The following is a 72,089-nucleotide window of genomic DNA, read 5'->3' on the forward strand; positions in this document are numbered from 1 at the left end:
ATTTTTTAAATAATACCTCAGTTGTACTGTTGTGACATTCTCAGAAGCTCTGCTTGACAAATTGATCAACAGGCTTTTGAGAGTTTGGGGGTCTCATTACATGCACTTCCATATGAATATGGCATAAACTTTGAAATCTTATTGACCACATTGGAAATATTAGACAAATTTGACTCTAGAGAAAATATCCAAATTGAACCCCCCTCAACTATGTGACTAAAGACTACAGGTAAATGATGTAGGAAAATTAACTCCTTTTTTACTTCAGTTTGAAATGTCTACTCCTATAAAATGAGCTTTCTATATATCATGCAATGAGAAATCTGTCTTCTTATATCTATGTAGTAAACTTGATTGATTCTTAAATCAGTTTAACTGCTCCATTTCTCAGAACTGATTGCATGTGGTCACCTCAGTTCTGGCTGTTAGTGTCTTGATTTTAATCAGTGTTTGTTATCTCTACTATATTTTATATGACCTATTTTTTATGAGGGTTTTGATAGCTTCAAGTTATAGAGCACCTCCTCTCCCACACTTACAGCGTTATCTGTCAGTAATACGCAGATATCAAGAGCCTATAACGAAGCATTGGAAGGATGTGGATGGACTTGAAGCCACATGTGGAGATGATACTGAAGTAGTTTAACAATGATCATACAGACTTTATCTGTAAAATATTTTATGCAATGCATTAAAGTGTATGAATAAATCAGGGTAACAGGGTAACAGGTAAAACAGGGTAACTTGACCTTGTTAGGGCACCACATCATGCTTAAGAAGCTCAGCATACACGCTTGGTGCAGCCTACCCACCTTGTTTAAGACAACTACTGTGGAGGATTCTTTGCCAGGTCAGCTCTAGGGAAATTTTTTGAGCCTGGTGATGAGTTCTGAATATTGGGCTTACAGTGCTGAAATTGCCAAAGAGACATTAAAAAAAGAAATATGGATCAGGTAAGGCAAATTAATGATAAAGTGAATTAAATATTTGCAGTCATTATATAACCTGGAATGACATTTTACATTTAATTATTTTTTTAATACCGGCTAATAGATGTGATGGAAATGTTGATAGATTCACTGTGGGCTCTCTTCACAGGAGCCTGGAATATGAGCCTGAGAACATCAAATATAGTAGATTTTCTTTTAGATTGATAAAAATTATTTTCAGTGGTAGGCAGCTGAATCCTGTTGAAAGCCATCGGGTTCAGCTGCCTCACATCCAGTAAAAACACCATGAGTCCACCTCACAGAGTATTTTCTGCTCAGAACAAGGCAAAGACAATGAAAAATTTTTTAATCCAAAAATCCTGATTGCCTCCACTTCCAGTTACATCTAATGGTCCTACCTTCCATTAATTTTTATTTACTGCTTCAGCCAAGACAGTTCATTTTATCCTTAGAGACTTTCACAGATACAGAGGTCACAGTATGTACATTTTGAACAATGCTTTGAATGTGTTTTATTTTTTATTCTTTTTTTCCAACAGTACCTCAGTGGCCCTCTCTCACTGTTCTAGACAGTGTCATCTACAACATTACCTTTTACCCTTGCCTTTATTGATTATCCATCAGAATATACAGCATCCATAATGTGAAAAAACCTGAGTCTTTATGAAAGGCAGACAGTTATTTTTAGAAGTTATGATCCTTTTGGAATACAGCAGTGCCTGCACACTTTGGCATTTAGGGGTAGCCATAAAGAATAGCATGAAGGTATAATGAACCCCTAAAGAATGACCGTGATGTTTGCAAACCTCAGTACCCATATACATACAGACAACTTGATATAGACGCAAAATATTTGCTTCTCTGAATGCTCAAGTTAAATCTTTCTTTGAAGTTTTTTTTCATTTGTGTTGGATTATTTAGTCTAAACTAATCATGCAATCAAATTATTATTACTATTACTATTATTATTATTATTATGCTATTTCAATGCATGTAGGGAAAAATGTATTTTTGCTTAATATTTTTCCTACCTTGAATAACAAACTTTTTATTTGTGTTTAAAGGGATCATTTGTAAACGTAGTATTTATGGTCTAGCCTCCATGTCAATTTAACATTAAAAAAGTGTTTTCTTCTTTCCTCCAAGGAATATTTCATTGGGGAAAATGAATTAAAAATATATGCATTTTATTAACAGTACATTTAAAAATAATAGTATTTTATATATAATAGATTCACTGTCTAATAATACAGGAAAGCAACCAGATTTTTAATTTTTTTTCTACTTGGTCCAACACACTTAATGTAATTTCTACTAGGAAATAGCACATATTTCCATTTGAAAAACTTTCAGACAAAATTAGGTAATCAGGTTGTTCTTATTGGGTGTAATATTGTTAATTGTTTAACAAGAAGAATTCTTTTGCCCATTATCACGAATTTTTCAATCAGGGAGCAATAGTTAAATAGAATGTAAATGAAAAATAAGAAGTTCAACATTACCAAACTGGGCCTTTGTTTCTGTACTATAGTAACAGTGAGCACATTTGGCACAAATATTTTGTATTTTGTTTCTATTGCTTTGGTAGCATCAAAATAGCTAATATTCAACCCCTCCATTTTTGAATGAGAAGTATGATAATTTAATTAATGTTTAAATTCTAGGAGCTGCTGAAGATCACACATAATCCAATTACTTTTTATTCAATTATTTTAATAGCAAACCACTTTGCTATAATTACACTTAATCCCCTGATTTTTCTCCTCAGCTGTTTATCAAGGGCTTGTATGATATCTTTGAGGAAATCATACTGGGATATAATTATCAGCAATCCTCAATGGAATTAATGTATTAAATAGTACTCAATTATGAGCAACATTGCATTGCCAAATAGGTTAGTTTGGAAGATGGCAAGAATGCAATACACTGAAGTTTCTGAGCCACTTTCCCCACAGTTTTTTGGAAGAGGAGACAATACAGTTATTTATCCCACTAGCTGATACTGAACAAAGAAATGCCAAGATATAAGCTCAAACTGATTCAAAGAAAAGAATTGCATCCAGGCCCTTCTAAGCACTCTGGCTTTTTATTGAATTGTAAATATTAGAAATTACTTTCAGCGGTACCATAGTCTCATATACATATGGCGGCTGAGAACCGGAGCAAATTCCCCAGGGAAGTGGGCACAGCGCCAAGCCTGACAGAGCCCAAGAAGCATTTGGACATTACTCTCGGGCACATGGTGTGGCTCTAGGAGATGGTCCTGTGCAGGACCAGGGGTTGGAATTGATAGTTCTTGTGGGTCCCTTCCAACTCAGCATATTCAATGATCCTCTGATATAGGAAAGTGGTATTAGTATCTGTAATGTTGTAACCTTGACAACTAAAATCACAATTTCATTGTTTTATAGATACAAGAAGTACATGCATAATTGTGTCAAACTCTCGGAATTTGTCAAAGAAATTATCCAAATTCCCTTTTCTCATTGTGTGTTCTTTTAAAGCCGAAATAAGTGCATCATACATAAGATGCTCTATTTGCAGGAATGTCCATCACCTACTCAAGAAGTCCAGTATTAAACATGACATTAGATTATTAGGGGCATCCCATTGATAGACTAAATACTGGCTTCCTCTGCTGTCCTATACAAACCCAGCATCTTGCCAAACTTTGAGTCATAAAACACAGAGAATGAACAAAAACTGAAGTTCCAAACTTGAAAATAAGTGCTTATTGCTCGGATCCTCACATTGATGACAAATGTGTAGTATTTTAGAAGGAAGTTTATAAAATCTTAGAAAAAGTTATCATCTTCCTTGTCTGAATTGAAGTTTTTCTGGTTTTAGAAGAGTTAATTCTTGCCCAGCCATGTAATGAAATGTGCAATAAGAATGCCTAATTATCCTTAAGTAAAAAAGTCAAGAAATAAAAAGATGCTTTCTAAGCTTATTTGTATGTGTCAAAAAGAAGTTAAGAAAGAAGTAACATAATTTTCTTCTCACTTTGATAGCCTACATGCAGCAGGAAGGAACATTTTTGTTTATCTGAAGGTAACATGTACCTATTTTTTGCATGTTACTTATCATGGCTGTGAAGTAGCCTGGAAGATCAGGTCACATGGAGGGTTTTGAATCTGCTCTGTGTTCTTTAGCTCTAGAAGTAATGTGTTGTGAAGGAGTAAATTCACTGCTACTTTTATTTTTGTATCCTTAGATAATCCTTTCAAAGCTGAAATACAGACACCACACACCTCCCCACCACTGCCAAATTTGCAACTGGTGCAATGGAAAAGCCTAAGTTCACCCATCCTTGTCTGAAATAGGGTAAGTGTCAAGGTAGGCTCCTTTATCAGTCGATACAGTCAAAAGTCATGGGCATGTGGAGCAACACATATTTTCATCATTCTCCACTGACTCTAGTGAGACCTGAGTGTGTTAAATTTAATCCTAACTTTAGGATTCAACCTTAGATATGTCCAGTCTGAATCCAGAGACAAAGGCCATGATTCATCAGCCAATCTGTCATGAGTGCTTTACATAAAAAGCTTAGAATTTGCTAGGTCATATGTCCTGCCATGTTGTTTTTCAGTCTTTTTTTTTTTTTTGGTAGATTGTGGAAAGGAAAGATGCTACAGGTTCATTTAATTTTGTTTCAGGAACTTAATCTTCCTCCTAAAAACATGCCTGGAAACAAGTGTGCTTGCCTGAATTTCATGTTTGACTCAGGAGACATAATGTGAAATTCTGAAGAAAAAAAGATTTTTTTGAATACATACAAAATTTTAGCACACATTTACTGAGAAAAATAAAAGTTTAATTCCTCACACATATATATCAGATTTACTCCAATATCTATCTTGGAAAAAAAGTTTGGATACCTCATCTTCTTCTCTCTTTCACTTCTAAGGACATATGACTACTTCATGAGCACCCTCTTATTACTCCACTTCCCCAAATATATATCTGTATTTAAGGTCCACTACCACTCAGTGTAGTAGAAGTGAAATAGTCTTTCATTTATTCCTTAATGTGGAAAGATGTCAAACTGTCACTGATTTTACTGTTTTACTTTCTCCCATGGTTTCTAAATAGAAATGGAAACTTAAAGAATTCACTGCAATTGAAAATTAAATCACTTTAGGACATCAAACAACATGCGTGGTAAAAGACAAAGCTTTCACTGAATTAAAAAAATGTGGCTGATATAAAGGAAAAGAGGCATGTGTCACTTCAAATTTCAAACTTCCTAATGAGGTGATATGAGGGCCTGACTGTCAAAGTCAAAATGATATCACCTGCCAGTTTGATGTCATCCATGACCATATTTTATTGAAGGAAATTTAAGCATGAAAGAAGTAGACTCGGTATTGATTATGATCAAAAAGCTTCTGGCCAGAGTGGTGTTAGCTGGCTGTGTCACAGCAGCAATTACACAGCACTGGTCCCTGGAGACTTTCACCTACTTGTTAGATGAAATCAATAATACCCAGACAAGCACTGAAATGACATTTTAATGTTCACAAAGAACATTTACACTTCAGGGCTGCCTTTGAAAAAGTTTCTAACATGATGGAGAGGGCAAATGGAGGGTTCTGCGTAGCAGGCAAAGACGGTTGCTTTCCGACCAGGATATCTGCTGTCATTGGAAGGGGCTTTACAAAGACTATAGTAGCTACTTAGGGTAACAGATAATTTTGACAGAAATAAATAGTTTGCAAGTATTTTTGAGGGAGGCAGTGGGGTGATAATGAATGGAGATGAGAAAGGAGAGGAGCTGGAGGCAGCTGCATCTTCTCACCCCAAGAGATGGTATAACTCAAGATGACAGGGGCAAAATATATAAGGTGGCAAGTGGAAGCAGTTAGCTACATTTCTCTCAGTGCTGTCTCTTTTTATTACTAGAAAAAGATACATTTCAACTTCAACTTCTTTTTTGCAGAATGAAATATGCCAGATAAAAATCTGACTTAGGTTGGTTTTAATGCCTTTATTTCAAGACAACTATAATTTCTGCTGGAGATTCAAAGTCACAAAGCCACCTCCATGTCTTTTCGGCAAACTCTCAAATATGTAGACTTAGATAATGATACACAGGCATCCAGGCATGCCAAAAAATGTACTCACTTTGCTTCTTTTGTGGTTTAACTCCAGTAGCAGCTATGCCCCACAAACGTGCTTGCTCAGTTCCCCTCAAATTGTTGTGTTGAGAATTGAAAGAGAAATGAGAAAACTAATGAGTTGAGATAAAAACAGTTATATAGGCAAAGCAAAAAAATTCACGTGAGCAAAATAAGGAATTCATCCACATCAGAAGGCAGGGGCTTAGCCATCTCCATGCAACTACCATGAATAAAATTAACTCTATTCTATCCAAAAGGATCCCCTTCAATTTCATCTTGACTTAGGAAGAAGCCTGCTAAGTCCTTGCATTTGCCTCAGTATCCCTGTGCTGCAGGAAGAAAGAGATTCTTGCAGCCTGGGATCAATTACCTCTTCAGACAAACATGATTTAAATCCATATTTCTAATTTTTTAATGAAAGTTCCTGAAGTACTAGGCTAATGTCCAAACCCAGCTCAACCTTCTTATTGAACCTAGGGGTTTAATAAGGCCAATAAGGCCTCTCAAATATTTTGGCATTCTTGATGTAAAAATAATTTAATTGTAGTTTATTTTGATTGTTGTAGTTAAAAATATTTCACTACTTATTTCTTCTCTTGAAAAAAAAAAGAAAGATAAAATTAAACATGAAAATAAGTGGGATTATCAGAATCTTTCCCATTGCAGTGTAATATTATAAATGTAATTTAAATTCTGAACATGAGGAAAATACCAATTCAAGCTATCTTTGTTCATATTTATACATCAGTGAGTAGAGTGCATTTGCTGGAAAGGTTATCCTCTCATAATTTTTTTTTCTTTCTTTGGGTAGAAAAATATACTGAAAAATCAAATAAAATATGTACATTTAATCTGCAGTAATTCAGAACTGTAACAGTGTTTGTCGTGTGTTAGCTCAAAAAATGAAGCTTTACAAAATACAAGCAGAAATTCAAATTTCTGACTTTTAAATGAATCTGATTAGATGGACAAGTGATATGAGAAATGTCTAATACCTAGCTGAACCATGCGAGGTCTGTCACAGTTCTGCCAGTGTGAACTGAAAAAGATCCATTAATGATCAGCCTCATGCAATATTCACTGCTGCTACATCAAATGGGTCTGTTTGTTATACTAACATAGCCAGTGCCAAGAACGCTGCTGCCTTACAGTTCAGTGAACAATGGTAAATCAGTCAACAACTGCCCTCCGGAATTACTGCATCTACCAAAAACCTTTTCAAGCATCAACAGAATTCCAACTTTCCTAGCTTGTCCAGGAGGTGCTGTGGAACAGAGAACAATGTAATTTCTGCTTGCTTTTTAACAAGCAGTTGAGGAGGCAGGGAATAGATTTGTTCCTTTGCTTCTTCACCTTTATAACTCACAAAGAAAGACTGAAAGGAGATCTCTGGAGTTAAAGTTTTCAGTATTCTTGTTCCTGTTTGCTTCTTCCCTCTGGAAGGGTTTAATCAACCATAGAGGACTTAACATACTTATGCTTGAGAATTCAGTTCATCTCTTTCATAGACACATGGGTATAAGTCTTATAAATAAAGATATCTAGGTTTGCATGGACTTAAACACATTTGTGTCCTTAAGGCCTGGTTTGAGCATGCCCAGTTTCAGTGTTACAGTTGGGTACCCCCTTGTGGTCTCTGAATACCGTACCTCCATCAGAGCCCTTCTTTTCTGTAATGGAGTTGTATCAGTCAAACTGCTTATGATAAAACAAAGGTTAAAAAAAATCCCCCAGACCAAACACTCAAAAACTGTGCATACAACTAGGAAGAGAAAGTTCTTTTCACTGTTTCAAAGTTCTTTTCAATGTTTCAAAGTGCATTTTATCTTTGTTTCATTATCTCTTTGGAGAAAGAAAATACTTATGAATGAAGCAACAACAAACCCCTTAGATAAGACATTTAGTACAGCACTATGCATTCTCTCTCACAGCACATCTCTCTGATGTTTTGTGTAAGAAGGGAATACCAGAGTTGATATTTTCCTTGAAAAACACAAGAAATAAAATGTATCCATTCCCCTCCCCTATTAGTAAGCAATTCTCCTGTTTTCTTCACAAGGACTTCAAAAAAGTTACTTTAAAAGTCACCCTTTTGACAGTCACCTTTATGAATGACAGTATTCCATGTTTAATTAGTTTTTATAAAGGGAATTATAATCTTAAAAGTAGAGCAGTTCATAAATATGTTTGTTGTGAAGTAAATAAAATTATGTATTCAAATGCTTATAATTCTGGATGCAGATGCCTTTTATTTTGGAATATTAGTAAAACAGTTTTTTGTTAGAAAATACTTTTGCAATGAAAATATTATTTTTAGATTTTCGTTGAAGAAAATACATTTGTCCTTTCATGTATTATTTCTTACTCACACTAATCAGGATTCTATATTTCCTACAGGTTGCAGTGTTTTGCATTCATTTTGCATTCCAATAGCTGTAGGTGGTTGTGCACATTGAAAAATTGAATATTAGTATAGCAGCTATCAATGAAATAAATCCTCAGATCTGTTGAAGTGGGGACCAGGAGCAGAACCCCTATTCCTACATATGTGTATCATCAGTACTGGACATGACCCTGTAAAGTATTCAAGTCCATTCTGCCTAGCAAAAGAAGGTGTATCACTTCCAGTGTTTTGAGTAATGCCATTAAAATAAATGTTTGGGGGTTGGTCCGTTGTTTTTTTTCTTTTAGTGGAAAACCTGTGCTTTTGAAAACAAGCTCCTCATCATCTCTAATTTCTAAACTTTGCAAGTTGTCATTGAGGAGCAGATAAGCTGCTTGCTAATATAGATATGATAATCTGAGGCTGGTCAGAATTATTTAATTAGGTTTACTGAGCAAAAATTTGATTCTAAACAGTTTCTCATTTGAAAATAATTTTGGAGAAGAAGAAAGTGGCATCAAACAGAAAGATTAATATGAAAATGAAAAACTACAAGATATAAAATCCTAATTGCTTACTGTCAAGTACTCTCAACTCTCCATTTTTTATTTACATTGTCATTTATGTTTTTGCAACTTAAATGGAAATAAAATTTCAAAACACTCTACCCAGTAAATAGAGGCAATTAAGACTTCTCTCGCACCAACATTTATGGCTCTGCAGGACACAAAGCATTTATGGATGAAGCTCATTTCATTCAGTGTGCAAGGGTTGTCATATCTTGCTCCTTGGAACATACTCTGATGGAGTAACTAGTATCCCATTTGAAATTTTGTGACCATTTTAAAGGAAGAAGCTTCAGGTTAACTATTATGACTTTATTGTGTCACTAACATGATTTCTAGAATAAGATGAATGTGTCATAAATAAAACCAGCTGATAAAAATTTTACACATTTTTGTGTGTGTGTGAGATATCCTGTGGTAATATGATTCATCTGTGTCTGTGTGAGGGCATGTGTGTGTCCATGTTTTGTCCCTAGAGGAACAGCACAATCTAGATTGTAGGGAACCCATAGAGGTCACTTGGTCCAGCTCGCTGCCCAAAATCAGACCACAACTTAGAACAGGTTGCTCAGTGCCTTGTTGAGTTTTGAATGATTCCAAGGATGGGAATTCTACAACCTCTGCAGTCAAACTGTCCCAAGGGTTAAACCTCTCTGGAGTGAATTTTTTTCCCTTTTGTTGAATCAACTTCCCTTGAAGTCTTGTCTTTCTGCCGAGTGTCTCTAAGTAGTCTGTCTCTGCCTCTTCACAGCTCCTGTTATTAAAAATAACGTTAATATCTTTTAATTTTCTCTTTTCCAAGTCCAGTAAACCTGACTTCCTCAACTACTTGTTTGTTATGTCCTCCAACCCTCTACCAATCTTGTGGATTTTGCTCTGGAATTGGTGCAGTTTTTCAATGTCTTTATTGTATTGAGAGCCCTCAACTGGATACAGCTCTCCAGATGCAGTTTAGTGAGTACTGAATACAGGTGGAAAAATATTTCCTTCCACTCCTTGTATGTGTTCTTGGCCATGCAGTCCAGTATATGATTAATCTTCATCACCAAAAGGCATTGCTGACACATATCCAAACTGTTGACTGCTATGATTCCCATGTGCTTTTCTACAGAGCTCTTTGCAAGTCACTTGGTCCCCAAGATTTAAGACTGGACTTAATCCATCCCAGGCAAAAGACATTGCATCTGCCTGTACCAAATTTTGTGAGGGTCCTGCTGGCTCAATCCTCTAGTTTCCTGTAGCTGAGGCTCTCAATTTGTTTTCATTTACAAATTGATGAGACAACTTGCATCCCATCAGCTTGTGGAGACACTTTGCCCCCATATTGATTTCTTATTTCAAATAAAAGGGCAAATGCCTTACTTAGACCAAAAGAAAATTAAGGCCCTACCTGTTCTACGAAGTAGGTGCTCAAGTTGGGGACATAAATCCTCATTGATTTTCTGATGGAGGGAATGGAAGAGGAGTGAAGTCATATTTTTATAAGGAGGAAGAAGTTTTATACTAGGCAGGTAAAATTGGACATAACTCTGAAGAAAGCTACCTCAGAATTTGCTCTACAAGTCACCAGGAAATCCAGGCAAGAGATACAAATCCAAGATAAAACTAGTTTAATTACCTAAAAATCTTGCAGTGCTACTGTTTTTAAGTTAGCTGTAGACTTCAGCAGTTCAGAGTTTTACCCAGGTAACTGAAATTACTGAATTTTGTGGCAATATTCATTAATTATTGTGGTGACAATTAGCAGCTGCTTGTCACATCCGGAGGTTTTTAATAATTTTCTTTTAATTGATTTTAAGAAAACACCAAGTTAATTAAAATGGTAAAAATAAGCTGCACATGTTTTTGTTTTCTTTTTTGTTTAACCTCTAGTCCTAGTGCATATAGCATTTAGGTATTCTAGGTGGCCCAGCATATACGTATTCTGGACTTTATACGCTTTCTGAAAATATTTAGAATGTTTAGTTTGATTTTGATTGAGATTATTTTATTTGGTTTGGGCTTTTTCTTTTGGCATGGCTATTCTATTACTATTCTGTAGTGATTGCCTTTCTGGGTTTTACTAAATGAGTTTGGATCTTGAGTTTTCAGTCTAGATTCAGTTAGGCTTTTTGGAAGGTCTGCTATCACCTGTAAAGACAGCAGGCTTTCCATGAAATAGTTGGCTGATTTTTATACTGTTCAGTCTTTATATTGCCTAAAAATGCATTGGATTTTGTCCATTACCACCAGGGAAACTTTTCATTCAATATTAACATTCTACCAACATGTTTCATAAATAGTATTTCTTTGACAAGATAAATAACTCCAAAAGAAAGGTATTTGGGGTTTTCTAAGGATTTTAATATAGTTGTAAAAAAAAAGAATTTAATTTTCATTCTAAATGGAAAAGTAGTACTTTAATCTAAAAATAAGTTTTATTTGTAATACGAACTTTACATGAAGTAGAACTTGATCAATGAATAATAAATACTACTGGAAACCTTAACTCATATGTGCAACCATTCCCTTCTGCTAAAATTTGTACTTATTTTGGCACAAACCTGAGAAAATTTGTTTGCATTCTTTTATGGTAACTAAGTAATTTTGCTTAATCCTGTAATATCTGAAAACAGATATATCTTGTATAAAATAAAAAAAACCCCTTGTGATCAATGTTATCATGTTGAATATTTAAATGCACAATAATTACGGGAAATTTACTTTATAACAGAATTAAAATTAATTCTTTTTTCCATATCTAGACTTGCAGGAGGATAGCAGAATGCAAATAGAGAGATGCTGAGTGCATTAGTGGAAAGACAACATTACACTTTAAATTGTTCATGACAGAGTTGCACTAGCAGGCCAACAAATTATTCACCTATGATATAGCTGCTCAAAGATGAGACAAAAATACATTGCTTTTTTGAGACTCCAAATCTTCAGTAAAGTCAGAGAAAATAATATTCAAATGAAGCTTCATTTCTGCTTCTTCTGAGCCCATTAAAGCAAAACAAAACTTAACCTGATACATGATCAGGAAAACTGAAAATACGTCGCTACTACATCTTCTGATGCCTTATTAGCGTTTGCTTTTCTCTGATTCTCTCTCTCATCTACTGTAACTCCTAAGAAATGGAAGAATGGAACCATGGATAAAATCCCCACTGCCATATGGAAATATTGTGTGGCAAAAGACCCTCTCCAACTTCTAAAAGAAGTAGATACACAGCAAACCAGATTAACTGAAATCAGTGAGACTTTAGTACTTTAAACTTTTCACAAATGCCACAATTAGACCTGGATTTATCTCCTTCATCTTTGTTGTTTCAGAACCTCTTTAGGAAAGATATTATGATGTATGGGTTGTTGTCCTCTTCTCCAGCTCTTGTTTTTCCTCTGGAAGTGCAGTGTTTGAAACAAATGGTCGTGACCAAGAGATGAATAGCTTATCTGAAGTAAAAAAATAAAAGATTGTTGTTTTTCTTCACCGGATCACACAGACAGAAAAAAAGTTACAGTTTCTGTCAGCCATCTCCTGCTGTTTGAGTGGTGAATCATGGCTCTGTGACTGAAAAGAGTTCTTGTGTACATCACTGAGGGAAGAAGAAATCATGGCTTAATTTAGGCATTCATAATTTTTACATTCAAAAAACCTTTTAATTCTTATTTAAGTGATAAATTAAATGGTCATTTATTCTATCTTTGTATATTGTTCACATAGCATTTATAACTCTGAAAGCTAGACTCCATTTCCACACTGTCATCATCTGAGAATTTGGGATATCAGTTTCATTTGCTTGAAAGTTAATCCTCAGATTCTATTTTCAGCTGTGATATTTACTCCCTCTTCACACCAACATACAACCTTGTGAGCAGGAATGTTGCCAAAACTAACAACCAAGTAAGAATACATTTCTAAATGTGGACCAGCAGGTGCTTCAGATAACAGGAGCAAGAACCAGCCCAGTATCAAGACAACAACACCTCCTGAATATCTGCCTCTACAGAAAGAATGATGCTCTCGAACAATAATGAGGAGTTTAATTAACTTATTTTTAAAAACGTGCAGCCACAGAGGACAGAATGGTGGCCTACTAGAAAAGTCTGCTACAGCTTGAAAGAAAACAGAAATACCACATCTAAGTCTTAAAATTATATCAAAAGGGGAGTTACAAATACTGGAATATAACTGAATATATTAATTAGATCTGATTAGCTGCTGATGTTTTAGTAATAGTCATTATGCTCATCTTATAGATGCAATACTTCAGAAAAAGGTGAAAAATAATCAGAGAGGAAAGTGAACTTGTCCTTTTACATTCTTCCTTCACAAACAAATATCACAGGTAAATCCTGTTAAAATATTAACTCCTTGGGTCAGGAACAACAAATGTCTGATACAGTGCTGGACGTAAGAAAGCTTAGTTCTGTTTCATTAAAACAATAAAAGACAAACAAAAAATTCACCGGGATATTTATGAATGAATCATTTGAAATAAAACATATTACAGGGTTTGACTCTTTAAATAAATAGGGTTTTTTCCCACAGAATAGTCAGTGGTGGAGCAGAAAAAACACATTCAATAGCTGAAATAGGTATGAAAGTGTAGATTCTGTATACAAATAATATAACTGATAATAATAGTGGCAATAATATGACTGATTAAAAACATAACAGTCTAGATATCAGTTAAAAGCAAAGTAATTTGAAATTGTGTGAAGTGTTTTCTTCCATCACATCATCATTATTAGATAGGATTAATGTTGCTTGGACATCTATTCATGTATCAATCCTGGCATAAATTTAAAATTCTATTCATTTTAACCATAATAAGATGTTGGAATAAAGCACGGGAATTCTCTTTATTTCCAAAAGCCAGAGAAAGATGCTGTTATGTTTAAGTAGATGGTCAGATTTTTAACTGAAAATAATTGAAAATTTCGGTCATTCGTGCAGGAGCATGTACCTTAAGTACAGGCAACTAAACTGTAGGTAACATTTTGAAAGCACCCAATACTTCACTGATGCCTCCCATGAAATTATTTTTGCTGATGAAGTGGCTTTGTGTATGAATTATATCTCTACTAAGTGGCCATTAATCTAAATATATGTAGTGTGTAAGCAGTATCTCAGGAAAATTTTAAGTGTGGGAATTGTGAATAACACCTTATTCTGTTCTTACTTTCATTGTGTCTATCTGTTAGCCTAAATGATTTTAGTTAAGAGGTTTTCATTAGCTGTTAAATAACCTAACTGTGGAAGAGATGTTAGACTCTGATACAGTCCTCATAAATTAAGAATATATATTAATAGGTTAGTAGAGTAAAAAAACTTCCAATTTATTCAAATATTAAATCTAACATTGATTCATAAAGCATGCCCAATAGCAGTCCATATTAATGCCTTCCCCAGTGGCATTTTTATTCTTTCATATCCAGCCTTTAAATCTGTTAATCAAGCTAGATACTTATAATAAGTGAACTGTACTTATCTGTGTGATGCCCATTAGTTTGAACTCAGAACTGCAAGTGCAGCTCCCTAAAATCTCTTCAATTGTGACTTAAGGTTGATGCTTTATGTTTTAGCTTCTATATTTTTCAGATCCTGTACTGCTTAGTACGTAACTCTGAAACTTCATATACTCTGTTAGCCACTGTTCCCTCATTCTGGTTAGACATAACAAACCCTCTCTAGGTTTGCACTCCAAGGACACCTTGTTGTCCCAGGCCCCAAAATATGTAAACTAAAGCCTTTGAATGGGGAGGCAAACTTGGGGTAATTACTTTATTGCATGAAATTGTAATTGGAGAATTAACCCTGATACGCAAATGGACCAAACTTATAAAAGTGTCAAAAACCTGTGACCCAGGGTCCATCTTGGGTGTAGCCTCTTGACTGCCCAGGGTATACCTTTGAAGTCCCTTCAAATAAATACCTGCTTTTATTCTCTTAATGTTGTGTAGCCTCTGTTTTCAGGTAGCCACTTCAAGGCATCAAGGTGGAAATGCACTCCTAAAAGATAAGCTGATTTGGCTGCAAATGTACACATCAAAGTCTTATAGCAGAATGCACCAGCTCAATCCTTTTACGCTTTTTCCATTAACACTCGAATGAGAAAATTAAAGAACAGAGCAGTTCATTTCTATAACAGTACACTACTCCAGCAATATTCTTACTATATATTTTAGCATTCAGACTGTGGATGACCCAAGCCATCTAAAATGTTATGCTCTGTGTAAAACAGATGTTTCTGTTGATGTTTATGTGCAGTTTCAGCTTTTATTAACAGAGAGACACAATTCCATTTCTGAAACTCTCATAAATATTGTTATTAACAAAGTCCAGTTTGTTTTGGTTTTATCGAGCTGTAACTGTTAAGGCAAGGTAAGAAGTTGAAAACAAAGACTAAATTTGTTTGAATTGAATGAACAATGGCATAACACTAAGAAATAAATAAAATTAAAATAAAAAATCTAAAAAAAATAATAATACATTAAGTATATATCAGAGTTGATAAATTTTGTAAAGGCAAAATTAGAAGTGATTAATTTTCAATTTACTCTTGGCTATGAAATACATTTAATCCTATCAAGCGCATTCCTTTCTAACCCAGAAAAATTCCTCATTATATCAGTTTCACAAAATGAGGAATAAGGAAAATACAGAAGTCAGTGAGAGTTTGACTGAATGAAAGTGGAAAAGACTCATTAAAATTTCCACGATTTATTTATCTTTAAAATTAGTTTAAGGTTAACCATATTGATAAGATTTCTCTGCTCAAAACTGGTTGCCATGCATTATTTTATAAGAAATCATAGACATGACCGGCATTTGCTTTTAATTTGACTATTATAAAAGAGTATCTTAAAATTGCTGCTCAAAACAATTATTCTCCTGAATTAGCTAGAGCCATTTTTTTCCTTTGGAAACCTAGCAAGTAGAGGTAATTGATTCAAACCAGCAACCCTCTCTTTCAGTTATGAGCAAGGTAATTGAGAAGGGACAACAAAATTAAGTAGCTGTCACAGTTTCCTCAACTATTGTCTTTGGAATTCAGGAGATGTGCAAGTTGCAATGTATGTGCAACCTGCTGCTACTGTGACCAAATAATATCACAGTTTAGTGAATAATTAAACGTGCTAATTATGTAAACAGGATTTTATGAAGAAACAAAGGCATCAAGGTATTTTTTTTAATCTAGAAGTTTCCCCGTGGTATCTCCATGTGTGTTATCAGCGTTTATCATCCTATACATTTTTACACATTCTCATCTCATACAATATTGCTATTATTTGTAATACTAAGGTGTTATATCCATAGCATTTATATAGAAAATTGTTTTTACTCATTTTACAATGCAGTGAGTCAATGATACTGTGGTTAAATTTATGAAAAAGATTGTCTACACTGAAGGCTTATACTGTGAAGGACTGCAAAATTAGAGACCTATAGATTAATATATAAAACTCTTCAGCTTTAAGAATGACACAAAGTTCTCTGACTGATAAATTGGACTTTCTTGCTCATTCATTTTATCGTAAGTCGTGAACAGAATATTAAATGCTTGACCTTCATTAGTACCTTGTAAGAAGTCTTGGGCACTAAGGTTTTTCCTTCTTCAGGATAATCCCTATTTCTGGTTATTTGGGCAGCAGATATAGTTGACATCTATTGGTCTCCCCATCCCACATTCTCTTTTTAATATTGATTAACTGCTTTCCTTTCTGTTATGGTTTCTTTGTTTTAAATTGTATAAGAAGAGATTGTTGAGGTCAATTTTGGTAATTTCAAGTGGATCACTCATGTAAAATAATTTCTAACCTATTACATTAATAGCAACATGTTTTTGGGAAGATAAACCCATCTATATTATTTTTGATAATTCCTTTGGTTTTCTGGAGCTAACATTTTCAAGATGTAAGTAGCAATATCACGTTTGGAGGGAAAATTTATCTACCATCTCTGTTTCTCACCACTTACATTGTTGGTATTTCTTTTTGCCTCAAATATTGCCAATATTAAAACCATTATCTTATTTCAGGTAGTGTAAAGTCCTATCTTTTCCTGTTTGTACCCTTGCCGTAGGCAACTTAGTGGTAGGGTGGATGAAGTTATAAATATGTGGTTAAAAATAGCAGTGGAAAAATCTTATAATAAGTATTACCTTTCTGATTTCACACAATTACTGTAGCAATTATCTTCTCTATGGTAGAAAATCTTTGTATCGAATACATCAATATAATTTTGTGCCTTTGCAAAAACTGGATATTGGTTGCTGCACTAAAATTAGATGAAATCCAGTTGTAGAAGACCAAATGAATGGTTGACTTGCTCAAAGCAACTAGGTGGGAAGTGGGGGAGGGAACAGGGAGAGCTCTGCACAGGTGGGATGGCCACTGCTCCACACCCCTTTCATAAGTGCAAGCCTTGTTTTGTCTGGATAAGGTAAAGCTGGCTAAGTTAAAGTTTGTGAAGTGCCTTACTTTGTCTGGATAGTGTTTTAAAATTTGCTAAGTACCTTATTCTACCTTAATGTTGTAAAGTTTGTTATTGAACCTCCTGAGAATTTTGTTATTTTTCCCATGCAGCACCCAGAGTATAACAAACTACCTTCCCTTAAACCGGCTGAGTGGGCCAGGGCATTACACTCATCTGGACAGATTGTGTTTGATGCTGAAATATGAAGGATATGGTATTTCTGCTGACTGCTCTGCAATATTGCAGTCAGACAAAATCCTGGGAGTCGTACCTTCTTCCTATAGAAAGGAAAATGTAGCTACTGGAGAGCCTTTCTAGCTCAGTGGGATTTCAAAATATTGCATTACTTACCTGCTCCAGAACAGCTCACATCTGGTGACTTTCTGGCATAACACGAGGGACACAGATGATATTAAGTGAAAGAGCAGCGTAAATATGTTGAGGGAAGGGAAAATGAAATTTTGTAGGTGTTTGGTGGACTGAGTTCCTGACCAAATTCTTTGAACACTGATTAATTAAAGCAGTGTTTTTATTACTAAGAGATTTGGTTACCATACAGTAATTGTTTTTTTAGAGACAAGTAAGGTATGCATAACCCTTATTGTACAGAAGTGTCTAACTTTAGAGGCTTCCATTTTATTTCCTTGGTGTAGGACAGATATCTAAAATGCCAGAAAGTCTGCTTTCTGCCATATACCCCGAATGCTATTCAATGCACATGGGTCATATGAAATCACTTCAGCATGTAGGAGGCCCACTTACACATTATTTCAGTATGAAATGTTTTGGGGGGAGTTATAGCAGGGGAGGAACATTTAAAATTATAACTGTGAATCATGGCTCCTAATATAGATAAGATTTTGGTGACTGGAGCTACAGTGTGGGTTCAGGAAAAGGTGGAAAGAAAAGCCAGAACCAATAGTCCACATTAGTACACCAAAACCCCAAAAGCTGAATCCAGTTATAGTTGCATTTCCTTTTTTTGTAAGAAAGCAATTGTGGAAATGAGAAGTGAGAAGCCTTCAAAAATAAGCCAGGTTTTATTTTCATTGAAAGGGAAGGCATGTATTTATGATCATTCTTTTTTTTTTTTTTTTTTTTTTTTTAATGGAGAGTCCTCTTTCTGCTCCCCAGAGCTGACCAGAATATTCAGCCTGTTTCAAAACTCATAACAATTTACAGGTTGTTTTCTTACAGACTTGATAGCATTGGTTCTCTGTGGTACTTAACGCTGATCAAATGATTTTCTTGATTCACTCATCAACAGTGAAAAAGAGACTAGCTCACCTCCCAGACGAGGTTTAAAAATTTAGGTATAACGTGTCAATGAACAATTCTTTTCTCTTTATTTGTGGTCATTCTTACTGTGAAAGTCTCCATTTCTGTATGAATACATATTTGTACATTTCCCACTACATTAGGATGTTTTAGATGATTTTCCACTTAGAAAATCTAAAGGCCCAAGCCTGTATTGGATCTTTGTATGTAATTGTGCACGTTTGAAAAGGAGACAACTGAATTAGTATTGTCCTCAATGAATTCCAAGCATGATGGTCTATCACGGGTGATAGGGAATGAAATGTATTCTCTAACAATGGAAACCAGTTCAGAACTACTGAACATATGTTAGCATTGTTATTTAAAAGGGTTCTGCATGCCAAAGACTGGCAATGAAGCAGTAACACATATTGTTAAACTGTTTTGTAAGAGAAGAGGAAAAAAATGGGAAAAATTTTGTAAGTTTGAGCTCTTCTGCATCTGGTTTCATTGGCTGAACATTGTGCTATTGTGTAGCTTTGGCTGAAACAAAATGTTTTTTCAAAGTATGTGAAAGTGTGTTTAAAATTTCAATGTGTTACTTGGCTGGCTTGGAGGTTTTAACTATTGCATTTGAATATACTCATGGAGAGAATGTTAAGTGTAAACTTCTTAACACATTCAAAATGGATTTATTAGGACCATAATCTTTAAAGAATGATTTCCACCTTTGGTGCTTTGATAGTGTGGGCCAATTTTTTCACCTATGTGAAGCCATTTCTAATCCTATACTTGTCAACAGCTAGTGATGACAGACAATCAATAAATGCAAACATCTGTTTCAGGTTATACATGTGCTTGGTAAGAGTAATTGTGCTGGTAATATTTCATAATGTAATAGGTTGCTAAAGGTCCCTGTTTCCAACTTTACAGAAAAAAACCTGACATGCTCATGGCTGTATATAACACACTGGCATTTGGACACTGAGTCCTTAAAATTTGTGGAATTACATCTGGAATGCCATTTTTAACGTGTTTCTTTAGAACTTCAGAGTATATTCGCTGTTAGAGATTCCCTCTATTTTTGATAGGCTGCTGCTCCCTGAATTCTTCCCTATTATGGAACAGATCATATGTGTGATCACATGGCACATGCAGGACAACCAGGGGATCAGGTCCAGCCAGCGTGTGTTTGGGGAAGGCCAATCCTGCTTGATCAACCTGGTCTCATTTTATGACCAGGTGATCCACCTAGTAGATGAGTAAAAGGCTGTGATCCACCTAGTAGATGAGTAAAAGGCTGTGGATGTCCTCTACCTGGACTTCAGTAAACCTTTGATAGTCTCCCATGGCCAATCCTGTTTAACATCATTACCAATGATCTGGGTGAGAGGATTGAGTGCACCCTCAGTAAATTCTCAGATGACACTAAGGTGGGTGGGAGTGTTGATCTGTGGGAAGATAGGCTCTGCAGAGGTACCTGAAATGGCTGGATTGATGGGCTGAGGCCAGTTGTATGAGGCTGACCAAGGCCAAGTACAGAGTCCTGCTCTTGGGTCACAGCAACCCCAGGCAGTGCTACAGGCTGGAGGCAAAATGTCTGGAAAGCAGCTCAGTGGAAAAGGACCTGCGGGTGCTGGTTGACAGCAGCTGAGCACAAGCCAGTGTGTGCCCAGGTGGCCAAGAAGGCCAATGGCATCTGGGCTTGCATCAGCAATAGTGAGGCCAGCAGGACTGGGGCAGAGATTGTCACTCTGTACTGGGCACTGGTGAGGCCACATCTTGAGTGCTGTGTCCAGTTCCCAGAATCATTGTGTCTAATCCAGGATATTCTGAATAAATGTAACACATAAGAGCCTATAAACAAAATAATGCAGTTATTTTCCAATTAGTAGTTGACCCCATTACTGGACCCAAATTTCAAGTGAGAACTACACAGAATTTAATTTGGCATATCCCAACATTTTTGAGATAAAGGAGTTGTGTAGAAGCACAATAATGAGCTCCTGTGTTAGACCATAATTTTTCAAAGTAAATAGTGAATTGTGTGATCGTGCCTTGGGTATGCTTTTGCAAACCATATTATCTGTGGGGAATCACAAAAGGTGGAAAGGATTTTAGGTGTGAGAAGTAGAAGCAGTTTGTCAAAGATCGCCAGCAATTATCATGTACACACACATGCACAAATAATACCAAAACAGTTTCAGTAGACACATCTGACAAAAAATATAGATAACTGTAAAGCAGATGTGATTTTCATGCTAGTCATATGTTTTGTGTTAAACACAAAATAAAAGGTATTTAAGGTACTTATAAATGAAATACTTTACATTTACATTCCAGGAACTCAAGTATAATATGGTCACTCAAAAAGTCAATTTTTATTGCCAGGGAAATATTTTTAGGGGGGCATACAAAAATCGAAACAATTAATGTAAATTTCTTTTCATGATGCAAACCTTGAGATAAATGCCTTCATCTTAAAACCAGAGATATTTTATTACCTCTAATATTATGGTTAAGATTAAAGAGCTAAATTTTCAAGGTCAGCATGTTTTTTAATATACTAGCAAATACAAATTCAGGCTCATGGATAAGATTACTAGTAGACCCTATGGTTTTACAAAAAAAAAGTAAAATCTATATGCGATGTTTTTTAAGGAGGAATTAAATATGATCGGTACTGGAAATGTCATGGATGGAATAATTTTCATCAGTGGGATTAGGAGCATATAATATGTTGGTTTCCAAATAATTTTGTGTAAGAACAGTAAAACAGTTTACAAAAAGTTCTGTATTGGATAAATAGCTGATTTAAAAAAAAATTAATCCCCCTAATTTAAACAAGTACTATTGTTCAAAAGAGCAATTATGGAGCAGCCATTTATGGCCATTGTTTTTTAAGCTTGAGTGTTATCAGCAATAAATTGGGGATAATAAAACCCGATTCGTTCTTTAGATGATATAAAGATAGGTAAGTAGCACAAGGTACTCTGGATTGTTTGTATTTAAACAAAATGTGTGTTATTATAGTCAAATGCAAGACCATAAATGTAGGAAGAACTTTGCAGTCATAACTGCAGAATGAGAGACTGTATCCTGGAGAATGATGGAACTCTGCATCCTCTTTTTGGGCCTCCTGGTATAAGAAAGACATTGATGAACTACAGCCAGTTCAGCAGAGGGCCACCATGACAGCTTGGGTTGGGAGACTTGTTTTGTGACAAGGGACTGAGGGATCAGGGCGTGTTATCTGAGAAGATATTAAAAGCCATAATAAAAGAAAATACAATGTGAACTACAAGTAAGAGCTTGATCCAGAACAGAGCCTAATACGTGGCTATATAGAGAGGTTAGTAGTAGTCAAACTGTCATTCCTTTTTGTACTGGATAGGTTTTGTTTTATCTCATCTGTTATAGGATAGATACAAAATTAAGAGTGCAAATAGAATTTTAAAATAAGAAGTCTCGAAAATCTGCTTTTAGTGAGAAATTAAAATTGCACTCTAAGCTTATCAAGGAGCAGATAAAGATTCGATTTGATTTGATTGGTTTATCATGCACAAGTACCTTTGAATGAAAAAAAATACCAGCTACTTAAAGTTATTTCACTTTAACAGAAAAGAAGTTAAAAATGTACCCCTACAGTACTTTGATGTGCTTGATCATAATGATGGCACTAATAATAATAATAATAATAATAATAATAGTAAATAATGTAAGCACTACCTGTGGAAGAAAAAACAACCCATAGAATGAGGCAGACATTTTTTAACTGTGTAGATCACAAACTCTAGAAGAAAAGGAAGTGGTGGAATTTTTTACTCTTAGTGGCTTCCACCCAAATGTGAATAGAAGGTATTGTAGACAAACTCAAATTACTGAAGTCATTAAAGGCATTGTCAGGCTAAATTCTATGCACCTTTTGAGCAACCTACTGCTGGAACTCAAGCCGCAACTGAGTCATTGCTGGAATTCCTTGAGTTTCCAGGTGGAACAACCACTAAATTTCTCCAACTATATGCTTCATATCCTCATTCCTATTGATTTCTGTATAGGAAAAAACCAAAAGAGCAAGAAAACAATCAAAATCAAATGCAGAATGCAATATCAGCAGTAATAATAAATAATCAGTAGTAATAAGAGGATGCTTTCTTCCAGCACCCAATTTCATTATTCTGTTCAGATCTTTGACTTCTGAACTACATGTGGTAGGAAAATATTCCCCGATTCTCACAAAAACCATTCTCCATTCACCTTTATTTTGTCACGTGTGATTGACTTTGCCCCTTGCTTAAATCATGCAGTTTTCAAGAAATTTACTGCTATCCCCAGCCTTTTATCAACAAAACAGTACATTAGTGCATGGTCTGTACTGTATCTTTCAGATTGCTGACAAATATACTGAGAAATTCTGGACCAGGCACTGGCTCCTGAGGGAGGAGGTCTAACACTCAAACAGAGTAAGTGCTGATTTTAAAGCAGTAAATGCTGTTTTTAAAGTAAAGTATATATTCTTTTTTTGCTTGTACTTGGTTCATCTGAAGACAGAATAGAATGAGCTCTACAGTCTTTTATTGCCTACTTGTTCTCTGACCTTTTAGTCTGCCCTCCTGCCCTTATCCACTTTCTAATAAATTAAAATTGTGCCTTCCAAGCTGCTCTTGCAACATCTCTCTCAGGATAAAATGCTGCAGAATGTTGTTTTGAAATTCTTTCTCTCTAAAAAAAACCAGCAGATTTCTGAAGATTAGTGAGCGTATGTATTCAGTCCACACTTATCCATGTGCTTTCTGATTGTGCTTTTGAATGTTTGCACTTATAGAGACATATATTTCTGATTAAATTCTTGAAAACTGGACTCCTCACAAAGAGGAAAAAGGAATTGAAATCCTTTTCAAGAATCACAGTGACACAAAAAAATCTTCCTCCATTTGCTCTTTCATCAACATGTTTAATCCATCTGTCACCTGCTACTGAACCTGTGAATTATGTATATTTACAAAAAGAGGGTAATAAAAATAATGCAGTGTCAACATGCTAACAGGGGTTGTGATTCATAGTTCAAACAATTTTTTTTGTGCCGCACTTCACTAGCTTTGCTGCTTCATTCTGTGCAATAAATGATAGCTTTGCAGTCTATTTGATTTTAGAATCTTGAGGGGAAGTGTATAAAAATTTGTATTTTATATATATATATATATATATATATCTCCAGTCAAGCTGCAAAGCTGTGTAGTACAATATTTTTTAGTCAAAGAAACAACAATGTCCCAATTTGGCTTATGTTTCTAATTCACCATTGATTATGTCATCCTACTTATTCTGAAATATTGATAATGTTGAGAATAATTTCTTTTGATGTTCCATGTTCCATAATCAAAAAGAATATGGCATATTCTATCCTTGTGGCTATGGTTCCTAATAGAAGCTGTATTCCTATCCCTGGAATGGACAGCATCTGAAACAAAAAAATGGCAATTAATCAGTCAACAGAAATATCAATTTTAAGGCATGACTTTAAGTACAGAGCTATTGGGGAGTTTTTATACTTGATTCGATTAATATATTCAACACTGGGCTGACATTTTCAGTGGAGATACAGAATGCAGTTTGCTCCTGGGGCCCAGCTACAGCTGACAGAGTTGGAGTGGCAGACAGACAAAATTCAGTGGAGATTTGTAAAAGAAAATAATGTTTTTCTTACAGCTTAAAATGTTGGGGAAAACAGATTAGAATCAAGTGGTTTGTGATTCAAAGACTGTGAAAACTGACAATCAAATTCTCAGGTCAAATGAGACCAGTAAAGGTAATGGGCAATGGCATTTGACACTAAAGTAATTGTATTTAGGAAGCTTACATATAAATTGATGATCTGATTATTGTTGGAACCAAACACTACTTGCCTAATACAATGTCATGTGAGAAACCTACTATTATCTTGTACAAATGTCAATACAATCACTATCTAAAATAAGTTTATACCAGGTCTGATTTATAGTACATGTGAAAGGAGAGTGGTGCCATTTGAAACTCTGAACATTCTATGCACCAGAGGGATAATAACACAATGTATAAGTGAGTAAATTAATTTTTTGTTTTCCTAGACCCAGGAATTGAAAGTGAGCAACCTAACCTATCAGCTTTTTTTCTTTAAAATATACCATTGGAATAGTATCATCTATTCACATTTTCGTACCCAAAAAGGTGGTTATTTTGAGTCAGAAATTTTTGTTTGGTGCCAAAAAATTAAATGTTGAATAATGCCCCTCTCAGTACTTGGTACCCAACATGTGGAATAACTTGGTACCCACCATGTGAAAAAACATACCACAGTGCCAGTAAACACACACAGCAAGACTGGGGAATGCTCTTCTCATTTCCTGACATAAAGTGGTGTTCATTTGGAAATGAGTATTATGTCTTCTGCTCTATGCCCATTTGTTGATACTGCAAGATTCAGCTTGTGGGAAAGCAAAATCTTTTGATTTTAGGAAACCTTTAGGAAATTTTGTCTGCTTCATGTTGTCTTGCTTTTTTTTCTGTTTTTTTTTTTTTTTTTTTAAATTTTCAGGTTGCAATACTGAGATTGCAAATGCAGGCATCAGTGTCTATGCTTTCCTTTCTGAGTAGCCTCTCGATATTACACCAGTTGTCACTGCCTTAGATACCTTGATCATAAACAGTTTAAAAAAAACCCAGTAAATGGACTCTTCTTAGAGTCCTTATGACAGTAATAATTTTATAGCTTTGATTATGTCTTGTAGACATCTTTTCATCCTGTCTGAATCAATTAATACATAGTACTCAACCTAAACATGGCTCTGAAGATTCTAGGTAATATCGTAGACTATAGATCTTGAAAGAATTGAGAAGTAGATCTTCACAGGGAATGATTTTAATTTCTTTTTATATTTATATTTATTACATAAAGCTCTAAAAGTTGCAAAACTCATGAGTTTAAAGTGCATTTAAATATTGTACTTTTGAAACTCACTAATTTGACTTGTAGTAAAAACGGAAATAAAGAAATAGAAGATACAAAGTGAGAAAAATATTAAAAGAAAATATCTTTCAATTCTAAAACAAGTTGTTAAAATTTTTTAAAATACCTAAACAGCAAACAGCAAACCCTTACTTTTTAAAAGTTGATTATATAAAGACTGTTAGGAAATATTTAGATCTTTCCAAGAGTACCTCTGTAGTGCTATCTGTTCATATATTTTTATGCTTATCTCGTCCTTGAAAAACATATCTAATGGAAATGACAGACCATCACTTCTTCTGTAATACATAATCGGTTTAACCAGTGATTATGACAACTGCATTTAATTTCCAAATGACAATTAAACCAATGATGATTATAACAGACCCTATGTAACTGCCCAACATCTATTCAAAATGGTGATTTCCTTAGAATTTGTACTGTCAAAAAACCAGAGTAATATTTGCAAAGTGTAGTAATCTTACCTAAAATCCAATAAAACTGCTGTGGAAGAGCTTCACACTTGTGCTCAAAGACATTGAATTGTACCATGAATAATATATGCCAAACCCCAAGAAAAGATGGAAGTTCACAGTGGGCTCTGCAGGTGCAGTATAGTGGAAATGCACCCAAACTCCCTTTAGAATTACTTGCATGAGCAAGCAGAATGTTCTGGCAGCAGCAGCAGCACAAAGTTCAATACAGCCTGAAAAATCTTTATAGGCATCGAAAAAATTTATTAATGTCCAGCTTATTGTCCACGTAGGTGAGGTAGCTCATTTAAAACTGATTTAGATATGCAGGCTACAATTAATCATTCTAGACTTGTAAAAATAGTTATACATTAGCCATTAAAAATAAGTGAAAAGGAGTTTAACGGCTTAAATTGAGGTTTAAAAATCTCATTACTGCCCAAATCTATTCCAGTAGAGGAGATGATAGCATCCATTGATTCAACTCTAGAAGATTTACCAAAGTATCAGGAAGGTTTAATTACACTAGAGGCAGTCAAAGAGAAAAACTCTCAAATGACACAATAAAATCTGAAGTAAAGTTAAATATTATTAAGAAGCTAGTCCTCAATAGACTTAAAAGTTATGCAACAGTTTAATTTAATGAATTGAGGTATACTTAAAAATATTCCAGCTGGTAAAATTTCTTACACTCAAGCGTGTTAGAAATGTTAAAGCATCTGACTAGGATTCAAGCCTAACGTTACAGAGAGCAGCACTATTTGCTATTAAAGATAAATCTATTATTGCAGGAGATAAAGTCCATTGGGCTTTCCATTGTCCATGTCCATTGGACAACCCACCATTTAAAAACTGCAGTACATTATAATGCTGTGTGTTAATAAACAGTATATAGTGAGTAAACACCGACAGTGGGTAAATTGACCTGAATAAAATTTCTGTTGGGCTGTTGATACTGGGCTATCTGGAGTCAATAGCACTCTTTTGAATTACTTGATCAGGTTTTGGAACATTCAAAAATATGGAACATGAAGCTTCTCTGAAATACAGTAAGGGTTATAATTTACATACGCTCTTACCTGATTTTAACTACCTTAAAAATGGACTATTTTTTTGGTTTAAAAGTGGTATTTTTTACTTCCTCCATATTCTACAGAGATGAGTAAGCATAATTAGAATGTAATTCATCTCACCCTAAGGGAATTTCATTCGACCATACAGTGTATCCACATGAAGATATTGGCACAGGGCAGTAGTGAGGTTCTGAAGCAGATCTCCCACTCATCTCTCACCCCGTACGCTGACTCAGCTTGCAGGGCAGTTTGGTGAGCAAAACTTTGGTTCTTTCCTAATGATGCTCCAGTCTGGGCATACATGAAGGTGCTTCTACTCTTCCTGGGAGCAAAGTGCCCGTGGAGATATGCTCTAGAATGATTTTAATCTGAGGAATAAACCATGGTGTATGCATATAGTGTAAGCATATGGACCTAAGCACCAAGTGCTTTGATCCACTTCTGCAACAAATTACTTTCTAGTATAGACACAGCTGAGTAAATTTAGACTCTGTTTAGATGAGATGCTGATCATATAAGATGAACTTGTATGCAACTGGTTCCTAATGAAAGACTTCAGAACTTCTATGGGAGAGGAAGAAAGTTTTGCTAGAAACAATAATTTTCATATCCCGTGTCTTGGTTTTGGAGACAAAACTTCAGGAGGAAACATTCCAGGACAAGTGTCTCCTCCGAAGGGAAAAGGGCCTCCCCTTTTCTTCCACCAAAAAGACAAGTGGGTCACAGCAAGTGAAAACGGAAAAAACAAACTATTTATTAATGCCAAACAAAACAGGGTAGAACAAGGAAAAAAAAACCCTCAAAATACAAAAACATTCCTGGAGAGGAAACAGACACTCGGGCTCGGACCAGACGGGGCCACCCCGTGGGCTCCTCGGACCGGCGAGGAGGGAATGGAGGCAGTGAGGCAAGGGAAGGGAAAAAGAAGAAGAAAAACCGACAGAACCTTTTTCCAGCTAGCTGGAACACAACAGAAACCAAAAAAAAGCAGCACAGGGCTCCTGGCACACTCCCTCCTGAGCCCTGCTGAGCCCCAGAGCCCCTGAGCCGCTGGGCTGAGCTGTTGAACCAACCCGCACTTGGGTCCGGTGGCTCCGGCCCCTGGGTCTGTCCTAAAGGCACTGAGTGGACAGTAAAGGAATAAAGCAGCTTCCTAACATCACCCCAGGACATCCAGATTAAGAGTAATTTTGGAAAAGAGGTGAGTTTACTGGCGTAGGGCATATCTCTGTGTTGATTCAGTGGATCTAGTAGATTCAAAGCCGGAGTTGAAAAGCTGAGAAAACATTTTAATAAAATAATTAATAAATTTTCTAGAAGACAGGATGATGTAAGACCTGTAAAGTAAACAGGTAAAAAGATAGACCACTTTTTTCCTGATAAAATGTTTATTTTTAGAGTCACAGAACCAGATGCCTACATCCAACTAAAATAGTAAGGTACATGCTTTGAAATATATGTGTATTAATAGATACAGAGTTTACTCATGTAATATAAAAATTCTCACTGTTTAAGCACATCTTAAAGGTTTTTTGGAAAGAAATACATATTTTTAGATTTTTAGAATGCTTATATTTCAACATTTTAACTTATTTAGAGTCACGTTTCTTCCACACATCTCTCTGTCTTATGCAATCGATCTCAAAATTTGAAAAAAGTAATTTGATCATCTACATCCACTCTTGACTATTTTTTTTTTTTTTTTTTAACAGCATGCTCTTTTGCTACTGTCAGGACAGTTTAAAAATTCCAGTCAGAGGTGATTCCATATCTGTAAATGACAATGTAATAACTATAATCGCTATTATCCTGTTTAAGACAGTTCACCATGTCGCTAATTTTAAGCATTCCAAAAGCATCATTGACTTCAGTCAGACTGCTAGACTTACCATTATGCCTGTTTTTAAACGCCTCATCAACTCAGACAACTACCAGGATGAGAAACCTTGTCAGTCTAAGGAAAAGTAGATCATGACCAACATAATTTAAATGTGTATTAAAATTTACAATGATTTTTCCTGAGAGTATTATACATCAGGACTAATAGTTTCTAAATCCTTTTTAATGTGCAGAGACAGTAAAAGTATCAGTGTCAACCTTAAATGAAAATAATCTCTGATCATTATAGTTAAACTTGCTGATTATTATAGTAATGCTGATTATTATAGTTAAATTAAGGCTAAAGGTCAAACTAAGCATTTCAAATGAGTTTGCTGCATAAGTAACTTGATTTTTAAACAGAGGCTGAATATAGTCAAAAAAATTCAGTCATCTACTAAATCTGAAATGTTTAATCAAATTTTAAGTATGTTAGTGTACTTGGGCATCTACATCAGTCTAGTAAAAATCCTTGCCAACTGATTGAAATGATAAAAAGGAATATTGAGGGTGCATAATGAAAGCAGAAATAAGTAGATCAATGATTAAAGGAATATTATACTGCATTTCTAATACTCCAAATTAGTGAAAAGAGTCTGTGACATATTGTGGATTTACAAGGAAAAAGTATTCAGGTTCTGTTTTTACTATCTTGAATGTCACATTTCTGTAAATTTGTTGAAGATGTCTATGATTTTAGTGTCTTCTCAAAATCCCAAACTTTATGAGGGATTTTGTTCCTGGAAAAGGTAAGCTGTTAAAATGCAAACCAATAAAAGTAATAATTATTTTAAAATTTGGAGACCTAAATTGGACTGATGACTGAAACGCAGGTTTTGTAGGCAAAGGTTTTTACAGTGCAATTTCCTCAGGAAAAAAAAAAAATTAATTATGCATTCTGGGAATTAAACAATGCTCCTGATGAAGATACAAACGATCTCAATATGCCATTCATGGCTGTCTGGCCATGCAATAGTAATTCATTCAGCTCGCAATCATGCATTGTCAGCTTGAATTCAGAGCTTGGCAGAAAACAGGGGAAAAAAAGGGTTGGTACAATCTGCTTTTGTTAAGGGGCTTTAACTAGGGCGAATACAATTGAGTGAGGCAGAAAATTCATGCAATATTCAGATTATTTTCTAAAAGGTTATTTGTTGAACAAGCATGTATTCATTGGGGGGTGGTTCTTATAACTGGTAACAGTTGGGTAAAACGATTGAGAAGGATAAAGATACTGGTTAAGTGAGTGAGGCTGAGGGTGGCCGAGAGATTAGATATAGGAAGACGCTGGCAGATCTGTTTTGCCCTTGTTTAGCAGTGGTAACCCACTCTGGACTAAGTGCTTTTCATTGCTTTTGGATTTCCAGAGTCTTGCTCCTGAGGTCCCTTTTTAACAGGGTGCCATTTAGAACTGCTTTGAGTGAAGTAAAACACTATTTATTAAAAATATTGGCAGCTTGACAGACCTTGCCTTCTAAACTGTACTCAAAGGAACTGTGCACATTTGATACTGCTTTCAGTTCTACCAAAACAGCTGTGATTTAGTCACAACACTGGGAAGTTTTTTGTCCAGCTTGTTTGTTCATAAAACCTGGACTTGTTACAGCTACTCCAAAAAAATAATCTCTGAGAATATCCCAGTAAAAGTGGGATAGAATATTTAGCTATTTGAGAGCTTCACTTTCTGCATAGTCAGTATACTTTGCTGGCCTTCCTTCAAGAGCATTCAAATGCATTGCCTTGGAAAAAAATCCAGTGTATGTGTATAGATAGTATGGAGCAGTGTGGCAACTCTTAAGGGAGAGTGTCTTCCTGCAGTGAAATTGCAAGGTGTATCCAGATGCTAGAAGAAAATTAATAAAAAATGGATAATTTATTTGATGATACACAAGAGGTTCTCAGGAAGAGATGCACGCAGCTCAGAGCAGGACAGTAAATTTGTTAGTTTGTTTAACAGTCTGTCTAAATGCTACAGTCAGGGAAGGCCTTGAGCACATTGTAAACAGAAGTGATATTTTGGCTTGCCCAGATGCCTCAGAGTCATTAGCCTGGACTCATGTTGTCTAATCTTTAGCAAGGAAGACATCCAAGATTACAAAAGTGACTTAGATCTTACGTAGTGTGAACTGTCCCATTTCACCCCATAACTGGAAGGGAGATGCAGTAACAAGATTCTCAGGTGCTTCAAGGAATATGGGACAAACATGAATGAAAATATCTACAGTTGGTGCCATGTTTACAGCTAACTAAGCTGTCTTTTTTAAAGTGTTTAGCCTCCATTCGCATAGTTTTTTGGCATGTCACAAAGTCCTCAGTGTTAGCTGTGCCACTTCCATACCAAAGTCAGCAGAAGGTGATTATCCCTGCTGGTGTCTTGAGGGAACATGGAGGCTAACTCCACTTCGTGTGGAAAAAGACAACTAGCAGCCAGGCCTTCCTGGGATGCTGGTCCTGTTATGCATAAAAATAAACAGATAAATCAATGAGATTGCAATTATAATCACAAGAAACTGCAGGACAGGGTATCCACAAATAATAAAATAATAATTTTCTAATATATGACTTTCAATCATTTTTGGAAACTTCATGACTGACTCAATCAGCCTGTTTTATCTCTTCTTTCCCATAGACATGGTGCTCATTCATGGGGATCCTGCTTGTTACTGCCAGAACATAGTTCACAGTTTATAGAACATTCAGTAGCTGTTGATACTAAAAAAATGGTTAAATCCAAGCTTCATCTAATAGCTTATTTTCACTAAAAAAATCTGCTAAATAAGCAAAGCATAAAATTAATTACATTTTAATTAAATTTTTGAAGCTAATCACTTTAGAGAGTCCCTGATAATACAGCACATGGGGGGCACTAGATAACAGATTACAACACATTGCAATGAAATGGAAGTTGAGTGGCTTTTAACTGACTTAAAACTAGGGAAAAGCTAACTTTTGTAAGTAAACTCTGATCTGATGTAGTCAACTTCTTTACAGTGTCACTGTGGTCTTATTAAAAAATTTCATGTTGCTGAGCTCACCTGAGGTTTATTAGAGCATTAAAAAGTTGTAGAACGTATGCAGTTATCTAATTTCTACAGTTTTGATACTCTGTCAGTAGGCTGCATTTCTTTCTTAACACTTTGAATCATCTTTGGTCTTTACATGGAAAACTGGGAGCTTTTGTCAAAATTTAATCTCTAGTCAGATATTAGCTGTGTATCAAAAAAAGAAAGGAAGGAGGCAAATTCATACTTAATTGTAGGTCTCATCAATTAAACTAAAATAGCAGTAAGTGCTTACAGTACAGTATAAAAATGAAAGGCATGAGCCACCTTCTTTCACTTTTTGTCTGTGTATCTTGAAATCTGTGTTCTTTTTTTTGTACATTCTGATCTCCACTTTTTTCCCTTGACTTTTCTTGTCTTTATTTTATTTTTTTTTCCTTTTCTCTCTATGAGTCCTTTTTTTCCTCTGTGAGTAACCACGGTTGTTGTATCACAAGGTTTTATACAGCTCAGTGTCCCTATCATTGTTCGACTTAGCTACTTCCTCTAGTTCCTGCTCCAGTGTGATGTTGTATTTCACTTGTCTCGGTTTGGTCATATCATTTATTTTCCATCATTCCTTCTTTTACAAATTTCAACTTTTTTTTTTCTAATTAGAAATATAAAATTTAGCAAAGACATTCAGTTAAAATTTATCTTACCTTTATTTCTTCAAGTCGAAAACCAGACGCAAGAGCATTTGAACTGATGCAGTTGGCATCAGGATAAGTTAGTGAAAAGGTCAAGCAGAGAATTTTTTCAATGCATACTTGAGTGATTGAAGCAAAATTTGTAGCTCAATGGGAACACAGAAACTGCTTGCATTTTTCATCATTAAACTGTCATAAATGTCTGTTTACTATTAAATTGAAAGAGGAACTTTGGTGATTACAGATAAGTTGTTAAATTAAAGCAAAAATAGCACCACCAATGTATCTGTGACTATCAGAAGCATAAATGCAACATGTGTTTATCTGATATGAATTTTTGTATGTTAATGAACTTAGCTGTTCTCTTTGAACTGCGTTATCAGCTGATACTTGACTTGAAAGCTGCTCTTGAGCATCCAAGAACACACAGAGTTGATTTTCCAAGATATTCAACAATATACAGTACATCAGCTAAAAGAAAGGTGACTGAACATTCTACTCTTGAATGCAAAGGAATTATGAGCATACCAAATCAGGTACACATAAAGAGATTGGGAGGTGAAAATACAACATTGGCTAAAATGACCAGGTGTTGGCTCCTAAAGCTATTCATTTAAAATTCACGAACACTTTCCTATATTCTCTCTTCCCTGTCCAGCTGTGGAGGGAAGTGATAAAGAGGCTTTGGGGGATGTCTGTCATCCAGAAAGGGTCAAATAACTACAATCTTTTAGGAATCTTATTTTATATGGGTTTTTGTGGTTTCATTTGAAAGCCAGAGCTTTTGATAATCATGTTTCATCTACTTCCGCTATAAAATTGAGATATTTTTAGATAGAAGATGGATTTTTTCCACTGATTTACCCCTGACTTCTAGAAGGAAAATCAAGATTTTTTAAAAATTTTTGTTCCTGATTTTAGGTGCCAATTTCTACTCAGTTATACTGACTGTTCAGTTTTAGATATATACATCTATACAGAATCAGATGGCTTTTTTTTCTTCACTAAATAATAATAATTATTTAGGATAATCTCTGGCTGCAGAACTCTTTATGACAAAGTTTTATATTTCTAATATATTTTAATAGTACTTACTGTTGAACATGCGCATCTAACTGGTGGAATACTGATTGAGTAATTTCTTATAGAGCAGTTGAAAAAGTGCACAATTTCTAAACTTTGTGGAAAAGTAATGATGTACCTGGAAGCTTGATAGCTTGATTTTTGATAGGCAAATGGAAACTTATATGCAATTTATTAAGGCATAAAGCAGTATGGGAAGCAAAGGAGCTTACTAGTGTTTTTATATGTCTTTGAAATCCAGGGGTTAAGAGATGAGAGCAATTGAGAGGAAAACAAAAGTAAATTATAATAACAGTGTAAATTCTGATTTTTTTTCCTAATAAATATAGTAATAAAAGAATTCAGTGAAACCTAGAGATTTGTGAACAAATGAATTAAAATTATTAGAATTTTGATTTCAGCACTGAAAGAGAGCATAGAAAATGCTAGTTTTAATAGTATCACAAATATCTAAAGAGCGTGGAGTCAACATCATAATATGAGACAACTACATCTGCATGGAAGTTTTTCACACTGGCTGTAAAATACAGTAGAAGGAAAGCTCAGGTTCTTCAGAATAATTGCTCCTGATTGATCATAAACTACTGCAGACCAATGATCCTTATCATCTGTATCATCATCAGATGAAGGCTTGATAATTAATGTTGCCCTATGGAATACTATAATGACCGGCTTCCTTTTGCATTAAAATCAAATTTTTGTTGTCCAAAAGCAGAGATAGGTAGATATTTAATCTGTTAGGAACAAATAGAATTTCATGTTTGGTCTTCGCAGATGGTTGGTGTGCAGGTGGCAGATCACGCACTTTGATTGCTTTGGGCTGGTTGGTAATCTCCTGAGGATCTTTGTACAGGGGAGAGTAAGTTACATCACAAGGTAATTTGGAATACACAAAATAATTCTGCTCTAAAACATCAGTTCCCCCAAGCTTGCTCTTGAAATCCAGGAAGAGTATTTTAATTAATAAAAAATATACAGTACACTGTTTTGACAAAAGTACATTTTCCGCCTTCCATTTGCATCTCTTTTCCACAAACTCAAGGGAATTTGTGCTTGTCATAATAAATAAATGGTGAAAGCCTTTTTTTTACTCCATGTTTTTGTTTTATAATGAATCTAAATCTTCATTGCCACAAAGAATAAAACAACTTTTTCATCATCTCAGCTTGTGAAAAGAATTTCAGGTTTCAGTAACTCATTCCAGTCTGCATCAGAGGGCTGGGTTTAGATAAGACAGTTGAATAAAGAGTCCTGTTTCTGTGGCTTTTCTGAAGTAAAATTCCGAACTCATTTCTCTCTGAAACTTAACGTGAAAAATGCAGAGGTTAATGTCCTGCTTTTGTCTCACTAAGAACTTTGTTCATCAATTATAACACATATAAGGAGTCACTGTCCACGGTCACCTTTAGGAGTAGTACAAAAACATTTGGATGATTGCTTACTGAGCCATAGAAGCATGAAATTCAATAATTTACCAGTTATGGACTTCTACTTTGCTTACCAGCTCTTGTAGGTGGTCTTTATGTACTTTATGTCTATAAAGTACAACATTGCTCAAATGAATTATTAAAATTAACACCCCATCTTTATCACTGCATTCTCCTCCTTCCTAGATATGTTTCTTTTGCGGCTGGATTGTCACATTTCATGGAAAATATGTGCTTGGATATTTTGTTTTTCTCTTACAAGGAGACTCCTTTCAGGAGAAGAACGTTTTGTGAAGTTTAAATTCAACAAAGCTGTCAGAGGAAAGGGCTAAGGATAAGAAGAAAAAGAAGAGTGTTTTTGAACAGTTGCACAGAGTTTAATGGAGATAAAAACAGCAAAAAGAGATCTATAAAAATTTAATACAGATTCTGTGGAAACCACTCTAAAGCCTTGCAAAGATTAATAGAGAGTGCTGTGTTCCACACCACCTCACTTTTAACCTATAATCTAATATCATAGATTATATTCTGATGTTACTCTGAGCTACTAAATGTTATAAAACTGGTTTAAAAACTCAAGAAAAATGGACCCACACAATCACGTCCTGGTCTGTGCGGAGTAACTCATCATTTGGGCTTGGGAAATTTACTTATTTTCCTATCACAATGTTGTCGTTTGGTGACTTATAAAAGCTACTTGAGGAGCAGCTGTCAAAAGTGGTTGTACTTTGCATTGTAAACTGGAGGTTGTCTCTGGCAGCAAATAATTGGGGTAGCAAAATATTTAGCAGTAGCAGGTAATGTAAAGAATTGTGATGGACATGGAAAGGGCAACAAAGTCTATACTGAAGATGCACTTGACTGTATTCTACAGTTTTTTTATAGAGACATGCACCTAAAAGACTAGTAAGCATGGTGTAGAACGCTGGTACATTTCTCTTGCTTTATCTTCTACCTAATCTCTTAAAAAGCCTTTTGATTTTTGAATATGAAGGTGATACCTTGATGATTTTTTGCCTTTTCTTTTATATACCTTTTATATACCCTATTATGTATCCTCAGTGCTTTTAGCATGCATACTTGCAATTTCTTAAGTCTGATAACTTAGCATAATCCTAATATTCCATTAAGCAAGGAGATCAAACATCCTGGAGACCTCGCAGTTGGAAGCCAGAAAGCCCTACACTACCCTGAGAAATGAAGGTCCCTTCTAGAACATGTCCTGTAAACTAAGATAGGCCCATCCAGGGTGTAATTCCTCAGGATGGTTCAAGCCTCTCATTGGGGAATCTTCGATAGATGTGCTAATTTGCAAGGCATATAAATTGTATGTGCGATTTATTGTGTGGGTGCATTTTGGTGCATTCCACCTGGACGAAGAGGTGCACCATAAGGATCCTTAAATAAATACCGAGATAAAAACCCCTTTTCCCTTAATCGTGTTTGGCTCTTAATTTTAAGACCAGGGAAAGGCAACAAAGGGATTCATGATACAGACCTATTGCACCCTGAGCCTAGTATTGTGCATCCTTTTCTGTAAAGTGGGAAATACAGCTTAAGAACATGTGAGTAGCAATGGAACAATAACAAATAAACAGTGTAACTTAAATTATATTGTGTATATTCTGTGGTTTGAGAACATTAATAGATGCTGGAGCTCTTTTAGTCTCTGCTGCTGTATTTGTGAATTACATGGGCTCTCCTGATATAAATCTCTGTATGGCTCTATGAGCCTAATTTATGTCTAATTCATAATCTGGTGGTGAATGATAAAAATATACATGCTGCAAGACACTCTCTACTCTGAAGAACGTGCAGTGTCTCGTGTTGCTGAAACAGGAAAAGATATCCTGAAAGCTGGTGAAAAAAATCTACATGAATGCACAGACATCCCTGTGCTCATGCTCACAATGTTCTGGATAAAGTATGTGTCGTAAGTGCCAGACAGCACCAGAATGACTTTGCTGGCAAAGTTAGTAATGCTAAAAGTAGTGTGACCTTACTGATTTACTCCCCCTCTCAAAATATTGCCACCAGTACCTTTTTACAGTTTAAAACTGAATATTGCCTTCAAGTTTTAAGTCAGCCAGGATAAAGCAACAAGAGACACAGATGTACAGTTTTCTAATAAAGTTTTTTAAATAGTGATTTTGAAACAGACTGTATATTTGAGTTCCCTCATTAGACACAGACTAAAAGCATTTTGCATTTTGAATTTGTGGAAAAAGATAGTTTTTTGGTGGCATTATGGCATCAGAAGAAGGTCGAATAGCAGTCTAACTAAATCGCTTTCAGCAATGAATCTTATACCACTACCTTGAACATGAATCTCATGAAAATCCTTAGCACAGTGGATCCTAAAGGTCACAAGAGCCTGGTTCTTTTAGAACACAAGGCCTTTGTTAGGAAGAAAAGATAGAAAAAAAGCTAGTCTTCCCTTTTTCTTCCCCATCTTGGCTCAGATCAAGAAAGTTTATACATACTATTTCCCAAATCTCAAGGAAGCTTCATTTTAAAGTGAAGATGTTAAAGCAGTCTGTGGAAAATTTTCTCATTTCTTATGTACGCAGACAGAAGTGCCAAAGATTGGCTCTGAAGCTCCTGTGCAAATTTATTGCCAAAAACTGGGGGTCCAAATTTGCAAAGGACTCTCACTGTTAACCCTCTACCCAGAAGATTATTCCAGTTATAGGCTTTGAGGGTCTTCATTTGCTGTATTCACATACAATGTTAAAAATTTTCCACTTCAAATTCTCTTTGTATCTAAATGAAAATGTTCTTTATCAAAAACAATGTTGTGAAATCAAGATAAATGTCTAAACATCAAAGGAACAAGGCTTGAAACTGAGTATCAAAACTAATGGCTAAAACTTGGTTCGTCTAGATCTTTAATAGTGGTGTGTTTTTTTCTTTTTAAAATGTCCTTTAATGCTCCAAAAATTCCAGTAAAGGTTTGAATATGATAGTATCAAGAGAGAATTTTAATCTTTGCTTTAAATTTCAACACTGTAAACATTTTGTTGTCTAAGGAGAATTTGAATAATGCAAGGAATGTTATGTACACAACATATTTTCCCCTGATTTCTATTTTTCAAGGAGAAAAACAAACTTCCATTTTCTTAGTTAGAATTTGCTGCATCAAGCTAAATGTGCCTATTTGATTATTTAGATAAAGTACACTTTTTTTCTTGAGAAACTCTGCAAATATTAAAAGGTTACCTTGTTATTTCTAGGTTTAGTCAACTGTAAAATAAATTACCCATATTCTCATGCCTGTTGCTTTACCATTCATACACATGATGCTTTATAAGAGGAGTAGAGGAAAGGTTGTGCATACAGAAGATTCTCTATTTCAGATTAAAGAAAAGAATAAAAAAACCCTAGCTCTTTAAAAATTTGATGTACATCTCCTACCAACAAAATGATGTCTCATGGAGTTCGTCCAAAAATGTATTAAAGAAAATCTTTGATGCCTTTTTAACTGTCCCCTCAAAACTGATTATACTGAATCTTTTAACATGCATGAGCACACACACAGATATGTGTTAATTTAAACAACATGATATTGTTGTTGTTATTATTATTATTATTATTATTGCATTAAGTATTCCAGTTATATTGGACTCAACAGAAACATGAATACTAAACTGGTATATATATTTCCATATAGTAAACAATATATCTTGAGCAGACTCCCTTGGACTTATTCACGTGGGTAGTTTCAGGGAAGTTAAGGGTGTCACACTGATAGGTAAAGAAGGTAGGACTGTATAATTAATTTTATTTCCAGCTGTTGAGATTTCAGAATATAATTCCAAGCTCTCTAAGCAAACGTCTTCTTTTTCTTACTTCTTTCCAGGCAAACTGATCAGAGGTGCTTTGGGGATTGGCTGTGTGCCCAGTTTCCACAAATGCCAAAGACTCCTGCACACTGAGTTAATTAAAATTGACTGCTTGTCTTAGGCAGAAGAAACAGGCTAAATTCTGGCTTGTTCTAAAAAAAAAATGATTGAACAATTTAGGCAAACAAAATAACTTTCTACCAAGCTAAGGAATAAAAATAACATATTGCTTTTCTTTGAAAAAAACAGATAATATTTTTATTTTGTTTTCATTTCTACCTCAAAGGCTTGGTTTTGTGTTGTGTTTTGTTGGTTTTTTTCTTTATCCTGCTGCAGTGAATTGTAAATTGTTAGATCTGTGTATCCCAAGGACAGGAAGACGTATATCAAATGAACGATATAGACAGATTTTACAGACTGAAGCTATAAATGACAATAAAAAGTCTAATCTTGCAGATGTTTAAACCTCACAGGTGTCTCCCCTTTTGACTGAAACTTCCCCAGTGCCTAGTGTGACTTTCTTACTGAAATGCACCAAAGCTGTTGCAGTCTTCAGAGCTCAGCAGCTGTCACATACCTAAAAACAGCCAAGTACCAAAGTCTCCAAAGGACATTTCATATGCATTTCCTAAGAACAACTGACTGACATAGACAGTAGAGCTCACAATGAGCTAAAACATGTCTAAGATTTATAGCATTTGTACACTCAGGTTCAATGATCTCAGGATAGGGGGGTAAAAGTCACCCATTCCTGCAGGTGTTTTTGTTTACTTTTAGTGAGTACTGTGGCCTAAGGTTAGCAAGGGAAGCACTCCCTTCTTCTTCCTCTGCTACTCTAGAGGGAATATTATGTGACTCATAGGAATACACAAAAAGAGGTAAAAGAAGAAATTGATGGGGAGTCAGAAGCCCTAGAATTTACATCATTCTATAATTCAGCTTTTATAGTGTTCATAAATTCTGTCTTTGCTTCAAGAGGCTCTTTTATGCTTTTTAGTAATCAGTATTCTGGGGAATAAAGATGAGCAGACCTGACAAGAAACCCATAATTGACTATTTCCCTGATGAGTCCCCGCCCTACAAGGTTACAGAGTCATGTGCGGGGTGTTTCTAATGGATCTTGAATTCTTCTTTGTATAGTTGAAAATGTCAGTCTGCCATGTAAAGAAGATTTTTAAAGAAAAATGGCCTATCATTTGTTAGACCATTCTTCAGGGGAAAAGTGACATGAATCTGCTAGTAGATGACATCATTTCACAGCTTTATTTTAAAAGAAATGGCTTTGGCTTTTAAAAGGCTCTATATCAGTATAGGTTTCCAGCCTCTGGATATGAAATGAACAGATCCGTCTCTTTATGGGACTACGTCCCTGGGAACTCTTAGGGTGTCCTATTGATTTTATATTTGTGACTTCCCCAGCACATTGGCTCTTCTGGTTTGCTATCTGGGATTTAAGCATCTCCTTGGAATGTAAGAGATGCCCTCAAATCAATATATAGCCTCAAAATATATTTTTAGTTGTATATTCTTGTGTTTTCCCAAGAGAATTTGATTTAAAATCAGATTTTTCCTTTTTTTTCTAAAACAATCTACTTGCTAAGTGATGTCACTGCTCTATCTACATAATTGTGATAGTGTGAAAATGTATCAAATTTTATTCATAAGGGCAGTGTGATATTAATTTTACCTCCTTTAATGCTCTGGGGAATCTAAACAGAATTATTAAGTAATCCTAGTAGGCTATTCACAAAACAAGCCATAGAAGGAATCAAGCAGCCTAATGTTTAGCCAACAGATGTTAATCTCTTCAATGTTTTTTCAAGACATGGGCTTATAGGCCTTAGGGACCAGTTTCAAAGCAGGATCCAAGATGCAAATAAAATTCTTAGCTGACCAAAGGCTAAAGCATACATGACATCTTAAGGAATTTATTATAAAAGATAGATATAGATGTAGATATATAAATTTAAATGTATAAAATAAAATTAGGGAGAGAAAACATACACTTGGTCCTAATTCTGTGATGAGTCCTATGTGGATCCACAACAGAATTAAGCTTTTTATTGTTCTAATATTGAATTATTTTACATACTTACAGGGTTTTTTTAAATACGTTACTTAGGTAAAATGCTGTGTCTATTTTTCTTAATAGAAGAATGCATTATAAATTGAATGCCTAAATTCTTTTCTAACTTGTTTTTCTATTGTGTTTTTAAATGCCTATTGGATTAAATGGTTGCCTTTGGGAGAATTTTTGAATATAGTGAATAAATAGAAACATGATCAAATATGGTAACGAAAAATGCTTGCATATGTCATATTTTTCACTGTTAGATTATTTTCAGTTTCTCACTGAAACTAAGAATCAAAAATACCACTTGCATTGCACTGAACAAATTTGCTGAAATCCTCTAAGTAATTTACTTTTTAAAGAAAAGAAAATATGCAAAAAGAAAATTAGCAATTACAAACTTCTCAGAATTGACAATGACAATTTCATTGATATTTTGTAGAAATCTTTCCTTTCTTTTTTTTTTTTTTTTTTTTGGTGTACCTGCAATGCTCAATGCGCCGTCAGCAGGATAAATTTATCTTGGTCTGCAACTGCTCCTGGTGTCTCATTTAGAGCTTGTTTAGAAGTAGCTGGGGTACATTGTTCATTTGTGAAACACGTCCGTTTTTTGTTTCTTACCCCTTTTTTTGCACACTGATTTTTAAACAAATTTCCTACCTCTCATTCATTGTTTTCTCATCGGTTCTTTTATCAATAAGCTCAAATGAACCATGATTTTTAAACTATTTCGAGAATAGAATTTTCAATTGGTAAATATACTTGCAATATTTAAATGTAAATCTGCTTCATGTCTTAATGAGATCGAAGTCTGAAAAAAGTTAGTGGTCAGATGAAGTGTAACAATATCAAAAATCGAACTACATCCTTTACTAGGGAAATTTGTTTGATCTGTCCAAAATGAAATGTTTAAAAATGTAAAGTTACAAACTGCATTGATTAATTTTTAAATAAAACTACCCTGAGCTATATATTCTTTATATGGAGTTTTATGCTACTTAGGATCACTAAGTAAGATACATAGGAGTAACAGAAAAGCATCTAATATCAGTTAAACAGAAAAACTAATAGGTCTCATTTGTCTGAAGAATTTGATTCTTCAGCAAAACCTGTTTACAGTCTTCAAAGTAATGCTGTCTCTTATTAAAGGCAAAGTGTAAGTGAACAATTAAATTTACCTGAAGTGCTCAAGGGACCATAAATCAGGACTGGTTTGAAAGTGAGATTATTCAAGGTGTTATATGAAAGTAAGGTTAAAAACATGACACAGCAACAAGACAGTTATCACAACTTTAAGATAAAAGTCATTATTTGAGTGAAGAATTTTATTCATTTTAAATAAAAAAAAAATAATTTTGTTTTTAATTTTCAGGTTTCTTTTTCTTATAGAGGCAACAAAGCTACTAACACATTGAAAGTATTTCTTCTTTTCTAGCATGGCTTAGAACAGAAGCACATACTCACTATTCTCCTTTCAAATGTTTTTCAGAAACTGCCTCTGCATTTTTAACATAAATTAATTTATAATAATTTATAATAATCCATAATAATCCAAGGACAGTGTTTGCATTTGAGTGTGGACATGTAGATTTGATCTAGGCCTTAGAGGAATACATGTCAATAGCAGTAATAGAAGGTTTCTTCTCAAAGGCATCTAGAGAAAGAGTGAAAAAGGATTCCATAAAGATTCTAGAGCACAGCCATTGCTATGTTCTAGGAATAGCAAAATAAGGAATTGCGAAATAAGATTCATAAGGCCATATAAAGATTAACACATTCAGCAGGATCTGCCTTAGTTAAGCCAAAGATGTTAGAATCCAGGCTACCTTTTCAGACCTGCTCTGACAGTCCGTTACTTCTACTTTCTTTTTAGCAAAGGATTCACCTCTAAGAATGGTCATACAGTGCAAGAGAACTGGTATTTTTGTCATGAATCCTTAGCTCCTCCTCCTGGATTCAGGTATTAGATATTCTTCTGCCTTTCTTTACCTTTTCTCTGTACCTGTTAAAATGGATACATAATTTAAAATGGAAAAAGAAAAAAAGGAAGGGAAACCTAAGGTATAGCTGATTTTAAACTTATGTAAGTTTAAGGTGAGTACCTATCTTAACAGGATATTCTCAGTGAGACCTGAGAATAATTCTTAAAGGCAGTTTTTAGGAAGCCACATCTCACTTTTCCCTTTCTGCTAACATTCCCTGCTGATTAGAGAGTCTCAGATAGAAAAACCTTAATCCTGGAAATGTAATTCAGCTGTCTGGTGCTTACTGCTGACCTAGGAACCTTTGTGCATTGACTCTCTCCATGTTAAGTATAATTTTCAGACTGAACACTCTTGGTATCGCTTAGCTATTTGTTCCAGCTCACACCACTCTGTCTGGAGTCATTGTTTCAGTCTCACTTCCACTGATGCCGTTCTCCACTCTTTTCTTCCTTTCATTTTCTTTTCTCTTCTATCTGACTGACCTCCCTTCCCTCATTGATTTTCCTTTAACAAAAATCCACTTGAAAAAATTAAAGGCTAGACACAACTCAAACAGAAAAATGGAGAACCAGCAGGAAGACTGCAAACCTAGACATTATTTGTTCTTCTCTTGTCAAGCTCCATTCCTTGGACTTGAGTAGACTGCAAAGCTTTTAAGCTGCCTCACAAATTCTCAAGCATCTACACACTATGAGTAAGTGATATGTAACTTAATTTAGTATTGTCTTCTTTTTAGCACAGAGGGCAAGCCCTAGAGGGCATCTGATCTGTGATTATTTCCATAAATCCTTGGCTCCAAGTCCTGTCCCCAGTTTATGCACAATTTCTATTATGCTTCTTTCTTACTCTAGAGATTCAAACAGAAGCCTGTTAAACTACAACACATGGAAGAAGAAATTATGGCAATTTGCAGGTTTTGCCTGCTATCACTAGTTACAGAATGGTTAAGAAGCGTGGAAGTTTCTCTTTAGCTGTTCATTTTGCTTATTTCTCTTTCTCTAATCTAGTGCTAGAAAAAGTAGTGAGGCTAACAACAAAGCTCAAGAAAAATAAAAGGATAAACCTTAATTCTGTTTCTCACACTACTTCATGGATTTAAAGTAACTCCATTCAAGTCGAATGAGTGAGAGGGAATAAAAAGGAATCAATTTTTAACTGTATATTTACCAGTAGCAAGTCCTATTTTTTTTGGTATTGTCCTTTACAGCCAGTGACAAAACTAGGGAAAACAGATAAAAAGAAGTGAAAAAATCCTGGATCATGACAGTGAACAAAATAAGAATAATACAGTGCTACACTAAAAAGGATTACAGTTTTTCTTGCAATGAAAATAAGTACCTAAACCCTAAATAGCAGAATAATATACTTGCTTCATAATGAACAGTGGTGTTTATATGTTGCTGCCTCCCTCATTTACACACCAAAAAGAACTAAAATAATCCTTCAGTAACCCACTGTTAATAAATCTAGAAAGGAACTAAAAGATAGCATGATATGCCTTTGACTTACTGTTCGGTTAATTAGTATGCTGCAGGTGTAATCAAATTAAAGTTAGATAATACCCCCCTCAAAAGCCCCATTTTCACATTGTTAGAGAAGGAGCCAAAAAGCTATTTTCATCCTATAGGATTTAAGGGTCTCAGGTGTTCATTACAGCTGGTACTGATTTGTTTCATGATTACATTTCTTTTTTGAGAATGTTTCCTCCTGCTCTTTGTTAGAAGTCCAAATAGAGAAGTTTTATCTTTTCTCTGGAGATCTGCCTTTTGCATAGCACAATATACCATTTACAGCAAGGGCTTAAAAAGATTTTCAAGAGGAAATAAAGGGATCTCCTAACCTTGCCGTAGTATAAAAGTGACAAACAGAAATTCTGAGCTGGTGAGTAGGGTGATATTGATTTTATATGTTGGTAAGATGGACATTAGATGTGAGAAATAAGGGTGTAGCAGACTCACAGTTTTGAAAAAATAAAAAAAAGAGGTGTAAATATATCAGAAAAGTAACTTTTCTGTTTTACAATAAGTTCATGGCTTGCAGTGAGTTAGGTTACTCTGCACTTGCTGAGGAGGTGCCCTTCAGCAGAAGCAAGGCTGATTGATATAATCTAAATCATTGCATTTGAGAAATGTGGTCAAAGGAACATTTAAATATTCTTTTTTATTCTTTAAAAATTGTATAAAGAAATGAGATGATATTAGAAATAATGAATGCTCTTGAAAGTGTTTACAAATTCATATATTAAGGTACTCAAATAAATCAGTTTCATGATACCGTAATATTCTTAAGTTTTCTATTTCCAGCATTGGTCTTACTTTCACCTATTAGAAAAAATTACCAAATATTAGCACACTGAAATTTATCATCTGTGTCTTCAGGAAAATAACTGATGGACTGGTATAATGTCCTCACATTACTGTGACCTTCCACTTGTTTTTATCTCTCCATAAAGTATGCTTTTTTAACAAAGGAGCCATCCATTAAAAAAAAGGAAGAAAGACGTGTTTACCAAGTTCTTCCCATATCTTCCATTAACTTCAGTAGCCTCAGGACTTTTTACAAGTTTGAGGGGTCCATCCATATATCTTCCATATGTTTTGCTTCCATTTCTTCCTGCTGCAAGCTGGCCAATTTCAGCTATATTTGAAAATGTGATGGAAGTTTTATGAAAATATGTATCTGCAGTGAAAGGGTAGTAGATGTCAGACATCATGCAATCCGTTCTGACAGTTGCTTTCCCATAAATCAATAGGTGTGTAATGTCCGTGCTATGGACTTGCCGTTAGGATGGCTGTTACCTTGGGAGGGTTTCTTTCTTTCAAGAATAAAGTGCAGCACAGGGCATAAAGGGCACAAATGAGCAACAAAGGAGGCTTAGCTGGTATTTTCCTGCTTGTCAAACAACTTCTCTTTATTTATTTAACTTCATATTAATTTATGAATGGGCTTTTTAATTTGCAACTGTGTTTTTAGGCATTTCAAATTTATAGAGATGAGTTCTTGATATCTAACTTCTCAAGGCTTGCTGGAAATTGAAATATAAAACTTCAGACATTAATTTTAAATATTAGCTTTTAATCCTGCCTGAAATCAGACTTTGCAAATAATTAATCCTGAATAGTTTAGATATAAAGATGCAGGGATTTAGAGCTTTTTGTTTAATTTTTTTTCTTCTGAATTTTTCACAGGTATCCTCACTGAATATTTTTGATTGCAGACTGTTAACAAACAGGATTAATTAGCAGTAATGTCAGTAATTTTAAATTCACATATTACTGCTAATACACTCTGTTACTTATCAAAAGTAGTGTGTTTTTCTCTAATAATTTTCTGATTTATATAGTTTTATCATAATTTTTCTTACTTTGTCTAGTATCATGAGACTTGTCTTACACTGCCATTCAATAATTTAGTTAGATGTCACAAAAATAACTGTGTCACTGGTTGCATAGGTGAAACAGTGAACATTTTCAAAACTACGCTTGTGTGTCTATTTAAGCGGTTATCAAGAATGTCATTTCCATTATTTGCTCAACCCTTACTTACATATAAGATTGCAAAGCTCTCTGCTTTATAGTCATTTTATTAATTTATTTATTTGTTTGCTTGGAGATCTTTGCTTGAAAATATGAGCAATGCTGCTTCTATACTATATACATTAAATGTGTTTTGTTTGATAGTAAATAGCAGTTCATTTAATGATTTACATTAGTTCCCTGTTAAACAAGTATCATAAGACAGAAGACCACAGCAGCAGTCGTTGTTTCTGAAATACTTTTCAAATAGCACTTGAGAAGAAGATATTCATGTACATGTATTTTGATAAATAAACTTGAAAGTCACGCTTGCTGAAACTTGATCCAAGAAATAATAACACTGGTTATATGATATCTCCTGACAAGTCTCAGAAACAAATTTTGTGTCATACAAATGACATCTATATTTGTAAAAGTATTGCTATTCTGTGTTGGATACACTAAGGTGGTATAAACACCTTTTATACACTCACACACACATATTTGTCATTTAAATATTCAGTTACAGTCAAATTTAAAAATTATGTACTAGCAACTGATTGTTGTATTTAAGGTTTTGATAATTTTTATTATTTCAGTTACTTCTCTCTTGATAAACATTCCAGCTTTTCTCATTATGGAAAAATGTGCCATCATAGATATCCCAGCAAGAAACACAAGTGAAATATAAGTAATTCTCTGTCCCAATGGGTCTAGGTACTTTCTCAATTCCAGAAAATTCCAGACAAGATTTTAACATATCTGAAATTAATCAGCAAGACAGAAAGCTCGGGGACTATGGACATGAAAACACAGAAGACCAGAGATATGAGGTAGAATAAGCTAGTGAAGGCAGAAATTTTAAGTTCCAAGAGTTTCTTTTACGACATACTGCTAGAAAAATTAACAAAACTTTTTTTATTTTACATACTTCACCCTCAACTGTTAAAAAATCTAGGGCACCTGTTGCACATTTGTTTTATAGATCAGGCTTATGAAGGGAAAACACCTACTCCACACTCTAATTATGTAAATTAGTGGTTCTTTCTATGTAATGAAGCTGGTTTTCCTTCTTAAAGCTGGTTGAACTTTAATTTCTTGGGAAGCTATACTTACATAATAACAAAACTGTAGTACAAATTTCAGTTATATGCAAGCAAATCTACCAATCAAAGCCCCAATTCAGAAACAGTCAGGATGCCTCCAGCTTATTTCTAAATGTGTTTTTAAATCTGCCCTTATTTAGAAAAGTAGTTAAGCACATGCTTAGTCCATTGAAGTTAATGTTTAGCCTTCAGTTTTTTATCCTGAATTTTATGTTAAAAACTGCCACAAGAAAAAAGTGAGAATTGAATCATCTACAGTTTGACTATGATAGTAGAACAATTACCTCATTGAATCACTTTATTATTTGTATTCAGTGGCATTGAGACAGTTTTAGGGAGCAAAAGTCCCTTATTGCTATTTTTTGGTTGCCTAGCACTGCAGTATCACTGTATGTTAACCGACTTGGAATCTGGCATATAAAACTTCCAGAGAAATTTTAATTTAGTTCATATTATAAAAGATTTCTTGAATTTAATGATGTGCACACCAAGTAGAATTAAATTAAATCTTTATACCACAGGAACTGTTTGAATTTCCTGACTAACAAATAGAAGATTATTTCAATAGTGAGCATTTATACATAAATACTTTATATAAAGAATTTTTTTAAAATTAACATGCCTGGAATATTAGGAGGAGATGTGTCAGAAATCCATAGGAAAAATGCAATAGTTTTATTATTTATAGAAAAATTATGGAGTTTGGTCCTTCCCTGGGTTTTAGGGGTTTTTTTAAGATGAACCAGTTTGGAAAACCAGGACAATGTAACCTGTAAACAGTTGGTATATACTGCTTACAGATACCAGCTCTGAAGAAGAGAAGAGAATAATTACAAACCTCTTGGAATTCTTGCACATTCTGCTTGGACCTCTGTGGAATTGCTTGCCTGAATGGTTATAGAAAGGAGTAGACATGCGAAATGATTAAGCAGTGCCTATCAAAAAAATTACCAGATTCTCCTGTATACCTTCCAGGGTTTAATTGACACTGGATTTTAAACAGGTACTGAGGATGCTGAAGGACAGAATATACCCTTGCTTCACACACTTTCTCATGGAATATTAGTCACTGTTGCTGTTTTAAATTGCAGTTGAATTGCACCAGGACTAACTGAGAAGGTGCTTAGACTGGTAAAGACAAAAACGAAGAAAACTCCTGAATAATATAGATGCTAAAGAACATAGGAAAAAACCTCACCCCTATTGTCTTAGAAGGAGGATTGATGTGGTCCTAAAATGTCTCAATAGCCTCACTGCTGTGTTCTCAGAAGGCCTATGAGAGGATTTTTTATGAGGCTTAAAATGTAGTATTGGCAAAGAAATGTAAACCTATTCCTAATGCCAAATAAAAGCATCAAAAGGGAATAGAGCATGATAAAATCCTCAATATAAAAGCAGTAGGAAGACAGCTAGTCAACAGCTGTGAAAACAGAATTAAAACTTGCATAAACTGGAAATGGTATTCCCCAAACCAAGGCTGAAACCAAATAATAGAGTATGTATAATCTCACCACAGGATTCAAACTGGGTCAACAGGATATCGTGACTAATTTTGTGGTTGACTGCCAACATGCTCAGCCTATTGACCAATGTCAAACAGTTCAAGTTTGCTTTCTCCACAGACTTGAATTTTCAAATAAATATATCTTAGAGCAAATGAGCCAGTAACTACTGAGCAACACAGTGCTGGGTGTTAGGTTTGAAGCTTAAGTCAAATCGCATTTAACCATATTTCAATATGGTATGTGGATGATAAGAGTAAGGATTTCAAACGTGTATGGGATTTGGAAGAATGAAGCAGGACAAATTCTACACAGTATCAGGACATATCAAAGAAATATTTTAAAAGATACAAGACCATACTATAAAGAAAGTACCAGTTCCAGTTGTCAAAACACATTTCTATTGCTTTGAGTGATCTAATTAAACCAGTTTATCTGCAGAAAAAATATTTAATCTACTTGTTATGTTCTCCTTAGTAACTTGTTTTTTTAAATTTGCGTATACTTTAGGCCTTTTTTTCCATGTATGCATTTACAGATGTCCATCTTCCCTCAGCTGTCACTTTACTGTTTTGTCTCCACAGAAATGAAATTTCAGCTATGCGTATTATGCTCAATTTTTATCTTCCAGTTGCAGGCCAGATCTTTTCTAAGTGTCTTCTGTACCAACAATTCTGTGAAAGAGAGTCTGTATCTCAGCTAGTAAAGAGGGACAAGGCATGGACTCAGACACTGGCTCAAGATTGGAAGCAGAGGGTCAGGAATTGATCTCTTCTCTGGTGACCAGTGACAGAACCTGAGGGAATGGAATGAAGCTGTAGATGAGGGTTAGGGTTCCACAGTTTTGGAGTCAGCCATTTAGACAGAACTAGTCATCATGAAAGCCACAGTCATGCTTCTGATCAAAACCTGCAGTCAAATTCAGAGCAACTGCTATTGATTTTGGGGTTCCCTTATCACTCTATTACTTCTATGTTCTTAATGTCTCTTTTTTGTCCATGCCATTTATTTTCTCTCTCCCTTTTAAGAGAGATGTCAATAGATGCTTCATCTTCTTCTGTCTCTGTATTCCCGTGAAATAATTTCTTATGAAATTGTCTACCTTATTGTGTAACTGCCTCCAACTAGCATTTTGAGACTCACAGGTCCATGCTCTTGATCTGCCAAACACCTGTCCAACCTAATATTTCTTTTTGCCAGATGTATTAATCTATATCAATTGTTAATGTACTAGTAACAGATTACCAACACAAGGTAAATTTCTTGAGCTTAAACTTACTGCACCTTCTAGGCATAATCAAACATGCATAATTCATAGCATCATTATTCTTCCCAAACTACTACTTCCACTGTAACTGTAAAAAAAGGAGAAAGTGATGTCTTTGGCATTTTTCATCTTCTTCCTCAGGTTATTTCCTCTTGTAAGTTCTACTGCTGTAAGGGTAAGACTTTGAATTTTCTCAAGTTTCTATTTTATCACTGTTTTGGTTTGAAGAAATTTAATCTGTTGTTTAAATACTGTAAAAGGAGTATCCACTCTTGCATGTATTATCCAAGAATGATCTCACATGAATATTAAATAAGAAAAGATAACATCTTCAAGTCAGAGTGCTTTTAAGGGAGGATGAATGTTTGCTTAAACTGTGATCATCATATTGGGAAAGAATTATTTCATTGACACTTATCAACACTTCTTGAGTTCACTCATCATGAGTCATGAATCATGCTTATAGTTCATATGATACTACAGTTTATCTCACCCTTGTTCAAAACTGTAAAAAAAAGTCAATTATTTTAAGAAGGCAGTTTCTTTACAATATATATATCACAGAATAGTTAAGGATGGAAAATACCTCCAAGATCATGGAGTCCAACCTTTGACCAAACAACACCCTGTCAACTAAACACAAAGTGCTTATGTCCCATCATTTCTTGAACACCTCCTGGGATGGTGAACCCACCACTTTCCTGGGCAGCCTGTCCATAAAGCAATTCTTCCTGATGTACACCCTGAATCTCCCCTCTCACGGCTTGAGGTTCTATCCTCTCATCCTGTCAACAAGTTGCCTGTGAGAAGAGGCTGAGCCCCACCTTGCTGCAACCTCCTGCTAGATAGACAGGAGGTAGAGGATGGTAAGCTCTCCCCTGAACCTCCCTTTTTCCAGGGTAAACATGTACAGCTCCCTCAGCTGCTCTTCATGTGATTGACTTTCTAGACCCTTCACCAGCTTTATTGCCCTTCTCTGGATATGCTCCAGCACCTCAATGTCCTTCTTGTAGTGAGGGGCCAGAACTGGACACAGCATTCAATGAGCAACCTCACCCATGCTAAATACAGAGGGACAATCAGTACCCCAATCCTGCTGGCCTCACCATTCCTGATATGAGCCAGGATGCCATTGGCCTTCTTGGCCGCCTGGACATACCCTGGCTCGTGTTCAGCTGCTGTCAACCAGCACCCCCAGGTCCTTTTCCACTGAGCAGCTTTCCCATCACTCCACCTCCAGCCTGTAGCACTGCATGGGGTTGCTGTGACCCACGTGAAGGATGTCGAACTTTCCATTACTGAACCTCATACTCTTGGCCTTGGTCCATTAATTCAGCCTGTCCAGATCCCTCTGCAGAGCCTTTCTACCCTCCAACAGATAAACACTCTGGCCCAACTTGGTGTCTGAATTTGTCATATAACTGAAAAATTAATAACAGCATGTTTCATAAGCAGACATATTTCATTGTCTTTAGAACAAAGAAAATGAAAGAAAGAATGAGTAGTTTACAAAATGCTGCCAGCAGAAACTAAGAACAAATTTTTTGAGTTTCTCACAAATTCCTGGAATCACTTATCTTCAATATTAACACTTATCTTTAATATTAAGTGGAGTTATTTACTCCACTGTCTGGGTTAATGAAAATTCCTAGAGATTAAAGGGAAATTATTTCCAAAGGTAATCAATATGAAAATTTACATCTAGTTGTAAGCAGCAGAATAGGAAACCAACATGAGAAATAGAAAATGTGTTTAAAATAAGTCACTATCTGAAAAGTATTTGGTTGTATAAAAATGAGTCCAAATTAAAATCCAAATTAATAAAACACTATTGGCAGGCAGAAAACAATTTTTTTTTTTTTTCTGGAAGATATTTATATTTTAATCACATCCAGCAACTGGTTAAAAACGTTGCCTTTCCTATCTAGTCAGAGTGTGTTCTAATCAGAAGGCACATGAAGATTTTTCATCAAAATACTAACACCAATTTCCTTGTGAGCTATATTATGGTTTTGTTTTATTTTGGATGTTGAACTATCCAAGTTCATTCCTTATTTTGGAAGAGAAATGTCTTTTCTTGCTTTTACTAAAAATTAGAAAGGATGAACACAAGCAATTTCTGCAAGTGAGCTGAAAGAATAGTAAAATGTATTTAATAAAAAGAAAGAAAATAGAATCAAAGAAAGGGAGAATGGAAAGAAAGATATCTCTAGTGAACAATGTTAGTTCTTGTGTGCTAGTATGTTATATGCTCTTATTTTTAAATGACATGGTGATAAGATTAATGCGAAAAAAATTACTAATGTCTATGTAAATGTGTGCATTCATTTATTGGAATACTAAAGCTCAACTTCATTAATTAAGACTTTCAAATAATCCAATTACTTCGACTTTTCAATCTTCTTCCAAAAAGCTAGTTTTCTGGAGACTATTTACAACTAAAGAATTTGGAAGACCGCTAAAATCTTAACATTATTCACAAATTTTACAGTGTAATCCCTGGTGATTATTTTCACTGCAAGACAAACTTTACACATGATGGAAAATGAGAACAACCAGTAACAGGAGAGAGAACATCTTGTGCTCCTTAACAATGTTTGTGGGGGTGCCTGCTCAGCCTCTCCTCAGCAAACTGTCCAGGATGCCAACAGTTGATAAAACACAGGTGAGTGCCGACAGAACACCCAAAACTGTCTACCAGGGAGTTCGCCCCTACCTGACAATGCTAACGAAGACATCCATTGGCCACAACTAACAGCTTAAGACTAAAGGCATCAGCTTGAGAAGAACTTCAAGAAAAGCTTCAAAATTTGTGATAGTGGGGAGAGAGAAGAAAGCAACAGAGAAGAGTCAAAACCTGTTTTGACACTGTCAGAAATCATCTCACTGACATTGCAATCTGTACCTTGACCTTACTGAGAATCGTTCCATCAGATGCCACGGGGACATGCATCTAGCTTGAGAAATGACAGTTTCGGTGCAAGAGATAGAAATCCACACTTCTGAGGTACATGTCTGAAGTTGAGGTTGGTGCTTTCTCCTGAGAATATGTTTTATTATTTTGTAGAGACTGTCATGAGCACATGTAAGCCTAGAACCTACACCTCCAACAGAAGGATACAGAAATAGAGAAATCCTCATTTCAAAGAGGGCAGGGGAGTGTTGTTGGGGTGGAATCCGAGGAGAGTATATGTGTGACTGTGTGAAGGTCTTGGGATTTTTATAGAAGGTGATTTAGAAATGTCTAGGTGTTTTAAGTATTGAACATTACATTTTGCCTTCATGAATGCATAGTTCACTAACTGCTGGTTAGTTACATCTTATTAATAAATCTAACAGCTCCAGTTTTGACTATATTTACAACACAGGGAAAGGGTAGATTTTTTTCCCGCAATGTTTTTTTCTGAATGCAATCAATCAATTAATTAAAAAATTTGAGTAGGCCTTTTGTGACTATGTATGCCCATGCACAGCTACTTGGCATAACTGGAAGGAAAGAATATTTAATTTACCTCTCTTTTCAAGCAATATCTTTTAGAGCAGTTGAATTATTTCTAGTTAATAAGACCAGTCAGAATATAGCTTCAGTCAGTTCAGTCTGTGGCTTGCAATAAGAATTTTGGCTATTAATAACCTAATTTAAAATGTGAGGGGAGTTTGGGTCTTGTTTTGTGGTGTTTTTTTGTTTGGTTAGTTGGTTTTCTTTGCGGAACTTTTTCTTTTGTTATGTTTTGTATACAGCTTGAAGGAATGAAGTTATTCTGTATTATGTAGTATTTTCCTATATTTGTATTCCTATATGTACAATCTTTTGTACTTTGCTGTAAGTGTATTTCATTTTCTTTATTTGAAAGAAACTAAAAGGGAATTCTGTTATTTAGAACAACAAAATGGTCATGGGAATATTGTTGAGATTTTATCTACTTCAGTGTCTGGGAAGACTCATGACTTCGTTCTCCAGCTGCTGGTGGCTAATATGGAGTAAAAATTTTGAGACTATGAAGCCGGGCTGTCATCTGGGGTTGGGTGCTGGTTTTACAATGATTTTGTTCTTGTCTGAGTACCTGATGGAGCAATGACAGGGGTTAAAATTACAGGGCAGATGAATGTCTTACAATTTTTCTAGCAGATAAATTTCATTCTCTAATCAATGGCAATGCGAGTATTTTATTCATAGACCATATTAAAGAGGAGGAATAAGGATGACACCTACCATTTGGCTTAACTCAGTATTAACATATTTTGCCATCAGAAAGTGGATCAACATCCCACAGAAAGTAAAAAGCAACATGATCCATTTCTGCCACATTCTGAGCTTTCTGAACTACTAAATCCAACCTGCAGTTTCTGTCAGTCTGTCATAGAATAGTTAAATGGTGTTCCAGCCCCCCTGTCATGGACAGGGACAACTTTCAGTACACCAAGTTGTTCAGAGCCAGAGCCAGCCTGGCCTTGAACACTTCTTTTAATCCACATCTTTTTATCCACTTTAAACTTGTCGATATCTTGCATACAAACAAAAATAAATTTTTTCAATTAAAGTAAATATTACAAACCCCCAAAATCACTTACCTGCAAATGCAGATCTCTGCCTTCTCTAAAAGAACAATAAAATGGTCACAACTACAGTTTTCAGTTTGCTTGAAATGACTGAGAGTTATGATCACTAAGTAGACTCCATACTTGGCATTTTACAAGCCTGAACTGCTCCATAGAAATAGTAGGGCAACCTAAAATAGTGTATGTTTATCGAATCTATAAATTTACATATTGGTTTGTCTCATTCCTCTGATAGGAACATGTGGTCAATAAGTAGAGATATCAGTAAGTTAGTAAACAAGAAAAAAAAGAAACAATCTATTTTTTAATTTAACAGTGAAAGTAAAAAGTGATAGTGAGAACTGCAGAAGAATGTAATTTTTCCACAGAGAATGAAATAATTACAAGTCCCGTTGACACACAGGGATCCATGTTAATTATAAAAATGTGAGAACAAAGTAATAAAACAGCTAAATGGTGAAGAGTTTTGACTGTATCATATTAGATATGCATCTGCTAGATCCACCTTAAAATAGAGGAGGTAAAAAGCGTTAGTTCAATTTTGGCTTGATGAGGATATTTGAATGCAAATACCCCCGAAAAAAAAAACTTGTCTGAAAGGTATTTTGAAACCGCAAATACACTAAGTGGCCCACAAATTTCCGAATATTTTTGCTAGACATAATTTAGAGTTATTCCCACTAAGGTCCAAGACAAAACAACCACACTGAACTTACTACTCTGTGTCACCACTAGTACTTTGTATGTGGAAACTGACTTGCAGCTACTGTGAGACTAACACTTTCTTTTAAATGTGAGGAAGAAGGAATAGGTGTTTATCTTCCAAGCCGATGTTACTGGGAAGTGACAAATTCAGTTTCACAATCCTTGTTTGTCTATTTTAGAAATAAGCAAGTAAAGGAAGGAGGGACAGTAAGAGCAATTGAGAGAAAGCAAAAGGAGTGCAAAGCTTCCTTTCTTGGCAGCCACAAGTCATTAGAAGAGCTTGGCTGCCCACGTAACCACAGCCTCAGGCAGCTGAATACACGCCCAGAGCAGAAATGGAGACACAAAAAGATTCAGTTTCTTACGGGACTATCCTGAAGTTGAGGGAAGACTTGTGAATGCTTAAACATTGATATTTCTTGTCTAGGTTCCTCCAGCAACAAAAACACCAAGTAAAATCAAAAGTTTACTCTTTCTGTTTTCTGGTATGTGATTAAAAATTTTCTTGTTGCAGTTTAATTTATCTGGAAGAAAATCTGCAAAGTTGTGTTCTAAATTTTGATAGAGCAGACTAACATTTATTTTGGAGTTTAGTTTAAATTGAACAGCTGAGAATCATATGATACAGCTGGAAGAAAGAGAGGGGATTTTGATTTCTCAATGAAAGCAGTTCCTTTGAAATACTATAGTTAGATAAATGGTCCCTAAATAGCTGAGCCTCAAATCAATTAAGATTTTACAGATTTGGATCAGAATTATACAACTGGAGAAGAGAGAGAAGCATGTGCATTTTGCAGCATACTGTTTGTTGCATTAGGACTTTGCTTATTAAGATGCTACTGATTTGAGCTGTCTCTTGTTACAGCAGCCTTGTGTGCAAATACAATCGATAAAAAAATTCAATCTGTTTCTGGCGAATGAGGCCAAAGCAGAAGCACTACTCTGTATTTTCCATATGCTCAACTTTCTTTGAGGAAATTAATGTAAATCTTTTCTCAGTTAATCTCCAAAACTGGATGATGGAAAATATACAAACTCAAATGCTCTGCTCTGAACGAATGGGCTGTACCCTGATATTTGTCCTTCATTACCTTTTCCCCTCAGAGTTCAGATCTACACATGTCTGCCATAAATAAAAGTGATGTGCAAAACTAACTGACTATTACTTCTTCAATGCTCCTTTCATATCAGTGATGTAGTGGATGAGGTAGATCATGCAAGCCAAAACACTCAATTCCATATTAATTGAAATATAACTATCTCCACTGGCATAGTCTGCTGCACTATATTCATGAGGTGTTCATATAGACAATATGTATGTTCAATATATAGGATCCTGATTGCAATTTTTGCATGTAAATTCTTACTGAAACGTTTTTCTTGGGAACATTTTTCTCCACAAGTTAGCTGCTGTGCAGGCTCTGTGCTTACAGATTATTGCTGTAATCTTGTAATATTGTGCAGATGATTATTGCTCCATATTATATTGGGAGCATCCATATGCTGGATGAAATGTTCAAGTATGAGAGCCAGGCTTAAGACAATATATGAAAAGAATCTTATGTACCTCTTCCGTGGTATTGCACGATAATCAACATGCAGGAGGGTGACTGGAAACATCACTCCTGTAGACCTAACAGGGAATAAATTATAAGAGTCTGTCTTGGGGTGACTTTATGATGTGTATCTTCTATCACCTGCTCTATGCCCAGACATGAATCTTGTGCCTTTCTGTGCCTTTAAAACTGGGTCTGAGAGAAAGAAGAAAAAAAAGCCAGGTGAACTTTTCAAAGTGGTTTTGTGTTCAAGGACACAGAGACAGCTGCTGCTGCTGCAGAGCAGAGGCAATCACCTTCCTCCTTTTCCGGGCTCTTGGCTCCTTTTCTCAGCAGAGAGAGACGGAGAGTTAAACTCCTTTGCTTCCCTGGGACTTCGGTTTCATCTTCTTCTCTTCTGGACTTTCCAACAATACCAGAACACACCAGGAGACCCTACATCGGTTGGCCCTACATCGGTTGGCCCGGAGGGGCCTACAACAAATGGCCAGCTTTGAAAAGAGAGACCACACCCACAGAAAGGACTCTTGAAAATTTACCAGATTCTCTACACAGTGAGAGGTTTTATTATTTAGCATTATTCTTTTCCCTTGCTTGCATGAACTTTACTTGTTAAATAAATAGTTTTTCACTTTCCTCCGAGGAATTTCTTCCTGAACCTGGTGAGGGAGGGGCAGCTGAAACCTGCCTTCTATCAGAGGACATTTTCCTCCAATTTGTTTCAAACCAGGACAGGGTCACAGACAGGGAGAAGTTCTCAGGTGAAAGGCAAATGGAAAATGTTTGGAATAACTGTTAAACTTTTTTGCCCAATGGAATATTGGAATAGATACTTAATTTTCAGGATCAGCCAGATGTTGTAGTAGTACATCTGTTAAACACTTCTTTAAATCATAGTAAGGCAACTATATCCAGCATATTAATACCCAGCATATTAACATATAAAGACAAACACTATTATAGTGATTTAAGAATCCAATTTCAGCCATTATAAATGTTATGGAATACATCTTACACATGCTGCTATAAGCTTGTGGTTGATTGTTTCCACATTCCATGTTTTTGTGTTGTTTGATTTTTTGGGCTTTTTTTGTCATACTCTTGTGAAGATTCTTTTTATTTTGAAGTAAATCTTTTTAGATTTCTAAATCTGCTTACACTCTTTCCTTTTATACTGGTATTCTTGATACACAGCAGCAAGAGATGAATAATATAAATGATATGTGTTTGCCCTCTCAGCCTCACAGAAGTCCAGTTTGGGTGTACCCAGAAAGCTGGCAAGGCTGGCTATCTGCTGAAAATCAACTGTTCATGGGCCTTATATAATCTAAGTAGAAATATAGGTAGGAAATTAATTATCTAAAGTGCAGAGTGCCTGACTCAAATTTGGATACCTGAAAACCTAAATGCAGTTTAGAAAAGGGTACACACCATATGCTGTAAAAATGCAAGAAGTTCATTGCCCACAAAGGAACACTTTATTAGTCTGCCCTGTGCACTAAATCTTTGTTGGGTTAAAATAAGGTTTGAGGATTTTTTCTTGACTTTTTTTCCCCTTTTGTGTGCTCAATTCCTCTCTGAAGTTTTGAAAATATGTGTTTGAATGCTTCACCTTACCTCACACCGGAAATGTTTATTGGAATAACCCAACAATAATATGCTCTTTTCTCAGTTACCCAGAAAGATATCTAACATTTGGTGAGCTACCATTTGGCAAAATCCCAGAAAACTGAAACCAGTGCCCATGTGGTTGGATTACAGAACAATGAAAGCTATTGGCAGAATTCGCTGTTGATGTTCAATGAATCTGTTTAGATCAAGAAAGCATAACAGAGACCTTTCATTACAATTCTGCCCCTATGGAGAGTGTGATTTGCGTATCAGTATGCTGAGAGCTACACTGTTTGTTGAATGATTTGGAGTACTTCTGGATACAGAATAGTCAGGTACAAAGAATATAGAACTGGAGTTCTGTTCGTATATCAGCCAATCTGAAATGACCTTGAGACTCACCAAGTCACGTCTCACCAAGTACCTATTTTCCATTGCCTTTCTTATCAGTTAAGATGCACATCAATAGAATTTTTCTATGTGTTTGTATAATATATCAAATAAACCAGCAAAAATCCTGAATAGGGGTGACAAAAGTTGTTCTTGCTTGTCAGTTTATTCCTTTTAAGAGCAATTTAAAATAAGCATAACTGTCTGTGCACAAAAAGATGATGCACACAAGTGTGGGAAACTGCTACTCTTTCAAGTATAAATTTAATAGTTTCTTGGTCCTTATTCTTGCATTTCTGCTTTTTTTTTTTTTTTTTTCCCCTCTATGCACACCAGAATTGGATGGGGCTCTGAGAAGCTTGGTCCAGTAAAAGGTGCCCCACGTCAGGAGAGTCAGAACTAGATATGTTTAAGGTCCCTTCCAATCCAGGCCATTCTATGATTCTGTGATTTTGTGGCTGCATGAGTTGGCCATATAGTCTAGGACTCATTGACCATCTGAAGGAGGGGGCCACAGATTGAGTTGTTGTGAAAGAGTTAAAATGCTCTTCTGAGACAGGATGTTCTAGTCCTGCAGACTTTTGTTTCTGCTTTTTAAAATTGCACCTGTTTTTCACCCAGTGTCTGCTTATATGGACCAGAATCAGATCAGGGGATGATCTAGGGAGCAACTACAGACTGCAGCATGAGGAAAAAAAGTAAAACCAAACAGAGGATATAGAAAGTGTGTGTTGGAATCCTTTCTGGTAAAAAAGCCTACCCTTTTTTAAATAAGTATTTTTCTCAACACAAACTGTTGACAGGTAATTTTATACAATATTCCTCCCTTAGCTGTTCTTTAAACAGAAATACATTTGAAAGGAGATTTTATAGGGCATTTTTCAATGCATGGGAAGAGTGCATTCACTGCTCACGTGCCTTCAGCATTCATCCTATTGTGTAGCTCCAAGTGCTCAACTGACTCTACTTAAGGTGCAAAGCACAGCTCACTTTTGGCCAGGAATTGGTTAAAAATCAAGGGCATTTCATTTGGGGCCCTTAGGGAATTTCAGGCGCCTAAGATTGACTCTGGATCATTAGTTCGTCTTTCTGGTTAAGCAGATATACTTTCAACAAAGTGCAAAATATTCAGTTACCAGTCTTTCTGTGGAAATGCACAGATGCACTTCTGCACATTGGCACAATAGTGTACTCATGGGAATCTAAATTTTCCATTATCTTTTCTATTGTTTTAACTTGTTTTTGTGCTTTTCGGCATCACATATTTAAAAAACTAAGTGGAGAAGAAAGAAAAATAATGGAAGATTTATGAGGAGAGAGAAAAATAAGATGGTTTTAGAATTGATTTTGCTCAGAGACCAACCTTGCACCCGAGAGATGTTAGAAGATACTCAGTGTGAGAGAATTCATGTATTTGTGTTTGCTTTGGGTTGTTTTCTGTCTACTAAAGAAATGAAACTCTCTCACCAGATAACAGAAAGTTGTGAAAAATTTAAAAGCATTCCTCACACAGGCTTGAGGCCTCTTTGTAAGGGGGGAAGGGAGATAAGAAGTTCAGAGATTGTAAAACACAGCCTGGTGAAGACTTGTGTGTGCTCCAGGCCCCCTTTTATACATAACACAGAACCCAGGCCTTGCTGCTTTTTCCTCCTGTTAAAATGAGCTTAACAGAATATGTGTCTCTCTTTGTTTTTTCTGGAATCCTCAAGCCAGGGAGATAATTGAATAAATCTCCTCTTTACACTTCAGATGTGAGTTGTGGTCTTCTTGGTGTTATCTGCATGTATTCACTCAGAAGCAAACCCACAGAACATCTGTCGACCCAGTCTAAGTAAATACCACTTAAACTGTCACTTCTCTCCTAGCAGTATAATTAAACAGGAGCTAGAATTTGCAATGTGTTGACATTTTATCAATTAAAGATAGAGAGGGGAGACATGGAGTTTCCTGGATCCTGCTTCCGGCCCTTCCTATGGATGGGCATCACACTGGCCACCTTCCAGCCATCTACCCAGTTAGGCAGGATTGATGATAAATGATGGAGAGTGGCTTGGCGAGCTGTTCTGCCTACTGCCTCATCACAGTGGGATGTATTCCATCTAGTTCCATAGACTTGTGAGCATCTAAGTGGCTCAGCATGTCACTAAGAGCTTCCTCCTGGATACAGGGGGGCCTGTTCTGCTCCCTGTCCCTGTCTACCAGCTCAGAAGGCCAGTTGTCATGAGGATGACCCGTCCTATTGTTGATAATTGATGCAAAGAAGGTGTTAAGTACCTTGGCATTTTCTTCATCTTCAGTAACTATATTCCCCTCCATGTTCAATAAAGAATGGACATTTTCCTTGCCCCTCCTTTTGCCATTAATGTATTTATAGAAATTTTTTTTATTAGGTTAAGTTCTAATCAAGCTTTTGCCTCTCGAATATTCTTTCTGCATGACCTCATGACATCTTTAAACACCTTCTGAGCTGCCTGCACTCATTCTGAAACATAAATGATCTTTGCAGTTTAGTCAATCCAACTCTGTAGCACATCCATTTAAACCTCATAAAGATAATCACTGCTTGGAATATGGAGGAGTTAATAAGCTACAGCTATGTTGCTGTAAATTGACTTTCCCACTACATACATGTGGTATTTTAAGAGAGGCTACAGCAATTTATTTTTGGACATGGTTACAGGATTCTTTATTTATACAGTGCTTGGATTAGAGCTTGGATTATAATGTGCTGCACAAGGGATACCCACTTTGTGGTAATTCAGGTGCTCAATCTGCTTTTGTGTGCAGCTGCCAATCCAGCCACTGTAATCCATGAGAAGGCAGCATTTTACAATGGCGTTCTCTGTGCTGACTGACCATGCTGCATCAGTAGATAAAAAGCAGGTAGGGCAAAACAGCTTCCTGTCTCATTCAAATAAGGCTTATTCTAGACACTCATGTCAGAGTATATTATGCATAAAATACCAAGGCCATCTGAAGAATCAGATTGGTATTCCTCTGCCTGAATTTACTACTCAGTTTGTTAAAGAAATCAACTGTAGACATCAGTGTTTATTGGGACATGGTATTAAAATGAGGCTTTAATGCAAAGAGTAGGGTGATGGTCTCTGACCTCTTAACAGATCAAATATAGTGTTTTTTCCCTGTGAGATAAAATGATCTGTACAGTCCTATCTTCGGCAAAGGACAATGCCGCCCAAAAAGTAGTTAAATGTAACCCGAGTTCAGAGGACTTCACTAAGGTGGCAAGTATACTCTTGGCAGAAGACTGTTAAAATCAAATACACATATTAAAAAAAAAATCTTAGAGATATTAAAGCAAGTTAGGATGACAGCAACTTTAGGAAAACTGACAATAAAAGGATTATAGAAAAGTAGAGCTATACTTCAGTCTTTAAGGAGTACTGTCAAAGCTGTCCAAGGGCAAAACTTGCCTTCCTGAAGATTCATGTGAAAGTTGTATTCAGATCAAATATTGTCTTTTTTTTTTCCAAACTGCTGAATTATAATGAAACCATAAAATATAACCAGCAGAATACTCTCCCATATTTAGAATATGAGGATCAGATTAAATTTTTTACTTCTTTTTGCCCACCCACATAAGCGGTATAAATACTCTTTCCCTTATATTTTTGACAAGCAAAAGTGCTTATTTTCAGAGCAAGAAGATAGAAGACTTAAGTTACTTACTCTTCTCTGGAGGATAAAAAGTTTCAAGAGTGTCTATGTAAAGCAGTGAATATTATAAGAATAATTAGAGAAATTAGCAAGATAAAGTTTAAAATGAAATAACAGAAAATCATTGATGGTCCAGCTGAAAAGAAGCAGTACTCAACAATTCGTTTTCACATGTTGTAACTCATTTTGGAGGCAAGATTGTAACGAAAATGTTCATCGATTTTAGATGTTGTCTAAATGTTTAATCACAAAGAACATATATATATTTTGCAAAAATATTAAAAGAATGCATAATATATAAATGTGGATATTTCCCTCACGTCTATTCCCACAGAATTTATCATTATGCAAGGTATCACAACTGAGTTTTGTCAAAAGACAACCAGGTTGCTGTCCAGCCTCACTGTGCCAAATCTACAAACTCTTAAACTCACTATGGTGTAGAAAGGCTTTTTTGCTATCAGTAAGTAAGATTTTGGCACAGAAATTCTGATTCATTGCCCTAGCTTAAATCAGTTGCCAGCTAAATTGGCAACATTATAGTCCTAAGTTTTCCGTAATTATCAAACTACACCCCAAAATATGATTCAGCTCTTAGACGAAGTAAGTTTTACAGTGGAAAATTTTTCTCTCTTGCTTCTTAAATGATGCTCTCTAAACTTCATAATAAAAGGTGTATCTTTGCTCATCTATAGACACTGTTTTCTTTGTGCTTCTGAAATAGACAATGCCTGGACCAAAGATTGGTGTTAAAAGACTTTATGAATACTACCACTTACAAGCAAGGTCCCAAATAGATCTCAGACACAGCTGACTCACTTATCTGAATTGCAGCCTCCTGTTTATATCTTCTAGAAATGTCTTCTGGTATTCTGTTTTTTCATTGGAAAGGGCCGTTTGTGTTGTGAAGAATATCACCTAGAGTCTTCTTTTCCCTTATGCTGTGGACAACTTTTTGCAATCCAAATTTGCACTAAACATAATCTAATTTTCCTTGGTTATTATCATTATCCTGGTTATACCTAAATCTGACTCTAGTAGTTCTTCACTCACTTACTCGCAAAAATAATATTTCTGAAGGCTCCATCATGGTAATTTCACTATAAAATAGAATCTTATATTTGACTTGATCCACTAATTTCTCTACCTCTATATTGGCTTATTTCCACCCATTATAATAAATAATTAGAATAAAACAGAAGTTTGTGTGAATATGCCATCACAGGGAGAGACCAAATGCATTATTTGGCAACTGCAGAACCTTAAACTGCAGTTATCATGTCTTTCAGAAAAAAAATATTAGAATAATACTTTTTTTCTAGTATAATTTTGAAAATTCTGACACTATTTAATGTCTTTAATATTAATACAGAGATATCCCAGGTCCTCTTGTCACATAATCTACATTTTCTTGATGTAAATATGCCTTTTTGGGGGTTTTCATAAAGCTTTATTTTTTCTTTTAAGAATTTGGCACACTCGCTCTATATTAACTTTATTTTCAAAGCCTTACCAATTTTTGCTTGCATTCTCATGATTTTCTCTTTTACTTAGAACATTTTTAAGTGTTAACCATCATCAATAAAGACTTCTAAATCATAACTATATATTTTAATGCACTAAATTCAGCACTATAACTCAACATTTCCCATTTTCCAACACTTAGCACTAAAGTACTTCTCTGAAGTGCCATAGCAGAGCTGCCGCTAATTCAGTCTGGTTTTTATTTATGTCTATTACTCGCTCTAAAGCAACATTCCTATAACAGAAATTTGCCATTCTTTTCCATTACTTCTAACTTTAGGCACAGAAGGTAAAAAAGTCCCCGTTTAATTTTCTAGTTCTAACCTTGCCTTCCATAACTTTTAAAGCAACTTCCCTGAAGTCATCTTTTTGATGTAGCTTATCAGTTATCATGAGTAAGTTTATAATTGGGTCAGATCTCATTAGATCGGAACTAAAACCTTCAGGAATCCATCACATAACTTTCCTGATGCTACAAAATCCAAAACATTTTTAACAGATTGGAAAGATGTGTCCTTTGCCATGATGGGAGCAAAATAAAGCCCCTAGTCAATAAAGGATCTTAATATATTTCAGAAAAACTGGCCTTTCTCTTTTTCTTGTACCTTTTTTCTCTCTCTTTTTTCTTACTCACACATCTCAGTAAGGCTTTTTTCCTTTGCTAGCATTGTTGCATTGTTCTTGGTTTTATACATAGAAATACTTGTATTTCTTCCTGAAAGCCAGTATGAAAAAATAGTGTTCACTCTAGAAGCAGATATCAAACAATTTTGTATTTTTTTTTACAATTATATTATTTTAGTTGAGAGTAGTACCCATTTCTATGACTAAAGCATGTCAATTGGATCTCTAAAATGTAAATTTTTACACTTTGGGAAACCTGATTGCCTTCTACAGTGAAACAACTACCTGGATGAGTGGGTGGAGAGCAGTGGATATTGTCCACCCCGATTTCAGTGAGACTTTCAACTCTTGTCTCACACAACATTCTCATAGGCAAATAGGGAAGTGTGGACTGAATGAGTGGATGGTGAAGTGGATTGAGAGCTGGCTGAACAGCACATCCTAGAGCGATGAAATGAGTGGCATGGGGTCTAGTTGGTGCATAGATTGAAGGAAGTGATGTTGTAAAACAGATATACTGGATTCTTCCTTGAGCTTCCATGTCAGAGTAGTAATCCCAGCTCCTTGCACTCCTCACCATGTTCTTTAACTTCTGCTACAAACCTCTACAAAAAAGACCCAACACTACTTCATGTCCTCGAGTGATGAATAAGACTGGAATTCTGTAGGGAAAGGAATCTATAATCATGTCCACAGTCTGCCCCAAGAGAGCAGGTATACTTAAACTTTTAAGTGCTTCTTTTTGAAACCTCCAAAATGGTGTTCTTTTAGTGTAGTTTTGGATGTCTTTTACCCTTCACTTTAAAAAAATGTGGCTGAAGAAACAAAGTTAGTCATTTAACATCTTACTGAAAACATCTTATGGACCCACGTCATCTGTGTCAAGGAAATGTTAAGAAGCTTTACCAACCAACTATATTACATAGTTCCCTCTGTTGTTTTGCTGGAAATACTAAGGTGCTAGATCAATTCAGAACACTAGGCATCATTTATTAGGCCATATATTACCAGAGAGGAAATATGACCCAACTTTGGTTAGCATTGACTCTGACTTTAGTATTATATGGGACTGAGGACTGAGGTAACTTTTCAACAGGAACAATCATATTCTCTCTTTGGTTTAAAGTCTTTAGAAAGGATTATGCATATCTGATAATTTGTGAAATGCTTAAATTTTTACTCAATATCCTAAGCAGATGATTTATTAAATGCTTTAATTTTTTCTATGATATACTAAGAAGATTTCATTCATACTTATATGAAATACCAGTTATTATCTATATTATGCTTGGAGAGGATTTGCTAAAATTTTAGGAAATATTTTTGTTCCCCTAAACACACTCTATAAATACAGTATATTTATAGACATTTTACTTAAAAAGATAGAATATTTAACTGAATAAGGTTAAAATGTAGATATATTTTCTTTTTGCAGAAACTTGCGGAAGTTTTGATTAGGCCACAAATGGTATTTTAATCTCTCTGAGACTTCCAAGCAGTAATTACAGCTGGTAGCTATTAGACGTACTAGAGGAATGTGGATCCTGCTAGGCAGCCCTGTCCCAGAACTGCAGTATCACAAATAATTTTTTACATAATTGCTGTTCTTTCTAATCTGATGGTAATTTTTTCCATAAATATATATTGGTTTCTTGCTTACCTTCTATAACAGAATTCAACTCTATTTAAAAAAATTTGTTTGCTCCACATGAAAGGTGCTTCCTTATGAAGACTGCCTCATTGAGGCTAAACACCCTTATTGTCAGCCCCAGGTAATACTATAGTATTACCACCTCTGGAATTTTCAACTCAATGGAAATATAAAAGTGGGAACTCAAGCTCACAATTTCACAAGGAAATCTTACACACCTACAGAAATATTTCCAGTACCAACCAGAATTCAAGAACTATGCATGCAGGTTCCAGAAACCATGACAACACTGAACATGGGTCATTCCTTTAAAACCTTCAGATGAGATCGCACCTGTATCATTAACTATAGAGCTTACCACAGCCTGGTGATTTCAGTGGAATGATTAATAAAGATGTGGTAGACTGCACATCAGCCACATTGAAAGACTTTTGCAAAAAACATATTAAAATATTAGAGTCAGACATCTTTGCCTCAGTTTTAAAATCTTAGCTCATGCATATCCAACCTGCTTCCCTCCCATGAGTTAAGGCTGAAGAAAAGCAAACGGTTCTTGTAGATTATGTTGACAACTCTGTGTCAAAGAGGACTACTGAGGAAAAGGGACATAAAATAACCTGTTCTAATGAAAGAGAGACAACAGCCCAGCTCAGAAATAAGGGAAAAGGAAACAAGAAAAAAATAGTGTTAATCAAGACACATCAGTACCCATTCAGCTAGGGTGTGTGCCTACCCTTCAACACAACTTTTACTTGCGTTGAGTAGGTAAAGTCACACATATTCTTGGTCCCTTTCTGCATAGGTGTTGTCACTGGGAGGCATGGTGTGTTGTTGGCAATAACGTTTTTGCACACATAAAATTACAATTTGAAAATTTGCTAGGGATGGAAGACTTTGATAGTTGTCTGGCAAGATAAGGAAAGAGTTTTTCAGCCAGAGAGGGTGGTTGAACACTGAAACAGGCTACCAAGCCTGACAGAGTTCAAGAAGCATTTGGACAATACTCTTGGGGTGTTTTGTGCAGGGCCAGGACTTGGACTCCATGATCTTAATGGCTCCCTTCCAGCTCAGCATATTCTATGAATCTATGATTCTAAGATAGGAATCAGATTTTGACTGCAGTTTAAAATAAAGAAAAACTGATGCAAACAAGTGTATATAAAACAGTAATCTGATTTCCTAATTCTTTAAAATAAAGACAAAAATTAATTATTATTAGGGTGAATGACTGTAGAAGTTCTCTACAGCCTCTCCCTGAGGTCAGAGGAAATTAAACAATATTAAAGTCAGATTCTTGGGGGTTTTAATGTGTCCACTGAACACAGCACATTCAGATGTTGTATATCTATAAATATATGTAAACACAATTAGCTGTCATGAATCCTGTTAAAAACAGTGAAGCAGGCTTGAACTGTATGAATTAAGAACTTAAAACTGCAAAAATATTGATCTCTAATGTCTTCATATATTATAGGCAAGATATTGATCATTAGCATTGTATTTATACCAGTTTTGGTGGCTCTTCTTCTATCAACATTCACAAGACACATAAATATGTAATTAAACATGTAAGTCTTACTCCAGGCTTTCTGTCAGGGAGGATTCTTGCAGCTGGGGTGGACATCTCACATGGAGTCTAGGGATCCTCATTTCTCTTGACTTTGCTTATCTTGAGTGTAGAATCTTAAACCACAGTCTAACTTAAGTCAGAGACCATTATTATTTCTGTGGCCAGGGGAATTAAATGTGACACAGTCCATTTTCGGGCCTATTTGGCTGGCAGATAAGTACTTGTTTTACTTTCACCCAGAGTCAAAGAGCTAAAACCGATCTAGTTTTTGAGATGAGGGAATTTGGAACTCCAAACTGACAGAACAGTATAGATGCACACAGAAAGACCTTTTTAAGTGAAACCCATGAGCGCGCTTAGTGGCAGGCAATTCTGTTTCACTGACTCTTATAAGCAATCAGCTATCTTAGAATTGAAAATTAACCAACCTTTAACAACCAACTTTTTGCTAGAACATCTCTATACTTTTTAAAGCATTGTAGACCTTTCAAACCACTTGGGATGTTCCAGTTAGGGGTGCTACAGAAGCAGCAAATGTCAGTAAAGCAGAAGCGTCTTGCGCTCCTATAAACAACTGGAGAGCTTCTCATGTGTAAGCAAATGCCTGCAGAACCTAATCACCTTATATCTGTGTCCTGGTTTTACCATACTGCAAAGGTCCTTGTCCTCCATCAACAGAGACGCACAAGCTGCCAGGCAGTCCAAGGAACCAGCTGCATCAAAACTGTATATGTGTATGTGGCAAAAGCTGACCTTGACAGATCTGTCACTTTGAAATACGCAGTACCACAGAAAATTTAGGTGCATACGAACAGAAATGTCAAAGATTAATTACCTTTATTAATGTATAGATCATTACTTGTTGTCTGTGCTTTGCTTTCTCCCTACCCATATACACAAACACAATTTTGAGCACAGATGATGGAGAAAGCATGTGAAAGACTGGTATCTTAGAGAGGAATACCCTGACACAATTTTCTCCTCCCATAAAAATTTTGTTTGCAGTCCCTGAAGAACAATAGCTGTTTAAGCAGTTTTGGTTGTGCAGGATGTATTCTGAGGTGAAAGGATCTATTTGGAGAGGACAGCCAGGAATAGTACAGAACCCATCAGCTGGTCATACATATCCATGAGCAGTTCATTGCCACTATATGCAGTAATCAGTAGATGTGCCAAACTCAAAGAATGTCCCTCCAGAACTCACAAACAATATATTCCTACAGAAATCACATAGCACCAAATATTTACATTTCAATAATTAAAAACCATTTGAAGATGCTTTTATCTAATCTTTCATTACCTGTTTTTTTTCAACTATTGCTCTTGTCTGCATATATTGTGGTTTCTTTCAATAAAATGCAGTTTCCCACAATCTCACTAAGTACAATTCTCCTGGAAACAATATTTTTTTTCTGGTTTACTGTCTAGCAACTCCTCTGATCATTTAATTCCAAAAAAAGAAAACATTAGCCATGGATTTTCATACTGATGGTTTCTAGGCAAGAAGAAGAAAAGGCTTCCGTATTTCACTGAACTGAACTCTAAGTGTACTCTGGACTTCTAATCTGAAGTGTGATGGACAATAGAGGTTTATAAAAGAGAGTGAGACTGTAGTCAAGACGCAGTGATAAATGCTGTGATAAACACTTACCACTGTGGTCCTAGAACACCAGACCTTACATACTAGTGACAGTTCATCTGCCAATAATTAGATGAACTATCTTCAAGGAAAAAAAACAAAAAAGCCTTTAAAAATTGAAAATTAATGCAAAAATAGTCTCCTAGTCTGACACTTATTACTTGAAACATAAAATATCCTCAGAAACTTTCTGGCTTAAAGTAACAAGTTAAATAATGACACAATATGGATCTGGACAATAAATGACCATTTATTAAAAAAAGTCTTTTTGATATCTCAAATTACTATTGCAATTTTTTCCTGAATAAACCCTTTTTTAAGCATTGCTTTGTACACAAAGCTAAGAAGTTTCTCAGCACAGTTTCTTTACTTTAGTAGTGAGTAGATTGGTCTCTTACCTCCATTGCATATATTGGTTTGTGATGCTGTTGGGCTCTTTAGAAACAAAAATAAAATATGCTCTTCTAAGAGATCACTGGAAATCCAGTGGCTCCCCCTACACACTTGTGCTCTCTTTTAAGCATTACCTTTTAATTTGGTTGGATAAATTTTAAATTTTCTATTGTTATAGCAATATTGCAGTGTTGTCATATACATAATATGTATCTTTTCTCCTTGTATAATTTCTTTTATTTACCTTCTCTTCTACCCCTGTAATTGTACTCATCAGACACTTAATTGATGTCACTTCTTAGGGGAGCTTTGTCACTGATGATATGGATACATTTTCTTGGTCAATAAAATGCCAAACCACAGACATGACATTTTTCTGAAAGCAAAATACAAAATAAACAGTCTGACTTCTGAATCGGTGCTTCAGATTTCAAGAAGGTTTACAAAGAAATGAGGTAAACATGAATGCTGTAGATAAAAAAAGTTTGATGGACTGATATAGAAATAAGTGGCCTGGGGGATTTTGGGGCACTCAAGGTCTTTACAGGTGGCATGCTTGTAATTTAGAGATACAAATAAAATTGTCAACCCTACCTGTCGAGATCACATGTTCTGGATGTCAAGGGTGGGGAGCTCAGAGGAAAGATTTAACAGCTGAACCTTGATATGTGCACTGTGAAAATTTGGTCTCTTAATGGACAAAACAAAGGTGCCTTTTCTACCTTCCTACTGTAATTTCATGTTTTCCAAAGACTTATTTGTGCTGTCATTCTTGAAATAGAGTCCCAACAATTTTAACTGTCAAGAGTCATTTAACAAAAAAGATGAACAGTTCAGTTGAGCTTGTTTAATGTACAGTTTTAAAGACAACAGCAGTGAAACATTTCCTTTACTTTGGAACTGTTATTGGAATTAAGTGTTCATGTTATTTTTTTAGTAGCTCCACCTCCTCCATCAGAGGCACTTCTCAGGTGAGTAAGATTTGAATAAAGCTGAAGGTTTATGACTGTGTAAGTTCCCTTCCTTGAAGATCGTAGTGAGCCTAAATCTTGTCATTTTTAAACACAAGATCCATCTCTTAATTCAAGTCTGCCTTTAATATCAGAGCATGACCACAAGGCTTTTGTCAGAAAGATGGATGACCAAAGGAACTTGCAGATTTTAAAAAATTAAAAGTGTAATAAGGGAGGAAATAGATTGTCTTTCTTGACAGCTATTGCACATTCTCATTTTGAAGAATTGTAAATCACTAAATGAACTAATGCAATTTTCTTATAGAGATAACCCTTACACGACAAAAATCTCATTCACTATGAACCACTACACAAAAATGCCCAGTTCCTGCATTTGACCTTTCTATCATGGGTTATCAAGAGGTCTTCAGCCTCCCTTGTTATATTTACACCCATTCAAGTACTCCTTTGAGCTCCTCTCTTGAAATTTTTATCATAGGTCACTAAAGGTCATTTCTCTAGCAATGTGTAATATAAAGCAGGAAGTAATCACAAGCATGAAGTCCTCAGCCTGAAGTCATGACCTCATTTATTATC

The 72,089-nt window shown here is 35.4% G+C and overlaps 1 long non-coding RNA gene across 1 annotated transcript; it reads left to right on the top strand.

Annotated features, from left to right (window-relative positions):
* The first annotated feature begins 23,134 nt into the window (after window positions 1-23,134).
* Window positions 23,135-55,855, top strand: LOC125325021. The gene is made up of 2 exons (XR_007203173.1): window positions 23,135-23,203; window positions 53,130-55,855. It is a non-coding gene; the product is annotated as an uncharacterized LOC125325021 (long non-coding RNA).
* The last annotated feature ends 16,234 nt before the right edge of the window (window positions 55,856-72,089 follow it).

Source organism: Corvus hawaiiensis, chromosome 4 (genome assembly GCF_020740725.1).
Source record: "Corvus hawaiiensis isolate bCorHaw1 chromosome 4, bCorHaw1.pri.cur, whole genome shotgun sequence".
NCBI classification, from domain to species: domain Eukaryota; kingdom Metazoa; phylum Chordata; class Aves; order Passeriformes; family Corvidae; genus Corvus; species Corvus hawaiiensis.